This window comes from Numenius arquata, chromosome 4 (assembly GCF_964106895.1).
Source record: "Numenius arquata chromosome 4, bNumArq3.hap1.1, whole genome shotgun sequence".
Classification (NCBI taxonomy): Eukaryota; Metazoa; Chordata; class Aves; order Charadriiformes; family Scolopacidae; genus Numenius; species Numenius arquata.
The window spans coordinates 31,169,335-31,241,222 of record NC_133579.1 but is presented as its reverse complement, the minus strand read 5'-3'; the positions used below and the strand labels follow the sequence as shown (position 1 = coordinate 31,241,222).

General features: G+C 39.2%; 2 protein-coding genes across 3 annotated transcripts; one reads left to right on the top strand and one right to left on the bottom strand.

The window, feature by feature from the left end:
- Positions 1-24,539: 24,539 nt before the first annotated feature.
- On the bottom strand, positions 24,540-34,101 carry TIMM21 (translocase of inner mitochondrial membrane 21). 2 transcript variants are annotated; one of them, XM_074146559.1, is made up of 7 exons: positions 33,483-34,095; positions 32,150-32,212; positions 31,953-32,050; positions 30,555-30,628; positions 28,711-28,816; positions 28,492-28,616; positions 24,540-24,954 (listed from the first exon to the last, which is right to left on the bottom strand). In XM_074146559.1, the coding sequence occupies exons 1-6, from the start codon at positions 33,757-33,759 to the stop codon at positions 28,524-28,526; spliced, it is 711 nt and encodes a 236-aa protein (XP_074002660.1). In that variant the 5' UTR covers positions 33,760-34,095; the 3' UTR covers positions 24,540-24,954; positions 28,492-28,523. The 2 variants fall into 2 exon arrangements, with proteins under 2 accessions (XP_074002660.1, XP_074002659.1); XM_074146558.1 differs by lacking the exon at positions 24,540-24,954 and having other exon boundaries at positions 26,451-28,616; positions 33,483-34,101.
- Positions 34,102-34,720: 619 nt separating this feature from the next.
- FBXO15 (F-box protein 15) lies at positions 34,721-61,217 on the top strand. Its single transcript, XM_074146731.1, has 10 exons — positions 34,721-34,749; positions 37,883-37,990; positions 39,849-39,953; positions 44,986-45,228; positions 45,512-45,721; positions 47,574-47,703; positions 50,062-50,144; positions 51,554-51,699; positions 57,277-57,401; positions 60,948-61,217. Exons 1-10 carry the CDS (start codon positions 34,721-34,723, stop codon positions 61,215-61,217), a joined length of 1,449 nt encoding a protein of 482 aa, XP_074002832.1.
- Positions 61,218-71,888: the final 10,671 nt, after the last annotated feature.

Genomic DNA, 71,888 nt, shown 5'->3' with positions numbered 1-71,888 from the left:
AAAACTTTCTAATTTATATTGAATGTGATGTTCATGGTACGAAATAATTCTGTTGGCCAGCTTGGATCAAGCGCCTGGGTCTCGCTCCTCCTCATCCCTGCACTTGGCAAGGCTCAAAAACACTCAGACCTTGAAATCCGCATACCATAGCTGGTTAGAAAGAAAATATTTTCACAAATTCAGGCACTGGAGTCCTCTAAAATGCAGTTTTCCCTAGCATTAGAAGAGATCTTACTGAAAAGTAAAATTACTGAAAGAGAAATTAATCCTGTGTTGCTCAAACCAGGATGCATACCAAGGATAGGAAGCAATGGAAGAGGCTGCATGGGTGGTTGTGGAGCTGACACAGACAAAGGTCTTTAGGTGAGACAGTTTATTTTTAGATGTAATTTTCCCTAGCCTTGAAGCTGGGCCTAGACTAGCTGATGTCCTGTGGTCTTTTACTGCCTTATGGCTACATGAATTATATTTCCTGTGGTTAAATCATAATGTCTAATGCCAGAGGAAGAGGTGTTGGCATTTCACACCTAGAGTGATTCATGTAAAGAGTCAATCAAAGATGAAATGTAAGGAAATGTGGCAGCTCTAGTCCTGGTTAATTTGATAAGTGCAGAGAACTGAGTGATTAAATGACTAGGTACCAAAATTTTTAATGAATTAAGAATTAATCACAAGGTACTAAATGTTGAAACACTGCATAGGCAGCCTGGTTTGCATAAATGGCTTGTATCCTGATTAAAAACACCTTTTTATATATTATCCTTAGTTCTGTAGGAAAGGCTTGATGCAAACTGCGAAAGGGGGAGTTAGCTGCGAACCAGTGTTTGGTTGACCCTGACTTGTACAGTTACTTAGCACCGGCTAAACCCTGCCCTGTGTCTGCGTCCATTGAGATGACCTGCAAGAGGGGCCAAGGCTGAAGGGATATCAAGATTTCAGGCAGCCATCTGGGACATACCAAACACAGTTTTGGAGGGTTGCATTGCCGTAACGTGCAGCTTTGGTAAGGAATGTCCACACTTGATGCGTCCTTTGGGATCACCTGTGGCTGGGCTGCCTCCAGCCTCCAGAGGACACAGATATCTGGTGGAGAAAGGGATGTAAAAGGGCAGCTAAAAAGGTGATCAAGAAATAGGAAAAAGGAAGAAAAGGTATACAAATGATAAACAGCCTGCCCCTAATCACTTTTTCCTCATTCCTTCCAGTTCTGCTGCATCCCACCTCAATTTTGTTATTTGTGATGCCATTACATCTCAGTAATCACCTCAGCCTTGGAGAACTTTACTGAGGTGGATCCCCAGGCCTCGTTGGCCTTGCAAGGTACAAAAGTCACCCACGCAACCTTCAGCTGTCACTTTTGGCCCTTTCTCACACACCTTCCCCTTAGCCCCCTGCAAAATCCAGCTATCCCTTCCTGGCTCTCGCCCTAACTTCTGCCAGTTTCTCCCACTGTCATTTGTCACCTCCAGCAATTTCTCATGTCCCTGCCAGCAATTTCTCCACGTCCTGCTGAGACAGCATCGGCGCAGGCCAGGGACCAGCTGTCTACCTGCAGCCATGATATTTTATCTCATTTCTTCCTTCCAGCTTGCCTCTTCAGTGATATGCCTCTCCTCCAGGCCCCATCTCTCCCTACACACATTATACATTATATTATTTAATGTGGTTTCATCCACAGAATACTCAGCATGTGCAGAAAGACAGGGTTAACAAATATTTAAAGAGCTTCTGCTGAATTCTTTATGCATTTTGAAAAGCAGTATTTTCTGCAAACTCTGTAAGGGGATGTGGGAGAAGGAGGGACGTTATAGTTGCCAGATACTATGCACATCCTGTGCACTGCGGTCATTACGATTAGAAAAAAATCCACCACCCTGATAATTTTAAATTTCAGTCTTAGTGGTCATGAGATATTTATGCAAATGCATAACACACAGCAAAAACAGCTGGAAGGGTGCAGAATCTGAAAAATAATCATCATCACTTTAGCAAGACCTGAAAATCATTAAATATTTAAAATTCTCTCTCTGTGGATTTCAATTATATTTAAAGAGCAATTCTTCTCTTGCACATGACAACAAGAATGGTGTTTTCTGTGTCAGTAAATTTGCATCCAGGCTGTATGTGAAGTCAATTATGCATATTTTAGAAATTAAAATAAATTATTTCTGTCTTTAAGAGTTGTTAGCATCACAACACTGATGTAAAAAGACCCATTTGTAAGTAGAGCTTTTTCATTCCCTCTGATGAGATCACATCTTCAAATGTTAATTTTGGATATAGTACCATACAAAACTTCAGGGCACCTCACATTTTTTTTCAGCAGCATATTAAATGTGTATCTTCTCAGTTTTCCTTGCAATAACTGGGGAATTTTGTGTAAGAAATCCCTCATGTAGGCAAAACCCATAAGCTAAGTGCTCAGAACAAATTATTTTTCCCCTGCAAGTGCACTCGGGATCAGAATTGTTGTTATATTTCAATCAGGAAGCCAGTCAAAAACTCTCAAGACACTTCACAGTTTTCAGCGTAGTTTAAATAGCTTAATGAAGAGTAGGATAAAAAAATTGCTGCTGCTGGAACACGGAAACCTTCTCTACTATGAGACCTTAATTAATGAAGATGCAAAAAAAAAAGAAAAAAACCCTAATTTGACATCTCTCTGGCAGGCTTTGCAGGACTGGCTATGGAAGAACTGTTTGACCTTGTAAACTCAGCAGATTTAAAATGCATCCAAGAGACAGCAAAGGTACCCAACCTTATTCCCATACTTGCTTAAAACCTGTCTGTTCAAAACCAACTTGCACCTACAGTTATATAAAAACCTTCATTAAAACTGTATCAGAGGTTTTATTTTATTTTGATAAAATTAATGGTTTTTCTGAATTGTATCCAAAATAACTGGTTTATTTTTAGCACTTCTATGCAGTGCTGTATGATTTTGGTTTCTTTAAGGCAAGAATTGTTCTCTTATAACCATTCTGACTTAAGGCACACAGTAGCATTGCTTAAATCAGGAAACTCAAACTTTCTAAGTGCTTTACAGCTTTACATTTTAGCAGCAAGATGCCAACGCAGCTTTGCTTGGTGTGTCAATAACTTCCATATTAGAGAATGACAAAAAGAACAGGCCACAAAAGGTATAGATAAATGCAAGGAGAGCAAAGCTGTTAAATGCATTTCAGTGGATATTCATATGTATCAGAATGCTAGAAGGCAAGGTGCACAAAACTGGCTGCAAAAATAAGCAGCTCCCAGAGATGGGTTCTGTGTCACTGCATATGTTTCGGAGAAGGGTGTGAAATACCGCTGGGCTGAAATGTAGCAAAAGAATTAATCCTGATTTAGTCAACTAACGAATAGGATCAAAATGCTCCTCATCTGAATTATTCCTAAAAAATAAGATGAGAAATGGGACAGACTCCACTGGAAAGCAGCTATTGCTGTTTTCTTTGTAGCAAAGAAAAGGGGCTATTAACTTTCTGCTAGTAACATACAAAGGAATAATGTGTTCCTGTGCCCCAAACTGCCAAATCAATCACACATAAAAACAGGCCAGCAATTCTTTTTCTTCGGGATTTATTCTCTTCTGTTATTTGCAGGTAGCAAACTGCCATCCCAGGCCTTAGCGGGAGCTAAGAGTGAACCAGGGCAACCCATCACCTCCAAGGGACACGGCTGAGAAAAATGTTATCACACTTTCTTTGCAGTATGCCAGTAGGTATGGCAGCAGCTCAGCCTCACAAGTGGCCCACCTATAAGCTGCTGACCAATATGAATTAATGGCAAATTTGAGGGAACATTTTCACTCAAACCCAGGGGAAAAAAAAGTCCATACCTGCAGCAGAAAAATATTTCAGGTAACAGCAATATAAATACATGGATTTTGTAGCCAGAATGAGTTACCCTAACTACTGGGACTTAATTTTTCTAAATAAAAAGCATTTTTGCACTCATTTTTTACTAGATTAGAAGCTGATATCCTCCATTAAACTAAAGCAAGCAAAGTGAGCTTATTCACATTTGCACAAGACGGACTCTGAGATGTCTGTTCCACACTCTGTATGTCCTAGAGAAGGTACTAAACAATATGGTTGGTGTACAGTTCCCTTCAGGTTTCTGGGTGGACCTCTCTTGTGGCCTTCAAAAGTACTTGTTTTACAACATTGCTCAGTGCCTTTGCTACAGCAGTGATGAATTTTAAATCAGTAGCACTTTTAAGATAAAATGCTCCCTCTTGCTGTTCAACATGGCAGGTTAGATTTTTCCGGAAGACAAATCTAGTATAAAATCATGTAGTTTCTGTAGTAGGAATGTTTATTCATTCCCAGAATTTTATCTTTTGGGAAAAAAAAAATAACTGGTGTGTTCCTTTCATGCAAACTTCTCACCCAGAAGGTCATATAAGAAGCTGTATTTTGCTAGACCTGTGTTATTTCCTGTTAGGCCAAGATTTGGCTGCTGTTAATCCAGTCATGTCTGAATATATCCTTTCTGTCATCTGTGAAATGTAACATCTCAGTCACTGAGTACTGTTGCTCTATAGGCCTCAGTATACATTTTTTCATTAAACAAAAGAAGAAATGGGACAATCCAGGAAAGGAAAAGAGGAAATTCTGGTGCTGTAAGTATATAAAATTGTGGTTGGTATGACTAGATTAGAGAGAGACTGACCACCCTCCCTCCCAGTACAGCACTGAGGCATGAGGTGACGCTCTCTGGGACCACGTGGGAAGGACATGAACAAAGGCAGCTCTTGATGCCCCAGCTGGTGGAGCACCACTGGAGACGAGATCGTGGACTAGGTGGTTCCTCAGCTGGAATCAGTACAGCTCCTTCTTATATTTTTCTTTTTTCTTTACATGGAAGGGGAAAAAAATCCATTGTGGTAAGAAGCTGATGAAGTGGACAAAGCCCTGAGCAACCTTGTCTTGAGCTGAGAGCAGGCCTGGCTGTGAGCAGGAGGTTGGGATGAGTTGCCCTGATCTCCCATCCAGCTGAATTATCCTGTGATCCCAAAGGGCAATTTTTTTCATGTGCAAGTAGTGGTCAGCCATTTATTCAAACCTACGCTATGTGATGCAGAATTTTGTAAGGGCATCTTACAGTCACCTCTATTCAGTGGTTGTTTAAGAACTTTTCCACTGTTTATGAAAGTTAATCTTTCTTTTTATTTTAATTAAATAACTTCTGGTCACCTTCTAGTGTATCTTGGGTATAAGAATCCCCTAACATTTATCTGCCCTTGTTTATGAGTTTCTTCGGGGAAAAGATGATCCTGTTTTGCATTTCTGGAAAGTCCCTTGCTGTTGTTGATAAACATGCTGTGGATATTTTAGTTATAACATATTTTCAACTTAGTTTCTGTTTCATTTACTTCCATTTACCATTTGTTTGGATATTGGCAGAGCTGGCTGTGGGTGTGGGATGTGTTAGCTTCAGATGACTTTCACAAGGGTAGTCTGCCTCTTCCATGGCTTCTCAGGTCTAAAACCAATTTGCAGTTTTCACTTGAAGCTGAAACAGTGGGAGTGTGCGTGCACTGGCTTTCTGCAAGAAACACTCTGTTGTGCAAGTGCAGCAAAAAGTCTTTGGATTTTAAATTCTTGGCAACCTGCGACGCTAAATACACACTGAGAACAGTTGCTCAGAAGAGCCTGAGTAATTACCTTAATCAGACTTGAGAGGAGCCGTGGCTGGTGCCTGCAAAGCAGAGGGGGAGCATTAGTGAGAGGGCAGGGGCAAGGACATCTCTGCTACCTTCCAGGGTCACGGAGCAGTGTCTGATAATCCAGTGTCCATGTGGGCAGGACCCGTGCATTTCCAAATTTTATTGTGGGTCTATGCATACTGGTGAGTGCGAAGATGCGTTAGGTGGTTTTGCATATGATGTTCGGACACAGTTTGGTTGCACTGACCTTGTGGTGTCCTATTCGTACTTTACCTATAATTGAGTTTAGCAAATGAAGGTCTAAGCATTAAGGTCAAAGGCAGCGTGAACAACAGAGTCCAGTAAAGGTCTTCAATGAAACAGAGACAGGTTGTAGCTGTGGGGGATCTGAATGGCAGAGGTGCAGGTCATGTGGCCCGCGGACTCAGAAAATGTTGCCAAGCATCCTCCCTGCCCCATGCAAAAGTGACAGATCCCACACAGGGTATGCATGGGCTTTTGGGCAAAGCTGGAAGAAAGCTGTTGAGCATGCTTTCTGTAGGTGCTGATGATTTAAACTTCTTACACTGAAGTCCATTTTGATTTTATCTGAGCTTTTGTCTATACAGTACCAAGTGTTTGTGGGCTAAGAGAGCGTGATACTTGGCCTGAGCCACAGTACAGTTCAACATTGGCATGACACAATGCTCACATGCTGCTTCGGCCATCTCAGCTGTTGCAGGTCTCTCACCAGTGCTATGCTGTACAGTGAAGACATATCCTTAGTTTTACATGCTGCCACAATACTCCTGGAGGTATATACCTTCAGCATATATGTGCCTTGTGTTCTTTTTAACCCCTTTTGTGTGTACGGAAGTGGGGCTGGCTGCTTTCAGTACTTGCTTGTTGCAAATTTCTGCACAAACAAGTTTCAGTGAAACACCAATTTAGATTTGCCAAACACTCCACTCCCACATTCTAGTAGCAAAGCTAAGCAATTCTCGCAAGTGTTTAATCATAAAAGGGATAGAGTTTTCCCAGCTACTGCTTTGGAAAATAGGCATAGCACATCAGCCACAGCTGTAAATAAAACATTGAATCTTATGGTATAAAAGTAATCAGATGCCTGTTCAGTAATTGGTAGTGCAGAGTTTTCATTTATTATGACTTCCAGGTAGGAGTTGAGGTGAAAATCTTCATCTGAGTGAGCCCCTTAGTAACAAACCCTCATTAAAAAAATCTTTAAGGCTGCCATCTAATAACCTTCAATCTCTCTATTTTTACAACACTCATCTAAAGACTCAAAGCACAAGAGGAGTTTGAATTGAACTTTTTCCTTTGCTTGTCTTTGTGAAAGAGGGAAGAGCATGGAGCTGTACTCCCAGGTCAGCGGCACATGACGATCCTTGTACCTGGGGCAGTATGAACAGCAGGAGGAGACCAACCACTTCACCTGCCTGTGTGCAAACTCCCTCTGCCCTCAGCCGCACAGAGATAGATAGATAGATAGATAGCCACGCAGAGATAGCCGCGCATCACAGATAAGAGCAAGGGACTACTGCTGGCACGCCTTCATTGTGTGAAACAAAAATAAAAGTTACGGGCAAAAGATAGAATTGTGTTGGTGAAATGCTCTAGCTTTAATAAAGTATTTGCTAGCTGAAAAAATGGATGACTGCATTTCAGGAAATTTGCAAAGAATTGTACAAATACTAAATGCTACTGTGATTTCCTTTAATATACTTTTTCTCCTAACTGACTAAGAAGTTAAGTTCTTGATAGTTATTGTGTTATGCAACACATTGCCATAACTGCAAACATACTAATCACAATGTAGCTATTTCAAATTCTTTCCTCCTGTGTTATTCAGGATCAGTGCCTGCAGGCTGACCTGCCAGGATGAATTCCAGGCAAGTCTGTGGTTAAATATCTGGGAAGAGACAGCCAGGCAGAGGTAGTTTAGCTAAGGCAGTAGGAGTTTTACCATTGATTTATTGACTCTAAGGTACTACCCATGGACTTTGAAAGACATTTCTTCATTTCTCAGAAACTTTTCTGTGTATCTAACTCAACGGCTCATTCCTTTGCTTGCTACGGCCCCTTTGTCGCTATGTTAATCTCAGTCATAACAGAAGATTTGTGCTGAATCTCTTTCCTGTTCACACAAAAAACTTTGAGTTATTTGGCTTTAGCCAGGTTAATATTATCCTCTTAGGGGCTATGTGAATTTGGTATGAGTTGTAGTTTGTTGACATACAGCATGGAAAGAAAAATAGTCAAGTCAAGCCAAGCCTGCTGGTCATCAGCAAAAGTTTGTAAACTCGTCAGCCTTCTTTGGAAGCTGTTTTCCCATTTTATAGTATGTACCTGTAGCTATGTAAAAAGCAATGCATGATGTAGACAAAAGCCCTTTGAAATCCTATACCTACTTTTTGTAAAGATCAGCTGAACAAGTTAGGTTAAGAATAGAGAAAAAATATTGGTCTTATTCAGAAAAACAGCAAAGAAACTGCATTTCCAGCTACCTTTCATCTATTTTTCATTCAGGATGAAATGCCTGTCATTGCAACACTGCAATGTAGTGTGAAGCATTAGATAACCACAAAACAGTTTAGAAGCAAAGACATAATTCACAAGCCTGATTTTTACATGGTGATGAATCCAAAAGAAAATGGAGCATCAGCAGGTCTGAGGCAGCAGGCTTCACTGTGTAGAGTCAGTTGATGTGAACCCTCCTGTTGTCAATAAACTTCAAGCCTCCTTCTGCATGTCATAAATTCTAAAGAAACCACGAAAGGGAAGACATTTTTCCATTTCTAGAGAAGAAATGAATTTAGATATTTTCTGTACTTCTGTAAGAAAGGAGAAACCTAGCTCCACTTCTTTAGGAATTTCCATATGATTTTCATTGATCTGTGCAGCCTCAAAGAAACCCGTTCTATAGCCAACATGTGATTAAGCACCCTCAGTGGAACCACAACAATGAAGATTAAACAATTTAATTATACTTTCAGTTAAAAATAATCCTCATCTTGGTTACCAAGAGTTCTTATATCAAAATGAAAGACTTAAAGTATCTACTCTACTTTTCCTACTTTATTTTCTTGTCTACTCCTTGAATTTGATTAAACTTGGGTAATAAAAACGAACTTTTCTTTTGCTTTTATTTATAGACTTTTACTTGCAGTGCTACTAGATTTGCAGTGCTACTCCTTTTTTGAAGAGATGTGCATAAATCTTCTGTTTCTGGAGTTGAGTGATTTGTCCAAGATTCGCAGTTTACAGGTCTGTGACTGTGATGAAAATCAGAGCATGCTAAAATTTAATTCAAAGTCTAGGAATCAAATAAAAAAAATAAAATGATAAGAAATTTGTGAATAGGTGGTGTTAGCATCACAGTTTATTTGTGACAAATGAAAACAATTATTTCATTAAAAAAAATTTGTATTAGGGTTGATAAAACTCTATTTTCATAAAAGGGTATTATTTCTTTCAAAGTCTTAAATTCTGGGCTTGCAAAACCTAGAAATGTCCTTTGAAACATAACATTTATTCCTTACGGAAATTCTTTTCCAAAGTTTTCAGTCAAATAACTGAAGACAAGAAGAGTTCTTATGTGGATCATGAGGAACCCAAAGAGACATCAAGACCACCAAGAAAGTCCTACAGAGACACATGGATATTTGGAATAGATGAGATTGGACCTAAGAATTCTCTTGACACTTTCAAAGTCTGAAGATAACAGAAAATGAGAGAGCCTGAAACCACTTACCTTTTCAAATAGGCTACTCAATTAATGATCTTCCAGAGTAGATAGAGAAAGGTTTAGAAGTGTTATGTTTTACAGCTCTTCAATAAGCCCTGGAGTGCTAGAGAGAACTATAAAAATAATAATATAATGATTAATAATTTTAGTAACTACTAAAGTATTATTTACAGCAGTCTGAAAATCCAGTTGCTGTAAGCCACAGTAGTTCAGGTAGCAGCAGAGAGAGTTATATCACTGAAATCATTAAGGAACACACATCAGCTGCTGAATATTGCCATTGACGAGCCAGGCAGGGAAACCTGGCTCCTTCCAGTTCTGCAAGGAAGTGGTAACAGGGCAAGTCAGAGCAGAAGACAGAAAAGAATATGAAAAATGGTTCCTCACGCTGTATGATAGCATAGTTCAAATTTACGGTGAAAAATGTTCCTTGTTTTCAGCATTGGCAGGTGAAGAAATCAGCATTATGACCGCTGCTGCTCATGAGGGGTAAATGTTGAATACAACTGGACCTTTTTCCAGTAAAGCAATTATTTGTATTTTTTGTTCATCGCTCAATTGCAGACTAGCATCAGGAGGACCAAAAAGACATAGAGGCTGACAGAATATAACATGTGGGATAAAAAGTCTCATTCTTTACTCTTAAGTAACTTCTCTCTGGTACCTGTTCTTGTGCATCTCACTGCTATGGCTCTTTTTTGATGGATGTAATTTTCTGACGCTTGCTTTATAGCTGTTCAGCACTTTTACTGCCCTACCATCTGTTCTAAATGGTTAAAGACACTTTTATTCTCAATTTTTCTTCAGGGATATAGAAGAGGCATCTGCCTCCAACCATTTAAAATTTCCTAATATACATTTACAAAGTATTTATGCAAAATAACTCGGATACATTTTCAGTAGGTTTTACAGATGCCTGACAAAAATTTAATTTGCTTACACCATTAAATAAAACATTGTTGAAATCTGGCATGCATGCCAACATGGAAAACTGTTTATTTTATGTAAGAAATTAATAAGGTTAGCGTTGAAATTGGAGTTCTTAACCCAAATAATTAATTTTAGACATGTTCTTAAATATTCAGCTGAATGAGGACCCTTAAATAACTTCGTTTTGCAATTGTTTGAATCCATGGTCCTAGCAGTTCTAAATCTACAGAACACATTTTACATCACAAAGCTCTGTGTAAACAATGATTAATCCAGTTACCACACTGGGAACTCTGAAGTGGAAAAAGAGACTTGTTAAAGGAATCAGAGTGGATTTAATGAGTCTGAGCTGGGCTTAAAAATAAGGAGTCGTTAGGCCATGGAAATAAATCCTCTCCTGACCCAAGTGTATCAATGGAAGAGATGATGGTCCTGGTGGGTCCTCACCACAGTCTGCTGGCAGCATCCTCCCCAGCGTACCTGCAGAACACAATTTGTACAAGTTAAATTGTTCATACAGGTGATCTAAGACAATTTGGTAATTTTTTCAAGTTTTTCAATTGCTAGCAGTGCTTGGGAGTTTGCAAATATTCAATAAGAGCTGTTACTAAATGCTTGGGGAAAAACATCCTCTTCCATTGCTATAGACGTCTGCTCCAGCCACTGCTTATCACCTTTCCTAAGGTGATGGGAAAACCCTAAGGGCTTATGGACATGACTGGGTGTCACTGGCTGAAGGAGCCACCCATTCATCGGGTGAGGAGAGATGTGCTAATTAAACCAGATCTGCCAGTCCCTGCCCCTTCTGGGGATATCTGCTGGGGCTGCTGCAATTACTGAGGATAAGCGTACAATGTACAGGAGGACAAAAAATAACAAGTCCATGTCGGAATAAATTTCTAAATAAGTTTTTTTTGTTTGTTTGTTTGTTTTTTGTTGTTGTTGTTGTTGTTGTTTTGTTGTTTTTTTTGGTTATTGGTGTTCTTTGTAGCAGAATATCACATCTCTGCTTTAATCAGAAGTCATCTCTTGGGTGCCCAGGTAGAGGTCCCAGACTCCCTGTGGCAGCTGTGTTGGGTGTGCTCAATGGATTTTGCAGCCACACAACTTTGATTCAGAGGTGAGCTGCTCAGCTGGCTTTATCCTCCTGAGTGTGAAGGATGTAAGGATCTGTCAGCACACAGAAAAGTTTCAGTCAAAAAGAGGTAAGATGTTACCTTCTAAAAATATGATAAAAAAGTTTTCCAAGAAAGCTATTCCCTGTTGCTTGTCATAAATCCTGTAGGAAAGGGTGAGGTGCTGGGGAAAGGCTGTTTGCAAGGCTCCGGGTCATTTCCTGCTGCCCAGTGGGATATTTGCATTGATACAACCCAGGAGCCAGGGCAGGGTGGGGTTTGGTCACACTGGGGTGCCCCAAGGCATTTGATGGTGCCATGACCCAGGAAGGGCTGCCAGTCCCAGTTGCTGGGGATAACCACAGGCACAGGCCATCGGCATTGGTCTGTGGGAAGCAAGCAAGGGTAATTATCACTTTTTGGTGTACTGGCAAAATTTGCTTGGATTTTTATGGGGCCATGTTTCTGCAGCAGAAGCTGTCTGCAGGCAAATCCAAAATCCCGGATTCAAAAATGAGATTGCTGTAGATGCCAGAAGAGGTTCTTGGTATTTTATGTCAGACAGAAGAGAAATAGAGGCACATTCTTTCGTTCAGCCTTCGCTCCAGAAATGGGCAAACTATCTTGACTGAAGCTTTTGGTGAAGGAGTGTAAGGAAAAATCAACTGACAACAGATGTTCATTGTGTAAAATTTTATTCCAAGTTGTTAAACAATTGTAAGCAGGACTTTTCTAGCTTTTACAGTTGGCACTATCACTTTGTATTCATCAAACAATAATTGCTAATACTGTGTGCCTTCTGTTATCTCTGTATGCCCTTCATTCTGTTCAAATTTCTAACAACAGAGCAATGCCATCAAATTTGAAGTGCAGTAGCTGGAAGACCAAGAGAGCATCCTTAATGGGATGATTTTCTTACAAATACTACACTTGGGGAGCTAATTGCAAAGTTCATTTACCTGAAAGACAGAAAACCTCTTGGCAAACAAATGCCTTCACCAGTCCAGTACATTCAAAGTAGAAATATCTCACTGCCCACAATAGTTTGACTTACTTATCAGTCGTTTATAAGGGAAGTGTTATAAGTGTTTATATTACACTGAAGAAAAGCATTAAATCAAAGGGACTGAGTCATAGAATCATGTAGGTAGGAAGGGACCTTTAAGATCATCTGGTCCAAAACCTAATACTTTAGTCCAGCACTAAACCATGTCCCTCAGCACTACATCTACACGTTTTAAATGCCTCCAGGAATGGTGACTCAGCCACTTCCCTCGGCAGCCTCTTCCAATGCTTGACAACCCTTTTCAGTGAAGACATTTTTCCTAATATCCAGTCTAAACCTTCCCTGGCACAACTTGAGGCCATTTCCTCTTGCCCTATCGCCTATTACTTGGGAGAAGAGACCTACAACCCCCACCTCGCTACAATCTCCTTTTAGGTAGTTATAGAGAGTGGTAACATCTCCCATCAGCCTCCTTTTCTCCAGGCTAAAGAACCCCAGTTCCTCAGCCGCTCCTCATAAGACTTGTGCTCCAGACCCCTCATCAGCTTTGTTGCCTTTTTTTGGACACACTCCAGCACCTCAATGTCTTTCTTGTAGTGAGGGACCCAAAACTGGACTCAAGGTGGGGCTGCACCAGTGCTGAGTGCAGGAGGACAATCATTTCCCTAGTCCTGCTGGCCATGCTATTTCTGATACAGACCAGGGTGCTACTGGCCTTTGTGGCTACGTGGGACTGAAAGTCCATAACTCCTGCTAGCTTGCAGGCACCACACAGTCCCTTCTCCAGGCCCCTCTTTCACAAAGCCCCAAAGTCCTTGGGTGCTGCTTTCCTCTTTGTGTGGACAGTCAGGCCCTGGCCTCTGCCACTGCCAGCAATGGCAAGGGTGGTGGAGGAGAAGATGGAGAATTACTGCCAGCTGAGGGCAGCCACCTGCTCTGCGGGCTGTGCTTTCTAGGACCACAGCTTTTGATGGACAGTAGCTGTAAAGAGCTTGCTATCCAGTGTTAACACCTCTCAGACAACTGCTGGCTCATCTACAGCGTTAATGTTTTACCAAGAGGTCAGAGCCTGCCAAATTTGATGAACTGGGAATATAAACATTATGACTGGAGAATGCCATGATCCTTGAGTCCTCCCCACATCTCTCCCAACTGAGCTACCTGTCCCGCACTGTGGCTGGTCTGGATCTGATACTGAGGAATTTGAGAGAGTTTTTAGAGATAATGATTGTGTCTGAGAAGCTCTGGAGATCCAGGGGAAGTACAGACATCTAAAAATAGTTTTCCTGCTAAGTAGGAGTTAATCTGTTTATACTGGGCATGTCTGCATGAAAACCAGCAATTTCTGCAAGTGTAAATGTCGTATACAGTTGCAAGTACTCTGATACGTTTTCTCTGCAAACTTCAGGTGCAATTAACATCAAATTCAAATTTTAACAGAAGCATCAAAAGTATGGGCCATGTGAGCAAGCAGATCCATTTATACAGTTGCCTCTGTTCAAGAGTAATGTCCATGAAAATATTTATACACTCCATTAATTGGGTTGAGAAAATAATACATATCTGTTTAACATTGCATGCTATTGTGACATTCTTCAAACAAGTGTTTGCCTTCTCAGGGCCAGGCTGGGAATGCAGTCCAAGCAAACTAAAGATGTGAACTGAAAAGGCAAGAATTAAATTGCATTACACAGTATTATGTGGACACTGTTAGCCAGAATTACAGTGTCCTTAACTCAATCTGCTTTAGTTCTCCTTGGAAATTAAGTAAATGAAATTAAGGCTACTTTAGGTTTTTTAATTCTGAATGAGAATATCCACACAAAAGTGTAAAGAAATTAAACTAAATTAAACTAATCCACCTTAAAAAACTCATTCACATGCATTTTCTTGACAGTGCCTCCAGAAACCATACCTGATTCACATATGGAGTTTTGGAAAGATTTTAAGGGCTGACACCTACAGCTGTTCTCTTCTCATTTGTCATCTTCTCTCTGTATTTTTGCCCAGAGACAGCAGATGCCAACGCGTGTCCATTCCTTAGCTCACTGTTATAGCTAAAACCACTGTCAGTTGCCACTGGGGTTCTAATTTTGGGAAATTAAGTATGTGATAGAAAGGTGGAGATCTAGTGGGGAAAGTGTGATGCTTAATATGCAATAGCGTTTTTTTTTCTTCCCCCAAAGAGATGAAAATTAAGGGTTGCTTTATATTCACAGCCATATTACGCTTGAGTATTTGCATAGGCAAAGAAAATAAGACTCAAAATGCCTAAAAGGTTTCCCTCATATTAAAAGCGTTTTCTAGGTGGAGAATAATTTTACAAGCAGTGAGGGAAGCGAAGTCTTAAGAGCAGATGCAGCTTCAGCACCCATCATGGCAGTGAGCGGCTTAGCCACTGGACCATCCCGAGAAACACAGGCAGGACCGCAACAACGTGTCACCCCAAATTTTGTGATCACATCTTGGGGAGCACCTCCTGTAAGTCTCTGTAGAGTGCTGAAGTGAAGCACCAAGCCAAGCAAAAATACACAGACCTCTTTCTTCTTTTGAAGTATCAACATGTGAGTTTTCTGTAAAACAGGTCATGTCATGGCGGGGTATATGCAGCTTCTGGGTCACAAGATAAGGAGCTCAGCCTAGAAGGAGGTTTTGCAGAGGGTGACTGTAAGGTAATTTTGTGATTAAGCTTATTCTTGGTTAGCTTATCCTGGACATGCCCCATGCAAGTGAGGGCATGCTGGGAAACATGCAGAAGGGGAAACCTGAAGAGTGCATTAAAATAAAATCTAGATGCTTCACTTTTATTTTCGTTGAGGTATGGGCTTGTCTTTTATACTAACGTAGGTCAGTTACCTCTATGTCTCTCATCTTTATTGTTTTTCTTAACGTCTCCTTGGATTGTGGAAGAAAATATTTATATTGTGGATGATGAGGCTGCCAAGGACAGTTGACATTTCTGTTTGTTTTTTGAGAGATCTTTGAAACTCTTTTCATAACAGCTGTTTATGATGAAGTTTAGAAAATGGGATGAAACTTACTGCCTGGAACATTGAGCAAATGTACCGTGTTCAGATCAAGCACTCATAATCTTTTTAACACTAAAATATGCCATATTCAGCATAAACTACAGTTTGCATTAGAAACTTCAGTTTTAATGACTTGGAAATGTAAGCCATGGGCCTTGAAACCGTGATATCACAGATCCACAGCTATTGATAGACCTATCATAACTGAAGTGCTGCAGGGAACACTAGTCTGTAGAGTAGTTTCTAAAAACTGCTGAGGTCTAAAAATTGCTGAGGATGGGGAACTCCATGTGATTGCTAAAATCATCTAGGAATTAAAACAGATCAGAAAATAACCACCTTTCATTGTGCTTTCTTTTTTTTTTTTTCTTCAAGGCAAAAGATGTGGCAGTGCAAAGCTGTCATTCTTTGGTGTCTAGGAAGGTGGTGCTACAGTACAAATTATGGCAAAGCCGACGAGTGCGCATTCTTTGCAGATAAATCAGGATTTACTGATGGTAGTTACTGTTCCTTGAAATCTGGAAAGGTTGTAGAGGGAATGTTGTAGATAGTCAAAAAGAAAGGTGAATGGGCTTAGGGTAATATTATTTGTTGTCTCCTAATAAAGTCCCTGTTTGGTGTTAGGAGCTCAGTCCTTTCTGCAGCATCTGTTACTTTTGTCTTCTGAGAAGAATCAAGACCTGCTCTCAACTTTGTGGCTTTTTTCAGTGAGCAGTGAGAATCTATTACGAGAACTGCTAGAGAGCTTAATTAATGTGCACAGGAATGAAATCACGTAAAACTTTCAAGTATTGGCTAAAATGATATTTGAAGTCATAAGTGTTCCCATTTACTTCCACCACCTTTTAAGCAAATGATCACTGAGATCCAGGTATGATGTGGCTGGATCTGCTATTTACAGTGAAGAGATATTAATCAATTATTGCTGTCCTGCCTGTGAACTGCACATGGAAAGATTAATGTTTTATTTTTCTCATATATTTGTTCACTTCTACAAATAATTTGCTCATTGCCAACACGTTTGAGTTTGTGGATTGTCCCCCAGCTGTTTGGTGTGATGTGCTGGTTAGTTTGGAGGGACAGGCTGTCAGGAGAGGCAGCAGTTCCTGAACTGCATAATCCTGGAGCCGAAGCAGACGTAAATTAATGTCTATGAGATGCATGTCCGAGACACAAACCTGCAAATTTCCCCTGGCAAGTGTTTCACAATATCCTCTAAATGTCAGCTGAGGGAGCAAACCCTTGACCACTCTACCAGTTAGACGACTTGCAATGTAAGATAGCATACCCGTGTTCAGCTGGGTCTTGTTTCCAGACCTGCTTCTGCCCCCTCCCTCGCACCTAGGGCTGTTGTGCTCATAAGGGACCCATGCTCACAGGCTCTGCATCCTGTCCCTGTGCCTGGAGATGAGGAGCTGTGCTCCAGCCTTGCCTTCTCCTCCCCAGCACTAACCTGCCGGGATCATGACAGAGACCTTTCTGAGGGGTTAAGCTATAAAGGGGTAAAAAGAAAACCCTGCGGTACCGTGTGATGGTTAGACTTAAAACAATTTTCCAGATCACATTCTGTAAATTGCAGCATTGTCATTTACAGTAGGTGGAAGTTCAATGACTTTTAATTGCTATTATTCATGCAGCCCGTTATATCATGGAGCGACGTGTGCGCTCCCACCCACGGCACACGGTGCTGTGGCTCCTGTTCACACAAGAAAGCTGCATCCAGCTCAGAGAAACGTGTTTTATTCTTTATATGCATAAAGAAGATCATGCTGTCCTTGAGTGATGGGTTTAGTTCTGTTATGCAAAAAACTTTTTGGTTTGCTCTGTTTTTTCCAATCTGAGCTTAAAAGTGAACTTCTGCTTCTTGTGATGTTCTTTTTCAAGTCTGAAGAGCTTTTCACTAAAACCAGAGGTGAATTGCAGTGCAAGGGTGTGGGATGTCAAGGAATGGTCCAGGCTTGGGTTACTGGATACTTTGGCCCTTCATTATCAGCACTAATATTATCAGTTTCCTATGAAACTTCCTTCCTAATCATGGATTTCTTGAGGTATGGCCTGAGAGAAAGGTTAATATCATGGGATTTTTTCTGTCATGACATAATACGTAATCACTTCTTTACTCACCACTTTAATAGACAGACGTGATGAGATTTTCTTCCTGGAAATATGCTTTTGAGTACCTGACTTGAAATGTGTTTAAGAAATGTGCTCAAGAGTTTCTGTAAACGTGTCCCTCTGGGTGTCTCAGGAAACAATTGTTTTGTTCTGAGGGTTTCTGCCGACCTGCCCAGGCTTTCTGCAGCTTCAGTTCATTACCTGATTCTCACAACACTCGTTTGGGACAGATGATTATTATAGCAGAGAGAAAGACAAAAATGCTCATTCCAGGCTCACAGAAGGGATGAATGATGGAATTTAGTTTAGAATCAGTATTTCCCGAGTCGTAGCCCAGTGCTCATTACTGGTTTATGTGATGCAGAAAATACTTGCATAATTACTGTCAAGTCCTTATTTCCACTAAGTAAATTATTTCTGTGTGAAAGCGTGCTCCTCATGTAATCCTGTATGTTGCTGCAGTGATGTACAGGCAGCTCCAAAAATATCCACGTTATTTCTTGTCTTTAAAATCTCAGTGAGATCTGCACGGAGTCACTGCAGAAAGAGTAGCCTGAAGAATCTGCATGCTATGCAGAGGTCTGAAAGACCATCCTGCAGTTGGCCTTCAGCAAACCACCTCTTATTCCCAGGGAAGAGAAAAATGACCCTTGAATTAGAGACAGGAAACTTCCCCGGGGCTCCAAGACTGAATAGAATATAGTTTTTAGAAAATAATCAAATGTCTGCCATTTGAAAGGTGGAAACTCCCATGAGTATGACACCAGCAGGCACAGCAGCAGAACCCTTTATAAGCCATGACAGTGACCTCAACATGGAAATATGTATGTGCTGGTTGCTCCTGAACTCTGTCGCAAGATACAGTAATAAACCTGCATTGGATTGAGCATGTAGCAAAAGCATATCTCGCACGGTAAGACTCTGCACACTTATTATAGCACTGCCTGACAATTGTCATGGTTTGGGCCAGACTGGCCTCTGAAATGAATGACAGATGCTCTCCTCAAACCAAGACAACAATGTTTGTAGAAGCATGTTAGATCTAAAAAAAGAGCCTTCACTCCATGGAATACACACTCATTTTCTTGACATTATGATGGTTTCGTTTTTTAGAGTGTTACTACTTTTTCCTTGATCTTGTGCATGTATGTGTTGACATTTATGTTGTATTTGATAATTACTTTGGAGACGTCACGTGAGAACACTTTGCTTATGGAGCACAGGGCCAGTCCTCCATGAAAGGGAAGTCACTATGTCACATCCCTCATGTGGGTGGTACAGCACGATGGCAGGATGGCTGGCCTGTGGGTAAACGGGGATGACTGTGACATTGGCAGTTGATTTAGAATTAATACTTTCAACATGAAAAATGCATGTTTTTACAAATCCACAAAAGTCAAATCCATATACTTGAATTTTGGTATTCCATCCCAAAGGCTGACAACCACCAGCGAATGCAGCACTATTTTTCTGGCCTTTACCATTACAATGCAGGATGGAGTGAGGGATTATAAAGCAGAAACCACCATCACGATTCACTCCATGCGGGAGAGAAGATTAGAGCTGAATGGCTCTAATCTTAGCACAAGTCTCATCCTTGTGCTTGTCTGATTTCTTCTTTGTAATTCCCCTTGAAGTACTTGCCACTGAGAGATGTCTGGAGCTTTTGTAGATGTAAGTTGTTGAAGGTATAGATGGGGTACTGGACGTCAGCTAAAAAAGGAAGGGGTCAATCTGACCCACCATCCAGAATTCACCACTTCTGAGTTCCGCGTGGCTTACGCAGATCACAGTGATTTCAGGAACATCACTGGAGACCTGGTCTCTGATATGACTTGATCAGTAACAGTAGGCATGTGGTTTTGAGTGCCCTCGGAAGCTGGTTAACTTTGATGTTACATGAAAAGCTTACCAAAGTGAGGTGAAGAACATATACGTGTGTATATATATGTAAGTAGGTGGGAAGGTAGGTATGTATTTCTATTACTTATACATAATATACATTATATAAGATATACACTTTTCATTATATATTTATTGGAACAAGCTGCCAAGGGAAGTGGTGGAATTGTCATCCCTGGAGGTACTTAAAAGACAGGTAAATATGGTTCTTAGCGATATGGTTTAGTGATGGTTTTTGTCAGTGTTAGATTGATGGTTGGACTCGATGATCTAAAAGGTCCCTTCCAACCTAGACAATTCTATGATTCTATGTATATACATATACATGTATTTAAGTAGAGACATAATGCCACATTAAAATGCAAATAGTGGCAGTATGTAGGAGAGGGCTGGTTTGAATGACATTGTCCTTTGGGATTAATTGTTCCATTTTTGGTGGGCTGGGGTTGAATATCTTCACTTTTATTTTGGGTATAAACCATAGTGTATCATATGGTTTATTGATGTAATCATATGTCTAGATTTTCATAGGCAATACGTTGACTGTTATACTGACACTGTTTCATGTAGAAGTCAGGCACTTAATAAAATTAAAATTATTTGCCTAAATAATTTCACTTTATTTACCTTAAAATATGGTAAAATATTTGGTAGCTATAAGATTATTTATCACCCAGATGATGCTGAATTACAGGCTGGAGACATTGACTTCATACCGCCTTTTAAGTGAGTCAGCATGATGGAAAAGTTGGAGAAAGCCAGAGAAAAGGTGCCAGCTCTAGAAACTTTGGAAATTGAAGGTGTAATATTTCTTCTTCAGCTTTCATTCTGCTAGATTAAATACAGGTAAAGAAGAGAAATGCAGACATGAAAGTTAGGCATAATATTTTGAAGGAAAATAGAAATATATGTAGAGGCTGGCGGGACTCCCAAAAGAAAAAAGTGTTAAAAGAGAAATTCAGGGAAAAGAAGCGTGAAGAGTACAAAAAATTAGTAAAGTAGGACAACTTTTACGGGTGTTTTCAGGGAAAAATAGTTGTGGCTTTTATGCTCAAGATAGTTGATAGAAAGCTGCTTTCTGTTTTGAATCTTGAGATGTCTCAGTTATTTTTCTCAGCCACTTTTTTCCTTACCAGTGTCACGCACCTGAATACGGTGACTTTGCAGCCACCCGGAGGAGGAGAGGGTGCCTGCACCTCGCCAGGTATCATGACAAAAAGCAACTGGTGGCATTCTGCAAATCTGCGCTCTGCCATTGGGTTTTGGCTTTGTGTTATTAAACACAGGGTAATGCACGGCCCCGAATGGCACACAAAATAGCAATTCACTTCAGCTCCTCTATGGATGTGATAGAGCTAATGAAGCAGATCAGATCTCAAGGAATATAGCCACATATTTAGTATGTGTATAAAACAGCCATAATAAGATATTGTTATGGCTGAGATTGTTATGTTTTTAGTGGAAAAAAAGAATTAGGATTGAAACTGCAAAACAACACCGTTCCCATAAAAAGTGAAAATGTGCTTGGATAAATGAAGGTTAATAGAGTTAATCGTGGGGAGTAGTACAAGAAGGCAACTCATGCTAGAGAACATAATTGTGATTCAGATAAAGAGGAATCGTAATTAAATGGAGGTTGGATAAACATGATTATCCTGGAAAGGTTTCCCAGCAGAGAACTGGGAGGTTTTAAGATGCAGAGGCAGACACATGTATGTGATCTGGAAGTAGAGACGCCACCGCCATCAGATCCCTTGGGTGTTCTATTACCGTGGAAGTTTGCCCATGCCGCCATGCCGTGTGCCAACACCGGCAACAACAGCAATAACAGGCAATAAATTGAGTTAATTTTGAAGTCTATTTTGCCGGCGACTGTAATTGGCAAGTGATCTCCCTGCCTTCATCCCAAACCCCAAGATTTCTCATTCCTGCTGCTCCCCATTTCCACACTCATCCCGCTGTGGGGGGGGAGGAGCTGGGTGGGAGCTTGGGTGTTGGCCAAGCCTAACCTGCCACAATCCGGCTCTGGGCTAGAGAAGGTGAGGACATCCCACCTCCAGCCAGAGGGGCAAGGGTATGTGTGCTCTCCCCACACTGCCATTTCAGGAAAAAGCCTACACCAAAGCATATGCAGCAAACTTTTATACAGATGGGTAGATATTTATGCTTGCCATATATAACAACTGAACCTGACACTTTCTATTAGTTTAAAATTCCTGATACTTTCTTTCAGACGTACTGTCTAAAGTTATTTTAGATCTCCTTTATGTAGATAATTATAAGCTTACTTACTAAATTTTTTCCATAATGGGTATTATTTTTTACGTGGATATTCAAAATGAAATGCAGTAGCTTGATACTGAACACTGAGAGGCAAAGAGGCTTTCCAAACTGAACTGCTTTACTGAAACAGGTACCTGTGCTTATTTCTTTTATTTGAGTTACTAATGGTCCTTGATGACCCATATGAGATGAAGGGAATGAAATGGACAGCCACAAGACTTCCAAACAAGCTTTCTAAATTTCTTTTTCCTTTTCTGTCCTTTACTTACAAAACATTTTTGCTAGATTTTTAACTTTTAACTATGTATCATTATTAAGAACTTATAATGAATTTGTATGTAGGATGGTATTAATTCACATTCTTCTATAATTCTTATAGATTATTTTACATAAAACAGAATAAAAAACCCCTGAGAACTTACTAAGAAAAACTACCAAATATTTCTACTGTTCAATTATTTACACTACAGTTTGGAATCATTGTTTCATAATCCTTGGTATAGTATATCATAATGATATATATTCCCAGCTGCCTAAGGAGAATTTGCGACGTAGTTTTATTATTCTCTATTCTGAGCAAATGAACATCTCTCTGGGGACCAAGCCTTCCCCACCCTCCCCTTCCCCCCCCCCCAAAAAAAAAATAAAATAGGGGGGAACATCTTTTTACTTTCAAATGTCTCTGTTTTTCCAGTACCAACTGTACTCTAGATCTTCAATCAGACTTCACAACCCCATATATAGAGGCCAGTTATGAGCCTTTACTTTCATCTTTAAGCTTACTCCTTGAAACTTTTTATCCTTTAATTTTCTGTATTTTTTAAAATATTTTTGCTTTCCTTATGTATTTCCATCAGTTTGCAGGCTGTAATGAAACCTAAAAGTGGGCTTTGACTCAAAATGTGCCCCCAGTGTTTTTTGGACCTAATCTTTAGCAGGTTAGGTTGCTGATAATTTACACATTGGAATAATCTCATGAGTATTAGGATGGATAACATCCCTTGTCATAGTAAGATGAGGCTGAGAACAAAGTGAATTGAAATTAGTTGTGAAAATCCCCAGCACATCATCTTTGTCTTTATTTCTGCAGTTGGCATGTGATACAATAATTGTCTTATTCACATTTCTGTCTTCTCTGCTTGTTAGGTGAGTTTGTTGAAGTTTCTTGTATCAGACATGCATTTATTTGCAACCATTCCCAAGATCATGATTCCATTGCTGAAATCAGCTGTTGAAACTTGATTTCCATGCTGCAATTACTTATGTATCAAGGTCATTTTTAAACTCAATCAGTCATGCACAACAACATTTTTCTTTTCCAGCCTAAAATCCTATTTTCTTTGCATGACCTTCTGTTTACTGAAGCTTAGAAAAAGAGCAGTCCTTTTTTGATATTTTAAAGTTCTCACAAAATTAATTTCCTGAAGGTATATTTCTTTTTGTCACAATACAGCAAGTATACACAGGACCTAAACTCAAAGAGAGGTCATGTAGATGACAGAGTAACATTCTTATTCCCACAATCCAACTCTATGGATGTTGGCTGCCTATAGCGTACACACAAGTTTCGGCATCCACAAAAATTAAGGCAGAGATGGGAAAGTTAAGACCAAGTTGCACACCTACCTCAAATACTTCTTGTGTAGTCTGCCATACAATATTTCTGGAAAAACAGCATTTCACTGGTGAATGATGTATTTTCATTTCCTAAAGGAGAACAGAGCATATATATATATCTATTTATTAATTCTGTAATGATCAAGACTTAACTCTGGAAAATGTGTTTAATTTCCATGTAAATGTCATTGTTTTAGCTCTGACTTCCTGGCTGTTATTTTTTTCCACAGGTTTAGTTAACAACAACATGACAGTTTTACATTGGAAAGTATAGCATACGCTATAATCTTGTGCTTTCCCAGAGAAAAAGGGAAAGCAGCATGAAAAAGTAAACACTGAAATGTTTACAAATTGCTTGTATTTACCAAAAAGTGAAACTGAACCTTCCAGTGACTTTGCTTTCTCCCCAGCCAAGCATCATCCAGCGAGAGGATGGAGCACTCTGCGCTGCTGGCCATGCAGAAGGACCTCTGCATGGCGCAATGATCCAGTGGCATGGGGACAACTTTTTAAGGAACAATCTAGGCCAACAACCTTCACAATTCCAACAGGGTGTTCTAAAATACTATGTTTAAACTCAGTGAACGCAGCTGTTCTCCTCCAGTGCAAAAGTATCCCCGGGTGAAGTGGTACTGCAGAAGAGATCAGTGTTCTCTAAACTGCATGTCTTACTGGACTAATCTTCATCTAATTTTGATGAAGGCGTACCCTTATATTTGCTTGCTTGCTTCAAACACGATTTGAGAAAATAATTTTTTAAACAAGGATCCCAACTTAAGCGGAGACCAACAGAAAACAGGAGCTAGTTCCCACAAGACTTCTGTGTTAGCAAGAGCCGTTTAACTTGTTTTTCTGCAGCCAAACTACATACATCTAGAACTTTAATACCCTTGAAATCTCATGGGGCTTAAATAATCTTGCTGGTGATAAGTATCTAGCTAGGAGGAGGACTATAAATCAGGCTATGAAGCTCCTTTTTTTTTTCTTCACTGAAGAGATTTTACCAGGAAAAGGATTCCCAAAAGCTTTCCTCTACTGAGATTTGAAAGCATTTGAGCCTTGCATTTGTCATTTCTCCAAATTAAGAATGCTAATATATCTGAGCCCAGGTAAAGGTGTTTTTCTTCTGCTGCTGCTTTTATTTTGCCTTCATTTTATCAAGGATATTGATAAGCGTCCACCAGGGGGGACACCGCCTGACTTGCTATGTTCATTGCACTCCAACAAAATAAAACTGGGTTAAACTTTAGTTATGAAAGAGGAATTAGCAGCTCCTGGAGATAATTACAACTTTACATTTATAATGATTACTTTATTTTCCCACTTTTTAGAGGCAAAATGTTATCCGGTCTCTCTAGTATTCTGCTATTTACAAAGCAGGATGATATACAAAGATGATTTATATAGGGTATACACTTCCACTGCAGCTTCTTTCCAGCTTGTGAGACGTTTTGTTTCTTACGAAGGGTATGGAGGGTGGCACTACGGCTGTGTATCCTGCTGCTTTGACCAAGTGTGCTCATCCACCTGCTGCCTTGCAACTGCACAGGAGGAAAATGAATTGTGAGAATGACAACAGTGCACTCGATGCAAATACAGGATGAGAAACATTTTATTTATAACCCTGTCATATTGGGGCTACCCTAACCAGAAATAAGCTTGAAAATAATCCCCTGACTTGTTTCTCTGGATTCTCCTGTTCCTTGAAATGCAGCGAATAAACCAGAGGCTCATATTTTGCATTTAGACACCCATAGCAGCATGGAGAAATTGCGAACGAAGGTCCCTTGCACTGTGGACAACTCCACATCCACCTGTGTCTTTTAAATTATACTCCTGTCTCTTCCTTATTGCTAGTTATGGTCTGTCTCCATTTTTTCTCATACAAGTCTGCACCAGTTGCCAAAGGACCAGACAGAATCCTTTGTTGACTTTGCCAAGACTTCTTCTGACACCTGTAATTGTAGCATTTATTCCCAGGTAGGGAACACAATATCGAGGCCTGACACAAATGCCAAAGTATGACAAGGGCACTTAGTCCAAGAACTCTGGTACTGCCAGCTTTACAGACAACCTTAAAAACTTCTGTTCTGATGTCTCAAAGGAACCAAAGAACCAGGGATCCGATTTCCAAATAGCCATTCTTTCACACAACCCTTCAAGTACATTGTACTTCTATGTATGCTAGGAAGTCCTTGCTACTGAAAAAAACCTGCAAATAAACCTGATTTCAAATAACCAAATTTTTAGTCTGTTTTCTTAAGCTGGAGCCAAAAACACACATTAACTGCAACGGCCAATTCTTGCTGTTTTACCACAAGCATGATGTAGAATTTCATGTACCTGTACTGTTGGAAAAACATCATTATGTGAGGTCAGCATCTTTTCCTTCCCAGAAAGTTTCTAGTCCTGACAGTTTCTTCAGTGCAAACAAGGCTCTAAACAAGACAAAAGTAAGCCTATCGGCTGGCCTATCTTTGCTGCAACTATACCATTTACTATAAATAAATGGTTTTCTTCCTTGCTTTAGGAAGTACTCCCTTCTCCAGCAGTGAAGCCCGCTGAAAACAAGCCACAGCTGGATTAATAAGAAAGCGAAGCTGGGACCCAGACTTCCAGGAAAAAAACGTAGCTTGTTAGTTCCGTTGTTGACATGGAGGTTTACAATGGCTTTCAGGCAGCTTGATACGGTAGAAACTCATAAAGGGCAGGCAAAAATAGTATTACATTATAGTTTAAACTCTGTATTTTTATATAGTCTTGCTTTGTAGAAGATGATGACATTTTTATCAAGGTATAGTATGGCCTTAAGGCTAGTCATTTTAGTATTAGATTATAAACTTATATAGCTTCCACTATTTCTGATGTGCTCTGACAAACCTGCTCCATCTTGCATTTGTGACAAAACTCTTGCAGAGGTGGTTTTTAGTAACCATGCTGGTATGACACATGCTTATAGCACTGGACATAAGTGGTGGCAGGTAAATACGATATGTAATGCTATCAGTCAGTACTGCAGCAATGAAACAATGACAGCCTCAGATATTTTCCTCTTTTATTTAATGAATTATAAATCAATTAAGTTGGTTTGAAAGTTTCTTCTGAAACAAAAGTTTTGGCAAGTATAACACTAAGAAATAGGAAGTCCTAAGTCAAAAGGTGCTATTGAAGTTATGGACGTCCCTTCCTTGGAGGTGTTCAAGGACAGGCTGGATGGGGCTTTGAGCAACCTGGTCTAGTGGGAGGTGTCCCTGCCCAGGGCAGGGGTGGTTTTGGAACGAGATGATCTTCAAGGTCCCCTGCAACCCAAACCATTTTATGATTCTATGACTCTACTGCTTTCAAGACAATAACATGAAGAACAACGGGAGTCAATGGCTTTCATTATTTTAAGATGCCTTTCCAGATGGACATGAATGATGTCAGTAACTGTAGGTAAAAATTAAAGTTTATCAAAATAACTTCATGGCAACATATCAAGCACTACAACAATTTCTCATACTTACAATAGGTAGCCACCGACAGACTTCCATAGATTTTGACTATGTGTAAAATTGCGGGCTTGTTAGTCTTGACAAGCATCCATTGAGAGATGAAAGAAAGCAGACAAAATTTTAACTCTGTTGAAACTAATGGTTATGATATCACTTTAGTCAGTCTCAACTGCTGTTCAAAGTTTTGTAAGTATCCCTTTGGTCTGCACAGTAGAAGTCAGTTATACTGTATACAGTGTAGAAACCCCAAAATGCCTTGCAGTTTAACACAGATGGACATTGCTGGCTGCTCTGCGCACAAACTGGCATGAATGTGTGATTCCTCTTCATTGAATACTTTCAAACAATAGGAGGATCTGACTGAATTCAAGGTTGTAGGGCTTAATATAAAGCAAAGTTATCCAGATTTAACAAAGTATTATGTTTAGTTGTTATGATTATGCAAATGAGATTACTGGGAGACAGATGGACAGGATGGCTAAAATGCAGTAAAGTATTGCTACAGGTCTATATATGATATTTGTCACACTCTATGAGGGGACATTGCATGAACTTTAGAACAGTCCAAATGTACCATTAAAGGAACTCGTAATAAGGACTGATAACTGAGCATCAGTGTATGCTTAGTGGAAGGACAATTCAATAGTGAACTAAAAAGCTCAGAACATAAGATAGGTAGCTACAGAAAAATGCATTAGTTGGTGTTTAAGAAAGTGTTTAAACGTAAGAAGCTGAAGCTTGAAATTTTTGGGTTGGTGCTGCTTGACAGATGGGCACAACTGAGTCTGATTATTAATACACAGGGCCATGCCTGCAATCAGCCACGTCACACTAAGGAAGAAACCCAGGTGAGAAATTTGCTCACATGTTGAGCTTTTCGGTTTGGGTAAACTTACATGAATCTGATTCCCAGAAGATTTAGATTAGTTAAATTAATGGAAAAACTGTGGGCAGCGCTGAGCAGCTACAACACTGCCATTAGTTAGCAGAGCAGCATGGCAAACATTGGAGGGAGCAGACTGTGTGCTGTTCTGTGTGATGTTAATCTATTTAGAAGATACCAATATTGAAGTCTTTATCTTCAGTCATTTGCCAAGAATGTGTGTCTCCACAATCCATATTCTTACAGTCTTTGGGCTAGATCCCCTTTGCATCACTAACATACATTCTTACTTTACCTTCTTATCTACACAAAGGCATCCAGAATGAAAAGAGTGAGCTTGCACTTAAAATACCACTTTCTTTATTGCAGTGTTAGTAGGAAATCCAAGCAAAGGAAGACAAAAAGCTCCCCATCCAAACCTAAAATCTTGGAAGACTCAGTTTTGGGTGTGAAGAAGTATTATCCAGCATCAAACTGTTTATTATGAACCATTATTTTCCTATGTCAAAAGTATTTGCCATAAGTGATGGCTCTACTATTTTTCATTGGCTTCACTTGAAATCCCGTACCCGTTATTACAAAAGACCTTAATGGACACCCTGAGAGGCTGTGTCCTGCAACACAACCCCAAAGCTGAAAGACACCATTGAAAACACTGAATAGTTCATGTGTAGACTGGCTAAACCAGTATCATCCAATACCCATGAGATGAGGCGGCAGCTTTGATTGTTTGCTATCTGTTGTCTTCTACAACAATGGTTCTTCTAGGATAGGTGTCAACATCCACAAATATGTAGTGGACCTCAAATCTTCCTTTCTCAGGATTCTGTAAGGAAAACAATTTAAGGCTCTGTTTTTTTCTCCTTGACAGTTTAAATTCAAGATTAAGCTTATCAGCTCTATCAAGCAATTATATATACCTCTTTGACTTCCACATGGACTGTTCCCCGCTTCCCTGATTCAAAGCCCTCAATGTAGAACTTCAGACGCATATATTTCAGTCCATCCTTTACGTATTCAATGTGACTAAAAACAGCAAAACAAAACAAAAGCTCAAACCACACAGCAAGGATACATATCATACACTAGTTAAACTTCTTCTTTAGAGAAGCTGCTTAACTGTATTTTGAGAAAAGGAATACATTGGAATACACTATGCTACCATGGGTTCCTTCTCTACTGCTCTTCCCAAGCTTTACTACGAGCATGTAAGGACTAGTGGAGTTAGAAGAACTAATTATCAGTTAAGGATTAACAGATGAAGTGCTTGAATGTCCTCACCCCAGTCCTCCCTTCAAAACTCAACAGCAATCCAATGGCTGAAGATTCTGGAATTTCCTTGTATTTATTCCAAATAACCTCCAGATTCAGAGCCTGACATCTAGAAAGGAGCGTCCACATCACCAAGACTGCAAGGGCTTTTCTCAGGCACTTAAACTAAGTTACCAAGCCAAAACAAATAGAGCATGTTTTATCAACTTAATTATCAGGTTGGTTAAATCACATCAAAAGAGTTTACTATACGCTTAACTTATTTTGGCAATAATTTTGTTCTACTGAAGTTGTGTAACTTTGGCACTGATATATCTCCAACCCAAATGCTGATATTTAGACTGGAGTTAGGTTATGTTCAAATATTACATAAATAGAAAGGTCATGTCACTTTCAAGGCAACCACTTCCAGAAACTAATGGTCAAACTATAGAGTTCTGGTGCCAGTTTCTGTTTCCTACTGAAATTACTGACTGCTGCATACTAGCAAGCTCTTATTTCCATCAGTCACATGCAGATACACATTGTGAATTAAACTCCCAATACCATTTAAGGTGACATGACTGGTTACAGAGAACAAAGATGAATGAAGAGCCTCACCAAAGTAAATTCACATTCAAAGTGTTCATACACAAAAAATCTGTACATTTTTGAGACATTCAAGGTCATCCTTTTATTGCAGACACAAACACTATAATCTTACAAAGTCCTCAGCTCAAAAATTTATTTAAAATACCAGACTTTCAAAATAATGGCAATGAAGTACTAGGAAAGCTGACAGAACCTTCACTTATTTACCTAGTTTGCTTTTACAGATAGGTGCTTAGATCATTTCTGCATATCCTTTTCTTTTAGCAGCTCCACTTTAAACACTTTTTCACAGAGTCTGGTCAAAAGTTAAACTTCCACCAGCAAAAACCACCTTCCTCCGGGAAAAAAAAATAATCTCAATTTCATGGTTCACGTTGTATATTTGAGCTTTTGCGTCCCATCCTATATGAAACCTCCTTAAATAAATTCAAGTCAAAGAACCCAATAAAGACAAAGTCCCTATTGGGTTGTAGTGCAGGGGGGATTTACATTTTGTAATAATTAGTTCTGTTGTTTCCCTCAAAAGGTGAATAATAAATAGACAAGCTCATGAAAGGTTTAGGTGAGAGATGTTCTGTTAAATACATAGTAGAGATGCGGCCTCAAGTACCAAAAAGCAAGACTCGTCGTATTTTTTGCAGAGACCAGCTCTGTGTTTATTGTGCTGACCATTGCTTGTTTTGAGGCACCCAGAATTGCCGTTTTATATTGCATGCGAACTGTATTTAGTGGTATGTGCCACACAAGAGGTACTAGAAAACACTGCTTTCACTTTCACTTAAAAGTGACAGGGTATGCCACATACAGTTCATTAATCTAGACCTAACTTGCTATAATGTGACCCAAAATGCTTTTGCTCTGCAAAAACTAGTGTCTGTATGGGGCAAACACCAAATGGTACCTGACAAACTGTCGTCTTCCTCTTCTAGTTGCCTCCCCATAACCTTTAATAGATTCACCAAAAACAGCAATTATCTACAAGAGAAAAGAGATTTGAGTATCACATTCAAACTGATACTCCAGTATCAGCTCACGCCCCTGCTGTGAATGTGTTTTCTTTCAACTAAATGCCCCTTGTAAGTCTGATGTGTCAAGAATAGAAGAGTTTAGGAAAGAAAACAGTGCAAGAAAAAATCTTTTGTATTTCAGTGCTTTTCTTTACAGTCACATACTAAATGTCTAAAATAAATCCTACTAGTGTCTTCCATTTATACCATTGTCTGAGATTATAAAATCTTAATCTCTCTTCTTACTGTGTATTTTATACTTTACTGACATGTTGTGTAAAGGGGAAAAAGCACTAAACACTCACTCATATCTCCTCCAAAAGAATGTTTCAAAGTTTAAAATGCAAATGCACTCCCCTTCACATTATATAAAAAACACTACTGCTTAAAAAATAATTCTTTTTTTTTTTTTCCAGATCTGTAATGCCAGATGAAATTAATCTAGTTTTAAACTGTGTAAGTACTGGAGAGAAGTTTTAATTCTACAAACTTGCTCCAAAGCAGTCTTCAGTTTTATTCTAGTGACAATCTGGTGACCTCATTTCTAGGTTATCCTCAGTGGCATCTGCGGCAAGCTTGTTTGAAAGCTATTCCACGCATTTCTTGTTTTGCCTGAAGTAGTGGCTTTTACAATGTAATCTTAGATTTACTGTTGTTTACATCTAGCTCTCTTATGTGACTGTGTGATCACATGACTGTTCTCTTTCTCTTTTCCTCTTAGCCACAGGAATGTTAACCGTGTTTCGAATGAAGAGTTTAAACTCCTGGATACATATGCAGTACTTTTCAAAATGACAGAACCCTACAGAAGCGTCACAACAGAATAACTGTGCCAAGGAAAGGCAGCCAGGCTAGATCTACAAAACTTAAGTGGGGCCAGTTGCCTCACTGAACTGCAGAATTTCTTAAGTACTACGCTTGGTAGGCGCTCAGGTATGTCTATAAAACTTTCTGTATGGAGACACAAGCACACACTCTGAAGGGGCAGACACTGTATTTACATCAGTTGTTGTGCTGCGGTACAACTTAACTTGCGGTACTCACTTCACTTGTTTTTTAGCAAGCTACTTTACTCAGGCTCAGCACTTGCATTAACTTGTCTTAATATAGGCTCCAAGTTGCAGCTGACCCACCTATGTCCAGCTAAAACTATCAGCAGATCTGCTGGTGTTAAGCACCACATGGGTCTTCCCGTAGCTTTGCTTGTGAGATTCCTTGTGCAAACTTTTGACTCAAGGAGAGACAGTAACTACTGAGAAATATAAACTTGTGACTAAGGTTCAAAAACCAACCTCAGGGTGAGATCTGCATTTCTCCAAGGCATCTCCATAGATCTTACTTGGACTAGAAGAAGAGAATAGCTCTTTAAAAATCACATAGAACAAACCACCTGTAACAGAAACAACAGCAAATGGAATGAAAACCAATCAAACTAAATGGAATTAATGAAAAGTGTCTTCTGATAAAGAACAAAATTTTTAAAAATAACCTGTAACACCAATTCCAACAAGCACCACAATGAAGTAGGTAAAGTCTCTTCCAGCTTCTTTCACTGAAATAGACAGAAAACAGTGCAGGAGTTACAACCTCAGACAGACAAGACTTGCACAGCTTCCTTATATAAATGCTCTTGTAGTAATCTACAGCTCAAATAACATTTTGGTAGAAGAAAAAATTCCAGTAACAGCTTCCATAATGCCTCATCACTAAAAGAAAGACCATGGAACGTTCCTTATATTGTGTGGGGCATAATTATATCTCTCTATTAAGCCTTATTACTTTCTATTTTCTTACTAGGTGTTTTCAAGAGCCAGAAGAGCACTTATTGTTGCTTTTCATGTAGCGTAAGAGCTAGTTTCTTTAAGAAATAATGAGGTATTTAGCACTGCAGTATTCAAGCTACCATAATAAACTCACAATCATTGCAATCCTTACTCAAGGAAAGGGAAACATAAAAATGAAAAAAAAACCAGGAGCTTATAAATTGTATACATGGAATATAACTGATTTTATGAATTCTCAATCAAACAATAAAAAGGAGGGATATTAGGCCAAAATATGTATTTGACTGAGATTGCCAACTGGTTAGTTTTTATCTATTAGTTTTGATCTAAAGTACAAGCATCAGTACACATCCAAAAAAAAAGTCATGCGAGATTTTCTGTTACAAAATATTTTTGAGAACTTGCAAAGAGACTACTGACTTGTCTAAGTGACAGGGTGTGACTTTCAAGTACAAGTCACCAAAGAAACTTTAATAACCATTTCTCCTGCGGCCTTCTAATCAGTTGAGGACGTTTTTCAGAAACCTTTTCAAAGCACTTAGAATTTCTGAGGCTAATTACTTTTCACTGAAATCAATGAGAGCAACCGAAGTGACAGCCATCCTAGGAAAAAACTAGTACCACCTGTAGAGCTTTGACAAACTTGCTGGAAGTAAACTTGTTTTAACAGCATCAAGACGGGTTGTGTGTGATAAGTTTTCCTTTTGAAAATGGAAATGAGAGGCTATACCTTATCTCTGATGTGACCTAAACACTACATCAACAAGCTGTTTAGAGGAAGCCACATAATTTCTGTTCTGCTGGTGCAATACATACACTGAGACGTAGCAACTGCTGCAAACTGTATGACGGGAAAAGAGAAGGAGTTGTGAGTTTTCTGAGAACTGTTTTGGGGTTGTGTTTTTTTTTTGTTTTTTTTTTCTTTAATCCAGATGTTTGAGGCTCCAAAGTCTCAGCTGCAGCAGTAATTCTCTCCGTGCCGGCCTCTTTGAGCAGTGCCCAGTATTCCCCCTCCCGAGTGACCACAGCCCACCTCACCTTTCTGAGCAGCCGACACCACGGTCTCTTCTTTCCGCCCCCTTTGCACCGACACGTATTTGCTATTATCGCCAGGTTTCTCAGCTCTCAGCCCCCCGGCTTGTGTCCCGATACTCTGCCGGGCGGCCCGGAGCGGCGGGGCGAGCTGGGGCCGCCACCTTAGGCAGATCCCCGTCCCCTGCAGAGTCCAGCCCGGGGGGGCGAGCAGCCACCTCCCCAGGGAGGCCCGCAGCCGCCCGCCGCCCTGTCCCGCCCGCCCGAGGGAGGCGGGCAGCATGCCGGGACACGGCTTTCAAGCGCCTTCACCCGAGCTACGGAGGAGGCAGCCGAGCTACGCGGAAAGTCCGGACCCCTCGGGGAAGAGTCAGGGCAGCCTCCCGCTCCGAGCGCGGCTCCGCGGCCGGTGCTCCAGGTCAGGGGCGCCCATCACCCTTTGCCCGCCGATGGCCGCCCCTCGCCACCGCCCCGGCGGAACTCTCGGGGGCGGAGAGGAAGAAGCAGCGGCGGCGGGCCCTGGGAGCGGTAGTTTGAACAGGCTCCCGCTTACGCCCGCCGCTCGGAACGGCTCCCCGCAAGATCACTACAGCGACCGCCATTCCGAGCGCCACCTCCCGCCCCCAGGGGGCGGGGGCCCGCCGGCCGTTAAACGGCCAAGGAGGGGGGTGTGTCTGCCCGCGGCGCCGTGCGCCTGCCCTCCCGGTCACTCCTCTTCAGATGGGGTTTAATTTTTTTCCTTTTTTTTTTTAATCATCTGAAAAGACCTCAGTCTTTTCAGGCGTCCCGCGAGGTTGGCGGGACGCTTTGTTGGCAGCTCCCGACACGGTCTCATGGCGGGAGCCACCGCCGTCCCCCCGGTGTATTATCGCTTTCCGTGTCCCCCACACCGGACCGCTCGGGGAAGCCGGCGCCGCGCCCGGCGGGCACGGCAAGGTTCGGCGCTCATCCATTCCCCCGCGGCGCCGCGGGAAGCTGGTCACTGCCGTCCCACCTGCTGGCACCGCTCAGGGGAGGCGGTGTCCCTTCTCTCCAGTTAAACTTCCTATTAGGGGCGAACGCGAATTGCCTCGGGCAGCAGGGATAGCCCCCGCCGCAGGTGCCCGCCGGCTTTCTCCAGGCAGCGCTCCCGCGCTCTGCCTCTCCCGCGCTGGGCGCTGCCGCCCCGGCTGGGAGGCGGCACCGCCTCCTTCCCTCCCTCCCCGCGCCGGGCGCGAAGCCGCTGTCCCGCGGCGGAGATGGCCATGGCGACGGGCCGCGGCCGGGCCCTGCGGTTGTACGGCAACCGCCAGGCGCCCCCGGCCGACGTGGCGGCTCCCCACGGTGCCGCTGAGGTCGGGCCCGCTGCCGCCGTCGCCGCCCCTCGGCCCGGGCGATCCGGCGGTCCCAGGTAACCGGTCTCCCTGCGCGGCCTGAGGAGAGGCCGCCGGGGGGGACACCGAGGGGGGGACTGGGGCTGTGCCGTCCGAGCGCGGCCTGCGAGTCCTTTTTCACCTTGTCCGTGGAGGGTGGTTTGTTGTTTTCCCCATACTCCCAATGCTTCTCTGGGAAACCTCTTCCACGCCTCCTACGGCTCTGGCTTCCCGCTCACAACTTGCCCCAGGGGGGGTCTGCTCCCTCACGGCCTCCTCTTGCTCCCCCCGGCCTTATGGAGGAGGACGGTTTTGTAGAGGTGATGTGCCGTGCCGTAGGAAACACAGGTGTATGGAAGGCCTGGGTTTAATGCGCTGGTTACTGTCTTGAGTAGTGGGGCTTAAACTCGGGTGTGGGCTTGATTTTGGAGGAGGTAGTGAGGTGTAATAAGCAGTAGCCTGTCTACAAAATACTAGTTAGCTTAGTGGCTAGTGTGTATGTAGATATACGTGCATGTTCAGGGTAGTTAGGCCTTTGTAATAAGTGGGGGGATTTCATTGTGGAAGGTGCGATTAGCTTAATTCTTAGAGTACAGGTTCAGCTTCCAAAAATTTAAAGCACCAATCTTGGAAGCAAAGTTGAGAAGGCAGTTTTTTTTCTCCTAAGCCATTTGTACAACCTTGGGTTCCATAGCTGTTTCATTCCCCCCCTTTTTTAAACCTATAAATGGATTGGATAATACCTTTTTAAAAGACTTTAGAACTGTTAGCTGAGGAAAAGAAAGGAGTGTGAAAACAGCATTGTCATTTCTGTTTATCCGCCGGTATGCTTTAACATTTGGAAAAGGTGACAGGTTTTGTCACTACTTAGAACTTTTTATATGTTCTTTGAAATAGATTTGTTCCCTGACCAGCAAAAAAACCAAGTCATGTTGCAATTACTGCAGGGTGTGAAAGTGAAAATACTGGTACAAAACTGACTCCTACAAATTGAAGGCTAATGAAATAGCAGTTGAGGTTGTGCCACTATGCCAGAGCATCTCAGTTGTTAGTAGAAGTCTCTAAAGAGGAGGAGTAACAGCTGTCATCAATTTTTAAGTTGGGCAGGCAAGTTTTGTCAATGCGGTGTAAAAGCATTTTGTTAATACTGATTTCAAACCTTAGTATGCAGCTCTTTTGAAAAATAGTTTTGCAATGAATTTAGTGTTGTTTCTTCATACCTTGAGAATATTTTTATTTTGGAAGATGCAAAAATCCAGTACTGTTTTTGAAGTGAAGCTTACAAAAGTGGTAGATATTATGTCAGTTTTCAAGCCATGTGTAGGCAACATCTCTCTTACTTCAGAAATTCCTTCCTGGAGTGAAGAGGAAGGAGGATGCAAGGAGTGGTTATAAAGAGAGCAAGAGGGATTGAGCACAGGCAATGCAAGTTATGCTTGTAGCAGGTAAAGTGTGTTGCAAAATCCAGGATCCAGCTCCTGATCTGAATTATTCCAGTACCTGGAGTCTGTGTAGGTATGTCACTGTAGGGTGTGCCCAAACTAGGTATTTTTGTGCTTTCGGCATTGATAGAGGGCAGAATAGCCTGGGATGTGCTGCTCAGAAAGATACAGAAGTGGTAGTTCTGCTGCTGTTGAACAGGACTTGGGTCTCTAAGTCCCTTTAATGGCTTTTGAGAAATGCAGTTTGTTGCAGCCTCACCTTGTCATCCAAGCATACTACTTGATAATAATACATGAGTAAAATGTTTGCTTGACCTCCAGGGTATTTGATACACAGTTACTTTTTTGTAGTTGTTAATTTTGTTAAGCCTATCGGAGATTGGCACCCAAGCTGAAATGTGCGTGTCTTTGTGTGTTATGTTTTTAACAATTCCCAGTAAAACTTCAGGGATTTTTTTATACATAACACAGTTGACAATGTAGGGCAGAGTTGTTCTTTTCTTCTGCTTTTTATTTTTCTTTGAGCATAAACAAATCTTAAATCAAGAACAGTGTGCATTAAATGTGTGTGCTACCCATGCCCTTTTAAATTAGATTATTTTTTTTCCCTCAACATCAATTGGTTGCTTAGAAACCCCAAGCTGGATTAAACAGGTGTTGGAAAGTCAGCTGGCAGTACAAACCATCACTAATAGAGTGTATGGGGAGCTCTGCTTGCTCTGTAGCATCAGTTGGTATGAAGTGTAAGGATTTGATTAAGACTGAAATTCCATATGAATATTTCTATGTGGTTTAATGACAGTGTTTGTAATTACAATTTACAAAGTTCTAACTATCAGAAGACTTTGAAAAAAATGTGTGGCCAGTTGGATTGTAAGAATTTATTTGTTTTAGAAATATGCAAATTTTATTTTTTTTTTAGTAAGAGAACGTAATTTGTGTCCAAATTATTATGTGCTAATGAGCAATAAAACATTGATACCCATCTTGCCTGTTGAACTAATACTTATCTGCAGAGTTGCAAGCATTTTAGCAGGGGAAGATCTGAAATGAGACTGCAAGTCTGTTTCAAATATGATTCTGTTGCATAGTCAAGGGAGTTCTTTTTGACTCTTGTAAATTTCTGAGAAAGTTGCAAGGTATTGTTTTATTTGCTATCTTTTAATAGCTTAGCTAAGTTGGATGGCTCAAAAATGCCTCTGGAGTACTGTTGCAAAACAGAAGAGTAATCAGTGAGTTTAATTTACTGCAGGGGCCTATCCGGAGCTTGATGATGGTGGCCACAGTGGTGCAGCTGTCTAACATTAATAGATCCCTAGCAGATTGAAACTGATTTCGTGGTGTGGCACTCTTTCCTTCTGACTACTGTGAGAGATTAATTATGAGAGAGACACCTATGAGATTAAATCTGGCATCTTCCTGATGTCAGATATTTTAACTTGGTGATAATTGTTCAGATTTGTGAACTTATAATGATGAGTTACCATGTGCTGTGTTCCCTGAATCCTGTCTCAGTTTGAGACATGGTGTCTAGTTGTGCACAGTATGCATATTTCTTCATTTTGTGATGGTGTGACTCCTAACAGATTTTCCTTTTTAGAAATAGGTCAAGGAGCTTGGCTGCCGGGCCTGGGGAATATTCTGAAACTGTAAATGCTAGAATTAGAAGTCTGTATTTGGTGCCTTCCATGAAATCAAAGTCTATATTGTGCATTGAGAGGTGAGTATGTCTTCAGTTCAGGAGTAAGCCATCTTTTGACTGCTTACAGTTATTATGTTCATACCTTGGAGATTTCCATGTCAGATGTTCTGAGTTGAAAAGAAAAGATTCCTTTCCTGGCCTACTTGTGATCCTATGTTGACCTTCTAATGTTTTCAAGCATGGTTTTCCCTCACCTCCTTTTCTAAGTTCATATGAAGTAAGTAGGTTTTCCAAATCATATAAAGCCTTCAGCAACTCCTTTGCAAATCATGGGCTGTGATGGTCCTTAAGAATAAAAATTGCTACTCTATTACTTCAATAAAAGCTAATTTGGAATTAATAGAGAGGCTTAGGATGGTGGAGTGGGATGAGGGGGAAGGAATAAAGTGGCTGCTGCATATTTGCTGCAAGGTAAATGTTTCCCTCCCTGTTCAACAGTGAAAGGGCACTTTCAATATAACTGTTGTTTTCTTTTTGCAAATCTGTTACGTTTCTACAAAAAACACCTAAGAATATATTACATGAAAGATCAAAGAGTTTTGTTTTATACATTTTTTAGCTTCCTGTGTAGTCATTTCTTTGTTTTCCATCTTATAGCCAGTTCCATCCCATATGCTGTTAGTTTGGTGTGAAAGACAAGAGAAAAAAGAAAAGAAATTCCTTTCTATCAGCTTCCTTCAGAGAAAAAATAATACGGTTGGAAAAACTACTGTTGAGAATTCTAGATCAAGCATATTACTTTAGCTGATTTGCAGCTGCTTAAAGGATCATTTCTAAATTCTCTCTGGAATAAATGTGCTAACTGCTTTTGTGTTAGACTGTGAGTTAGTTCGCATAATAACTGCAAATTTTGGCATGGTTGCCTCTCTGTTAGTGCAACTAAGATTCTGAGTTTTAATACAAAACTTGGAGTATTGGCATTGTTATCATTCTATGCTTGAAAGCTATATGCTTCTGGAATCAAGTATTACAAATCAAGTGTTGTAAATGACACAATAGTAAATCGACAAGAGACACAGCTGAGGCGTTGACTTTCACAGCAGCTTGTATTTTCAATGGTGATTTTAATGTTATCATGCTCCAAAAAGTTGAGAGTGTAAAATATATCTTTTTTTTTTTTTTTTTTTGACTCTGTGCAGTTACCAGATACTACTTGAAGGGTATGATGTTTCTGTCTGTTAAGACAAAAATCATGGTGGCTCATCTCCAGGTTGTGTTGTGCTTGCTGTACTTAGGGTGACATCAGCATTTCGCGCAGCCTTACAGATGCACAGAAATATTAATGTTCTCAAGATGCCACTTAGCTCTTATTCTGAAGTTAGCATCTTTTGTTGACTTAAGTGAAAACTGTGTGAGACCCCTGAACACACATGGTTTGAAGATTTCAGGAGGTAGACCATGATCTCACTGTTTGACTAGGACATTTCTGTCCTGGCACATCCTGAGACCTGACACCAGGTCAGGAGGAGAGCGAGTATACGCAGTTCTGGCAAGTGCTGATGGTTGTGGACTGAGTGTTAAAATCATGGTACAAGCTGCAAGAAACTGAAGTTGAATGAGGTAGTTTCATGTCAAACTGGGTTAAAGGTAACTAATGAAAATACAAACCCATAACTTTTCATGTAACTGTGAATTCAGTGCCACTTGAATATGTTGTGGTGAATTGTTTTAAGCAAATGTTTTAGATCAAAGAGACAAATCAGAACCTAAACCCTACACATGAACTCTTCAAGTGAGGGTTTTTTTGGTGTATTTACAAGCTAGTAGTTTCCATCTCTTTTGTTTTGTTCTGGTTTGGGATTAAAATTCTTTGCCATCATCATTTCTGGATTTTGCAGGCAAGTCTAATGGTATTTCTCTTCCTCTTGTTTTCCAGCATGCCATCAGAAATGCTGCTGAAGATATTTTCCTATTTGGATGCTGTGTCCCTGTTGTGTGTTGGTTGTGTGAATAAGCACTTCTATCATCTGGCCAATGACAAGTAAGGAAGAGGGACGCATAAGTGCTAGTCTTAATTGTGCAGCAGTTGAGTTTGTCTGAGTTATGAGTCTTTCTAATTTAGTTTCACTGGTGCCAGAGCACTGATGCATGTGCCTACTGGTAATTACTCTGCTGAAAATGTACTGCATAGCTCACAGTACAATGTGTTGTCTGGAATTCCAGTTGTGCAAGCCCTGTTAACTTTAATGGAAGTTACGAGGTGAAAACAAAATACAGTGTTTTGAAATGTTGCTATTAGCATTTATTTTGTTGTAAAATTTACATATATTTGTTTGTATTCACATGCACCTGCGCAGGCTTTTTGATTCAGGCGATCCTTAGTGATGTGTAGCCAGTAGCTTTGTAGAATTGTCATAACTTTCATAATTTTGAAGTCCTACCTATTTAGCTCTTTCATCAGGTTTTTGCAGAGGCCTTGATTTAGTCAAGCGATTCACTGGTGGATTTTGTTGCTTTTACTGTCAAATTTTGGTGCCTTCTGAATGAAAACAAAAGGGGCAAAGATAAATCACGGAATCATGGAATCACAGAATTGTCAGAGTTGGAAGGGATCTCTAGAGATCATCTAGTCCAACTCCCCTGCTAAAGCAGGATTTCCTATATATTGACACTTTTTTTTGTAAGTGGTTGCTTATACAGAGTTCACAAATTGCTCCTACAAGTATCACGATAATTTTGTGAAAGGATCAAGGGGAGAGACCCTAGTTGGTACATGATAAGTAGGATGTCTGGCTATCTTTTTTTCTAGGATTCTGCTGCATTAGTGTTGTTTAAATGAGAAAGTTTCTTCATATATAGGAAGTTGCTGCATCTGGTATTCATAGATTTCTCACTTATTTGCCGAAACTTGTGGAGTGAATTGGTTAACATTGGCATTGACACCTTTAGAACTGATGAATTTAAAGGCAAGGCCATAATCCAGATTTATTTTTTGAGGCTGTCAGCAGGTGCATGTAGATAAAAATTGCATAGTTGACACAAGTTATATATCTTAATATGCATTTTCCACTTCAGGATAGTAAGGTAGGATAAAATCATTGTGGCTCTTCAAGGGAGGCCGATTCATCTGTCTTCATCTCCACAATGTGTCTTTCCATTTTCTAATCTTGACAGAGATTACTGTATGTGCACAAATGGGATTCTGGGAGGAGATACTTTTCTTTATCTAGGAGACTGACGGGTTCAGTGGGACCAGGTCACTTCTTCTGCTGGATTTCCATGTGTCCTGGGTTGAGAGACACAGGACTAACTTTTCTTCTAATGCTGGGGAAAATTGCACTTTTAGAAGACTCTAGTGTCTGAATTTGTGAAAATATTTACTTTATAGCCGGCCAGGCTCTGTGGGATTCAAGGTTAGTGTTTTTGAGCTTTACCAGGTGCAGGGACAAGGAGGAGCAAGGCCTGGGCATTTGACCCAGGCTGGCCAACAGGAGTATTTCATACCATGAACGTCACATCCAATATAAATTAGAAAAGTTTGCTGTGTAGGGGGTTCTCTCTCCCTGATGGCGGTGGTCCAGATAACTCCTTGCCCCGGTGCCGGAGCCCTGAGGCCTTCCCTTCCTCCTGAAGCCATTGCGCTTGCAGTGTCCAATACTTGCTATCCACTGCTGGGAGTGCACAGCTTCCTACTGATATAGTTGGCTGAGTATAATTTCTGTATATCTTATATCAGTATCGGGATTAATACTGGTTCTTTAGTATTATTGTTAGTTATTTAGTCTTAGTCTATTAAATCTATTTATATTTCAACCCTTGTGTTTTCTTTGTGTTCCCTGATTCCCCTTTCCGGGTGGGGAGGGGTCATCGGGTGATAGAATAATTGTCTAACGACAATAGATTGTTATGAGTTCTCTCAAACCATAACACTATGGACCTTCTTGAGTCCCCGAATCTTTTGGTGAATTAACATAAATTTTAATTGAAGTTCCTGCATATCTCTCTGACAAATCTGATCTTGTTTTTTATGCAGGGTATGTTTTTGAGGATATTTCTGCTGTCCTGGATGTACAGGATGCTGTCCTTGATGCAAGAGGACCATCAGTCTTTCATCGTGATATACCTGTGCTGCCTAATGCAGCAGCATTATATACCTGTGCAGCCTAATGCCTTTGTCTTTGGACTCTTCAAATAATATCTGCACTTCAATGGTTCCTTGATACTGACACACTGATGTCTTCAGTGTAACTGCTGAAGCGGGGGAAATGTTTCTGACCCTCACTTTCTGTACACCCTCTGCCCCAGCATGCGGCATTATTCCAGCCTTCCTGTCATGCAGTGTGAGAAGCTCACATAGACGGTCTGAAAGCCTGAGGGTTTTAATCACCAGCAGAAAGTGCTTGTATAAGAGCAAGCGAAAAGCCAAAGCACAGGGGAAGATCTTTTTGCTGTTGTGGTCAAGTGATGACTGACAATGGTGCATGTCTAATTTTGGCATTTCAGTTAGCAGTAAGCGGTTGGGTTGGCTTGTAACAACATCCAATAAGAGACCTTAAGATGAATATTATACTTAACACTTTGAGGCAAAAGTGGCACATATTCTGTGATGAAAGAGACAAATTCATGCTTGTCTGTTGGATACCTTTTTGATTTGTCTACCCTGAATTCTTCAGATGAGGATGAAGGGACAGTGATACCTCCCTAAACACTTGTGATTCCAAGTGCCCCTTTTTCTCTGCCTCCCTGCCCTGACTGAATTTTTGGGCTTCTTGGACTGATTTCTCATCTGCTTGCACAATGCTGTTTTGGGAGAGAAAGAAGCAATATGTAACTGAGAGTGAGTAGAAGGGTGGTAGGTATTGGCGGCAAGTTGGTCTTCATTCCACTTACATTGCCTGAGACTGTATCTTCAAAATGCAGGAAATGCTTACTACTACCCTTGTCCTTTCAGCATCATGCAGGCAGATGCTGACTATCTCTCCCCATGAAAGAAGGAATGTCTGTCTTGGGAAGGGATTTCTAGTTAACAGGAGAGGGTTCTGTTAGGACATCTTGCTGGACTTTTCAGGCTGAGTAAGACCAGTTGGATGATACATGGCTCAATTTCCCCCGATGATGGTGTGTCAAGGACATCTCTCCTCTGTTTTTGTCATCCTACAATTCTTAGCTGCTTTGGAATTAAATAGAATTTCCTGCCTCTATCAGAAATGTTTTCTACTATCTTATAACTGGGTTGTCTTTTCTGGTCTCAAAATTACATCTTAAATCTTTGTTTTACTTACGGGATTGTTCTTTATGTTCTGCCTTCTCCCCCTCCCCCCCCCCCCCCCCCCCCAGTTTTGGTGAAAGGAAAGTTGGAAGCTCATGTTGACTGTGAGCCCCCTTTTACCAGTCATAGAAGCTTATGCATCTGTGTGTTTTAAACAGCTTTAACTCAAAAAATGGCTGTGGGAGGTTGTACATATATCTGCAGAGCAGCAGGCTGGAAGGTTTTTGCAAAATTCTTGAGTATGTTTGCCTCAGTAACAAAGAGACTGGCTTTGGGCATGTGGGGACTTATTCTCAGCAGGTGATGAAGTGAGAGTGGTTTTCAGGAGTAGGAGGCAGTGTGGGATGGATTCAGTCCTTGAATGCTTTAGTGCTTTAAGGAGGGGAAAAATGCATTACAAAGCACGTTAGTGTAAGTTTGCCTGGGGATAAGTGAGGACTGGTAAAGGTAATCTTGCTGATAAATGGTAGAGACTTTCTCTTGAGAATTTGTTTCTGTTGCTATTAATTTTCTTTAGTGCAGTTGTGTAGACTGTGTAGCTGCACTTAAAATTAGAAAACTTATTGGAAACCTTTATTCACAGATTGCTGTTTGAATTCTTCTAAATTCTTGTACTCAGTATTCCCTGAACTGCTCTGAATTCCCTAAAGATACTGGGGTGTGGGGGTGGAAATGTGACCTCATATTTTTCCGAACAGAAGAGAGATGAATCCATCATTCCTGTTGCATGTTTCTTTGATCTCTTCAGAAAGACATTTCTTCTCTGAAAGTGCAGAAGGGATTGACATGACAGTGGTACCACCACCAAACATAGGTGATTCTAATTGTCCTCTTCCACCCCACTTTCAGCTGGATCTGTGTGAGAAACTTGAGGAGTCCAGGTTGTCTTTGTTGAGTAAAAGGTATTAAAACACTTTTTCCAGTAGCTGATTTTGTGTGAGGAGGATGCATCGTTCGTTTGGGGTTGAATTTTCAAAAGTAACTGCTTAACCTTAATCAGTTTTCATTTGAGTTGCTGAGTATGGCTATGCTGTCTCTGAGCTTCATCCTGGATCCTGTAAGTTCACGCAGACAGACAGACAAGACTTACCTTTTTTTTGTTTCCTCCTGGTAGCTTTCTCTCACATACGTGCTTTTTTGTTTTGTTGGCTTTTTAAAAAAAAACTGCTTCAGATTTTAAAATCTGTGAAGGCAGTAGTGGCATAAAGTGAAGGAAGGTTTTAAAAACCACATACTCTAGTGTGCTATTGAGAGGTGTAAAACACTGAGATTCCCAATATCTGATGATCCTACTTTCTAGAGCACTAGTCAACCATTTTGTGCATATGTAGTTGAGATGTTTATCAATCTTACTGGCATATTGTAAGAATTAACTGAATTCCCCCCACCGCTGTGGTAGAGCAGAAAGTTGTAAGTGACTCTCATTTGGTATGTATAATCCAGAACAAGAAATGTGTTCAGAGATTCCGTATTCTTTGAGATAACCTAGTAAACCCATGAGAAATGCTGACATCTACCATCTTTTGGTTCCTGAGCCTTTGTGTGTGCACCAGGGAAACTGGCCTCATACGAGTTGTTGGAAGGTCAAAATGGGGAAAAGTATTAAACTGTGCCTTTGCATTTTCTTGACTAGTTTCTGGTCTTCTGTAGATTTACATTAAACCCAGTTTGCTGATAATCTAGGACTTTATATTTTTCTGCTAACATTATGCTCAGTGGTGGCCGAGACATGCATATAAGAATAATTAAGTAACTATCCTTGAAATTTATGTGGTTTTCCTCTTTATTCTGTTTTTATTTTCAGTGGAATCTGGCTGAAAATCTATTCCAGTTGTTTTCGACCAATAAGGACAATTTGGAAAATGAAGTCTGAACAAACAGAAACTGTTTCCTTGGACTGTGCTGCTGTATATGATAGAAGGCCTGGGTACTGGAAGAAAGAATACATCTTCAAACAAATAGCTGCTGTCAAAACTAGAGTAATGCGACTTGTTAAACCTGTAGATCCTTATACAGGTCTTCCATGTAAAAACAAAGAAGCTATGAAGTAAGCAATGCCTTGTCACAGAAAACATTTACTTAAGAACAATGTACAGAATATTAATGGCTTTGGAAATGCTGGGTGGGTATGGAAGTAGAGCTATAAAATGTATATCATAATGGGAAGATGCGATGATAGCCTCTAAATGGCTAGCCTGAGAAACATAAGTAGCAGTTAGTAGAAATTTAAGAATTCTGTTGGAAGTGTAGTTTAAGTTTTGTCACTTTGAGAATTTTTTTTTTTTTTTTTTTCCAAACACTCCTCTCCCCTCTCAATTCCTAAATAACAGAGCCTCTGGCTTGAGTTGGATAATTGTTCTAAAGGACAAAAATGGAAAGGAACATGTAATGGAGAAGGCAAACCTGTCATTTAAGGACACATCTGTTACTATACTTTGGTATAGTACAAATTGGCCATGCTTAGACATCCTGACAACCCTAAAACTATTCGGAGTTGTGCCGTTGCTTCCTGACCAAAGCAGAGATCTCAGCAAGAATGGGTGAGTTTTAACATAGGATTTTGAGGGCTTTCTGGTGTAGCTGGTTGATAATATGTCTGTAGGAGCTATCTGAGAATTAACAAGTTAATTCTTTCTTAGAAAGCCTCTCTGTAGTATCTCTTCCAAAGTCTATGTCCTTCTTTTCATTGGTAGAGCTTTTAGCAAGAAATAATCTAGTGAGCTATGACATTAATTCATAGGTTAATGTAGCTACTGGCATGCAAGATACAGACTGATAGGTCCTGCCTTGGAAAGCTGAACCTAAGGCTTAGATACAAGTGAGCATGAAACAAACATGTAAATCTAGGAGACTTTAATGTGAGACATTTGGATTGGAACAGTTTGTATATGTTTATGTGGCTACAATCAGGTAATCTATGTTACTAACATTTTTTTCCGTCTGTTAGATGTGTATGTGAATTTAGGGAATTTGGGGTTTGGTGATGTGTACAATATAAGTACATGCATATGAAAAAAAAAAAGTCCACAGCACAGTGTGGGATAGCTGTTGTTTTGTAACTTAGGCATGTACAATATTTTTCTGGCATTATATTCTCAGAAAAGATGTTTAAATTAAAAGTGTATATTTGAGTTCTGCAAGTATTTGGTTGCTGTCAAGGAGTTTTCCACATGGCTATGTCTTATGTGTTGTTTTAGTATATGTAGTATCAACTATATCCTCCTTGCACAACCCCCCTAGCAGTAGAGCTCTGAAAAGAGAGAATTGTTGTTCACCTACAAAATACATGGTTCCTCAAGCAGAAGCAAGGTACTTGCCTAAAAAAAAAAATTAAGAGAAGCCTTTTGTGTAAAGTCTGCTAAAAAGTCTTGCAGTGAAATTATGTGGGAAATGTAGTTGTTTCATCAAGGTGATGATTCATTTGTACAAAATAGTAAAAGAAAACTTGCAGGCAGTTAATGTATTTACTTCACAGAATCATAAGTTGTTAGAGCTTGTGAATATACATGAAGGTAATGATTTCACAAATATCAGAATGTTACTCAGAATGTTAAGAATATAAGGAGCTAGTGTAGGGACTTTGGGAAAGTCCCTGTATTTATACCGTCCTGGCTGACTTAAAGATGGAAGGGGTGTCCCATCCCTGCCCCAAATCTCACAGTTCAAGGTAATGTGACAAACTTCTTGTTGGTTGCTGCCTCCCCGGCAGTGTAGTGGTAAGTGGCATTGCTGTGATGCTATTGGGAAATCTAGGAACAATTCTGAATATAGTAAGAGGCTAAGTCTGTGAAAGGTTTTAGAAAGAGTTATTTCTCCATTCTGAACAGGTAACACAGACTCTGCTTTCTGCTCTTTTTCTTATGTATCATTAGCCAGTAAGAACGCCTGTGAAGTACGAAATTTAGTTAAAGGGTGTTATGGAGCTAAATCATTTTAATTACAAGCAAAATCTAGAAATAGATTTCTAAAAACCAGAAAGCTTCCTTTAACAGAAGCTTTTAATTTATTATATGTACAGTTTGATCCTTTCCTTGGAAGTTTGCTTCTGTGGAAGAAGAATTTATCTTTTTTAGTAGCTTGCTTCATGCTCACAAATGTTCAGTGATTCCATCTGGTGCCAACATAGTATTAAAAACAAATTATAAAGTAATTCTGTGGCTGTTTTGAAATACTGGTAAACATATAAGTTTCCCTTCTTTTTGTTTCTTTTCTTGTTAGTATGCTGTAGTTGTTCAGAAGTAAAGTTTATGGCTATGCGTGCTGAATGCCTTCAAAACCATTTTCATCATGTGCTGTTGGTCAGACTTCAGAGTTAAAAGTGAAATTAGGCTGAACTTTTAGACAAATAAACAACACAGTCTTGTTGCTAGATTCTGTATGTTCTTTTCAAAGACCTCGTCGTCGTTCCTTAATTGCTGAATACCATCTTGCTAACCTGACTGAAAGTAGTGTAGCACTTGGTGCTGATAAGCTTGTCCAGCTCTTCAGTCTGAAGCCAGGACTCTTAGTAGGACTTTGGAAGGTAAGATAACATTTTATTTCAATGCTTTATTATGACTTGAAGAAACAGATTCTTTTGCCTTGTATTTTGGGATTTGGGAAGTTTTTGGATTTTGGGGGTTCTTGGTGGTGGTTTTTTTTTTTTCAACCTTCCTTTTTTTCTTTGGATTTTGAAAGACCTTGTCTAAACAAACAAGAAGCAAATACAGGTAGGGACAGCCAGCTGATGATTTATTGTATTCTAAAGAACTGTTGCAGGAGTATCTACTTTTCAAAAAATCCACTTCTAATTAAGAGAACAGTTACAAATCATAGTATATCAGATACTGTACTGTTCTTATTTCTGTGTTAGGTTGTATTTATTTTGCAGTCTTCACATGCCAAAGTTCGATATCCTAAAGACGTTTTAAATAGAACATTTTGAGGAGATGTGCTTCTTCCCCTGACTTATGCCTTGCCTTGTCCCCATCACTCAAAGTGATGAATTCCCACAAGGCATCTTTGCTAGTTGTTTCCTTTAATCTGTATCACCAGGTAGTCGTATCCTGCTCCAGCATCAGGAATGCTGTAAATTGTGCTCTTTTGGGGATATTAAATTCTTAATATTAAGTGTCTAAGTTAAGGGGTTAGTCTCTGTTGGCTGTGTGTAGAGATGGATGTCTTTAGAGAGCAGTGCAGAACATCTGAAGTAGACTTTTTCTCTAAAGGAATGTGCGTCTTTGCACTGAATACACCAGGACCTCGGTGTCTGCCTGAAGCTCCATACAGTTAGGTGCTATGGAAGCCTATCTCAGGTGTTCTGCTCTTGCTCAGAATTCAGAGGTGGCAGCCCTCCTCCAGCCATGTTAATGAGGTAGACTTACATTATTTGGCACTGGCAAGGAACTTCCCTCAGGGAGCCTGTGAACAGTTGCTCTAAGCTGTGTCTCATTTCCAGCTGGAAACTCTTGCTACCTCAAATGTGCACAATCACCAGAGGAACTGTTTAAAACCACAGAAGGAATATTTGTTTCACTCTTTCTTAAAAGTGTCCATTTCCTAGAAAATTTGGGACTGGCTGACCTGCATGAGCCTATTTTGGGTTGTCTCAATCTAAGAAAAACTCCGATAATTGAACAGCTGTTTCTTTTGTATCTTCAGAAGCAGATTGATGTCCCTGTGTTGTTGTCCCTATGGTCTTGCTAGCATGTTACCCCTTCCCATGCTTGGAAGGAGAACTCTTTCAGCACCTGGAAATGGTTCAACCCGAAGCTCCACAAAGTTGTTGAGCATCGAGTGCCTTGCTCTATTATGTTTTTTCTGCTTACTTTTCTGAACAGCTGTTGTTATTCTCTATGTGAGCAGAGTGGCATTAGACAGTGAACTGTAGATGGCTGTAATAACCATAAATGCCACACGTCTTAGTTTTTTTATACATAGCTGCGTAACAGAAGTTGTTGGCGCTAGTAGGTTTCACAACCAAGGACAGGTTATGTGGGCATTCTGGATAGAAAAAGACTGAGAGACTGTAAGTGATTGATAAATCTCTGTCATTATATCTTTTATAGTTGTAATTTTGCACTACAAATGTACAGAAGTAGTTAAAAAAAAAAAAGGTTTGAGTAGGGCACGTAATTTTCTGTTTGGTAACCCAGAGATGAAAACAATGGTTGCCCATTGTTCAGGACAGTAATAGACTGCTGGCAGTGAATAATTTTGCTATTGAGTTACATGTTTGCAAATGTAGAACTTAGAAATGCATTTTTCTTTGAAAAAGAGTTCAAATCCTAGCATTCTGTGTTCTTGAAGTATATAGATATCTTTGGCTCAGTTTAGTTCTTACACTGAGCTCTGAAGTTTTCTTTGAGCTATATAGTCCTACAAAAGTATGGTGTTTTTCAGGAGTATGTAATCTGGTGAAGACATCTGGGGTTTTACTTTGAAGCTCACTATTTCTATTGAATAGCTCTATATTCCTCAATGATGATTCTTTCCTTGCAAATAGTTCCTTACTTATGAAAATAAGGTTGATGCTTAGGTATTTAGTAGCTGAGAGTAAGGCCTGTTGGACTCTTTTTAGGTGTTTGGTTTAAAGTGGTAAGTAGCATCTAGAGAAGTACAATTCATGAAATGCTGTTGATAACTTTTGTCCTGGCATAGCTAGTTTATCTCCTTTCCCCCATAATATAGAAATGCTGTGATCTTTTACAAACATTCTGTATTCTTGTGAAAATACAGTAGCAATTATAGGAGTCCAAATGTTAAATCATTATTAACATTATTACAGTAACTGGCAGAGTAATAAGCAGCAGCATTTATCTATGAATTTTAATGCTCAGGAAGACCTTGTGAAAAAAAGTATTTCCAGATGAAAATACATCTACTTTAATTAACTTTTCAGGAGAAAAATGAAATTGCTTTTGTTATGGCGAGTCTTCATTATCATCAACTTCTTGAGAGAAGCACTTTGGGTTCTTCTACTGTGTAAGTTTTGGTTTCTCCTTTGTGAGTAATAAAGATAACCTTTTGAATAAAGCTTTGAGTTTTGCATTTAAAATTGGCTGCTGGTAAGAGGTTTATATTTAGGCAGTAATTAACTACTCCTGTTTAATATAAACAACAGCTACGGTAACTATATACAAAGCTGTAGAAGTACTTTCATACTAAGATGTTGCCATTGTTATGCTATTAAGGAGATAATTTATTCATACAAGTGTACTAGTGCTTGCTGTATTGAGAAAGTTAGAAATATGCTGCCCATGCTTTCTCCCTTTTCACAAACAGTCTTTTTATTCCCTCTTCCTGTCTGAAAGACCTAGAAAAGAGAGAGAAATTTTAGGAAGTAGGAAAATAATCTTTAGCTGTGTAAGAGGGGAGAAAAAAATTCTAGGAAACTGGTAAGGCGCCTGCATTTATCTTTCAGTCATATTGAAAAAATAGCTGGATTTCCTATGAAGTATTTGTGCATATGTGTATATTGCAGTATATAATGTAATACCTGTTTATACATTGTAAAATGTTTAAAAAGATGGAGTTTTTAGAGGATGACTTTGGAAATTTATTTTCCCCCCAACCCACCCCCTCAACTCTCTGCTCAGATACTGTTTTATCTACTGGTAATCTCACATGCCCACTATAACTTAGCATGGCTCTTTTCACACAGAATGTATGATTTAACACCCTCTCCCTTACGTACCAGATACGATCCTATGTAGGAGCTGCTCAGTTGCCTCTGGGATTTGGGCTCTTATGGTCATTTGTGTGCAATAGTTTCTCTTTTAGGTTAGGTACGGACAAAATAATTCAATAACTGCTATTCCAGAGAAGTCCGTAGCTAGGTGGCTTTTAGATTTGTAGTTAAGCTGATTCTTTTTTTTTTTTTTTTTTTCCTAAACAAGTCCATATTTTGGAGTTTAACGGATGTACCTTTTAAAGTTGACTGCCATTATTTTCCATCTTTGGCTAGGCTGGACAGCTGATTAAAAGTATCAGACACTGTATGAGACAGCTTAAAAGAAGTATGATGAACTAGACAGAGATGTTTGATTTTTGAAATCATTAATAAAGAAGAAAAGTTGTATCTTCTAATAATTTTTCCCCTCTTATAACCTCTCCCGAGATCACAGAATGGTAGGTGTTGGAAGGGACCTTTGTAGATCACCTAGTCCAACCACCTTGCTGAGTCACCCCTCCCAGTTTTATATAATCAGCAAACTTGCTGAGGGTGCACTCTATACCCTCAGCTAGGTTGTTGGTGAATATGTTGAATAAGACCGGACCCAGTACTGACCCAATGACAAGATGGTAGTCTCAGCATAGGGCTATTTACTATATCTGTTTCTATTAAGTCATTCCCTCTTTGCTTAATTCTATTATTGTTATTATTTTTAAAGGCAATATGCCCTTCCACCTCATAAACCTGTATTGGATGATGTTGACCCAGAATACGGACTGCATGACTACAATCTACATCTTGATATGCACGGTGGAAGCTGCACCTACCTGTGTGGAACATTCAAGAGCCTCTTCTGCAGAAAAGGTAGAGTTGACAGAACAGTAATGTCTGATTTTAAAATGGTCCCTGCTGGTATGTTTCCCCTCTTATATCCAATATCTCTGTTTTAAGGGGAGAAACTGAAATGTACTTTTAAGAGTAAGCTGTCTTTTTGTTCATTGTGTGAATTCTTTATATCTGCATGGTGCATTGTGTGGTGCCGTAAGCTTGATCTATATGAAGTCTGTCCGCTATTACATTGACATAGTGTCAGGCCTGAGATATAAGTTCAGCAGATTGTCAGGATATTTTCATTTGGTTCGGTGCTGAGTTAATAATGCAGTGGTACAGCTTTTGGCGCAGGTTGATGTTCCTTCCACTTGTATACTATAAAGGAAAATAAGTTTGTCCTCATACATTTTGGAGAGCTATTTCTGTAGAATTCTTCTCAAGTATACTTAAAGTGCATTGACAGATTAAATATTTAAATATATTTGTAGAAGATACTGCGATTTATAGCTTTTATTTAGGTCAACTTAAGGTTGCCTGTTCTGACATCCTTTCATTGTGTAATAAACAATTTCAGTGATTGTTTTTGTGCTGCTTTTTTGCAATTGTCAGCATTTCTTTCAATGAGACATGAATGGCTATTCTTGTTGTTAATGTACAGCCCAACCTAATAATTCTAGTAGGGTTTTGCAAAGTATATGGGTGAACTTCAACACAGCCCTGCTTGCAGCTACACAGCTGTCTTTCTGTCAGTAGAGACAGATTAAAATATTAAACTTTAAATTAAAACATTAAAATTAAACACTGTAAATTAATTATTGCTCCCCAGTATTTTTATGATAACAGTACTAATGAGCCTTCTGTTGATTTCAGAAAATACTGTTTTTAATGAAGACAGTAGAGGGCACTGTTATCAGGCTTGAGTGCTTTTACAGTGTTAGAACAAATTTGCTCATGACTTTTTTTTTTTTCCTAAATTTGTGTTTGATAACTCCAAGAACTGTCATTTAGACTGTAGCCTTGTGCACAGTGTGGCGTGTTGCAGTCCTTTGGACTGAAACATACATGTTTTCAGATTCCAGAAAAGCTCCAGGCTTAAAATAAAGGAATATTTATAAGGGTAAAATTTAAGTGAAATTCTATCCATGTAGCAATAGAAGTCTCTCCTGAGGTGTTGTTCAATACGAGAGTCCTCTTTATACCCTCGAAAAAAATATTCTCCTGTAAATTGGCCAGAGGGTTGGGTTTTTGGTTTAGGTTTGTTTTGGTTTGGTTTTTTTTCCTAGGTGAATGTCATGTTTTGTTTTCTAAAATGAAAATTTTATGCTCCTAGCAATACAGTTGTACAAGAGAAAGCAGTTCGTGGCACACTTTCTTTGTTGGTATCACTTTTATTGCCACTTCGAAGTTACTTCTGTTAAAGATTAAGCTGATGTTTATGCAAATGGTAGCAAATGTCCAGGAGCTACAGTTGTGATGCCGTCTCACTTTGCTAGTTAGAGAATCTGTTTTATGATCACGATTGTTGTCTGAACTGTTTCGGCTTTGTGTCCTTTAGCTGTGTGACAGCCGCTTGATTCTGCTCTCACAGGATATCAACCAGCTGAAGCTATGGTTCTGCAGGCAATAAGCTCATTTGTCATCTACTCCCTTCTATCTACTTGCACAATAATTCCTTTTGGAAAATACTTGCCTTCCTCCATAATTTGTGTTCAGAAATGATGTAGTGAGGCAGCTTATGGCTGTCTGCTGTCACGTATCTTCATGGTAATTTGTTGTTCACTTTGCTCTTTCTGGTAAACATGGTGTTTCTGAATGTGGCCAACAGTGTAGGTTTCTCCAAGCCAGTTGTATTTGATGGTTTGCGCTTTGTTTTTAGGCTCCGTTCTAATGATGCTCTTTGTCCCATTCTCTGGGAGGGCTCTGAAGCGTGGAGTTCTCCATCATAGTGAGAAGTCTTGCCGTTTCTCAAAATTCTCTACCCAATCCAGATTTATTTTAAATTATGAATGTGACATGCCAATGGCAGTTTCCACAACCTGAGACACAGATCAGTTGTCAGCTATTATACTGGGGTTTTACTTATTTATTTGTTTCCATTAGGAAGCTGTAGACAGACACTCCTGGATTACTAGGGAATGCCCGTTTGTTATTCTGCAGAATAACTGATTTGTTAACATTTAATTTTGTCTGCTTTTTGTTAATGTTCATTAATGTTGTGCTTCATCTTGCTGCTCTATTTTCAGTTCTTTCTGCAAAATTCTTAACAATAAATTAAAAAAGTTTTATCACACTTCATTGAACCAAGTGGATAGAGTATATATGGCTTCAGATATTTTTTTATTTTTTTTGTTAATACTTGCACTGCAGTAACTAGCTGTTTTGCCACTGTGTTTTAGCTGTTTTTTAGCATTTTATTTTATGCTCCTTCCATTTAAAAGGAATTGGTAATATGGTCTTGTTGACAGATACTGTAGGGTGAATATGCTAAATACTTTCAAATTGAATTGAAAGTATTAGAAAACTTCTCTTGTTTTCAGGAAGCTGTGACAGGCTTTTCATATGACTCATAGAAGCCATCTAGCTTTTTAATAAACATTCTTGAAATATATTTACCCAGGTTTTCCACTTTTTAACCATAGCTTTGTAGCCATATGGTAGTCTAAGCTTGGCTTTTCGTTGTTATTCTGTGTTGTGATGTGTTGTGCTTGCAAAATATAATGGGGTGATTTTTGTGTGTTTAGAGAGCTTTTAAGATTTGTTTGTAAAATATCACACCATGTATTTGAAATGTTTTTGCTTGACCTTGAAGATTGATTTGCAAATTTAAATGACCATTTCGGCATGATAAGGTTGGTTGTTGCCATCAGAATTAGTGCTAAACAGCTTTCCCTGTGAAAATAACAATCAAATTGCAGCTTGCAACAAAGTCTTGGTTAGCAAAACAAACTCTCTTGCCTGTTAGCTAAAGTAAGTGCCTTTGAACTATTGGGCTATTTGTTTCTTTCCCCTGAGATTGGCTACATGATATATGTTCTCTATATTGGTATTCCCTTTATTTAGAAATAATTTTTCCCTAAACCTACACTGATTAAAGGGCTGCTTTGCTCCTGTATGTGTCTTGCATAAACTCTGGACTATAGATATTATAAAGTGGCAATGAAACAAATTCTAGATCAGGCTGAAGAAAGTCCTGTTAAATTTACTTCCTCTTGGTATGGTTAATATAGCTTGCTCTGCCCTTTAATTTCCTTTTCTTATCTGACTGGGGTGAGGAAGGGTAGGTTTCAGTACTTAGCACTTCAACTTCTTGCTGATTTCTAGGCATACTTTTTCTTTCTTCTGGATATGAAGACAGCAATGGATCCTTTATATTTTAAAAAAAGAATTTATAAAGACTGGATTAACTAACTCATGAATAATTAGCCTTCAGATTCCTGACCTGTCTCTCCTATTTCCGTTCTGGCTTAAAGTTAAGAAGTAATAGAAATAGGGGATTTATAACTTACACCTGAGCCAGGTGACCCATCTAGCAATGCAGCAGTTAATGCCATGCAATAGTAGTGATATCCTGGGCTTCATTAAATTGTTAGCGTTATGCTTTTTTTAATCTGTTTTTATTCCAATAAAATTTTCATTTGTTTTGAATGAGTGAGAGGAATAGCTGCTTCCATTCCAAGCTGAATTGCAGAAAACTGAATAGTCCTTTGGAAAAAGTGTTTGTTGACTGATGTTGTTTAAAGTCTCTTGTATAAAAAGCTCAACTTTAAATGAGGACTTTCAGTGTTCACTCAGCTTGACTATTTATCTAAAATATTTTTATCTTGAATGAAATCTTGTCATTTGGTTTGATTTACTGAGGTTTAGAACTGAACCATTCAGGGGGGTATTAACTTAATACCCTTTTTTGCACTTTGAGCTGGATCCTGAAAATGAATTCTGCTTACATTTTCCTCACCGAGTTCACTGCAAGGCCAGTGGGTGTCACTGTCTGGAGTGATGCATTTTCCTTCAACCGTACAAAATAATTCCTGAGCATAGTCATGTTGGTTTCACTATATTCACACTCCTGTTCCAGACAGGAGTCCTGAAAAACCTGCTGCTTCTGTCCTCTATCATATATTGGGCTGCTTCCTTCACACAGTAAGTATTCTTTGGACACCCTACCTGTGAATGATGTCTTTCCAGCATTGGTTTTTGGCCAAGCATCTCATGAGAGTTGCTTAGCCCCAGCATACCAGTTCAGAGAAGTTTTCTGGCTTCTATAGTAAACTGTGGGCTCCCTTTCTCTGACACTTTGCCTCCAGCTGTCTGCCTTCAGCAGCCGTCAGGCAAAGGCTCTTGCTGCTCCTGCACACAGGCTTTAGCTTTTTAACTCAAAGCCAGCCTTTCTGATGTTGCTGATTCTGTCTTCAACCTCATGCTGCTACTTGGGCTTGATTGAAGGAGAACCACAGGCAAAACACTTCTCTCTTTTTTTCACTTGCATCTTAAAGCTCTACAAGCCCCTTCAGTTATCATCTTACCATCTGGGGCCTGCCAGTGGATCCTGACAAGCAGTATTTTCCTGGGAATTCCTCTCTCTCTCCCTATCTGTTGCTTGCAAGTGCTAGATACTTAATTCCATTCCTTTCTTATTTTTTTTTTATTTGAGGTCTCTAGGGTTTTCATTTGCTTTTTTAAGAGAATATCTCTTGTTCAAGGAAATTTTTTAAAGGGATGTCCTACTAAGTAATCTGCTTGTGTCACAATGTGATGCATGTTTTTTTTTTTTTTTTCTGTAGCCAGAGATCTTGCGTGTTGTGATGTATCCCAAATTATAACGTAGACCGTTGGACTCCCTGGTTAAACTTCCTCCTATGACAGCAAGGGGAAAAAGAATAATTAAAAAAAGTTGATCTCTCCTGGGAGGAGAGGAAGACATACCAAAGAAATATGGTTATGTGTAGTAATAAAATAAAATAAAAAAACTCACAAAGAAATCTTAATAATTCTGTCAAAAAAAAAGTAAGTGAGCCTTTGGAAAGCTATTTAAAAAATCAACAAATCAGTAATTTAAAAACTTGATATAGGCATACTGCTTGTCAGTTTAAATGATGCAGTATCGTTTCCAGGGGGGACTGATAGTTACCCTTATACCCTGATGTACAGGGTTATTTCAGTTACCAGACAGGACAGAGAAGTTAAAAAAAAAAAAAAAAAAAAAAAAGAAAGGAGGGGGAGGAATTTCATATATTATGTGTTGAGCTTTTCTTTTGGGGAGTGGGCACTGATGGAGGCACTGGGGGCATGAAATTTAAGTATTGAACATGGAATTTACTGGTTACATCCTTGCATAAGTCGTTTAGGTGGCATTCAGATTTTTATACTCAAATATACCACATTTCTTTTTAGCTGCTGCTTCTACTGTGGATCACAAAATCAAAGCCCTGAACTGCAACTTAAATTCTCTGTAATGTGCTTGATATGTAAATATTGGTGTATGTCAGGGTTCCTTATTGGTGCGTGGGAGGAAACTAAAGACGTGAAGAGAAGCGGAAGGAATATTTACAGTGTCCTTGGGCTTAGTTTGATTTCTAGTAGTATAATGTTATGTACTGTTAATATTTTCAGGTGACATTGCAAATGGATATTTGAGGCTCACAGTTGTAAGCTTAAAGGATAATACGAAGCACTTACCTCTTATTGGGACACTTGGTTTATCCTGGGAAACAGATGCATTTAAAGGCAATGTAAAGGTCAGTCAGAAATGTTTTTTGTTTCTGTAAATGCTTATCTCAAAACAGAATTATGTTTATGCATCCTAAATATGCTAATTTTAAAAAAAGTTTTTATTTGTGGAAGGTGTCTGTAACTAGAGAAAAATCTCAATTCAAGTATTGCAAAAATGATATGAATTTTGAGGCAAAAAAGTTTTATCCTTTGTGTTTTATAGTCTAGGTTACATGATAGGCTTATTATGCATGTGTGAAGACTCCGTGCTTTCCACTCGGCAAAGATGCTGTGACCGACCAGCATGGCTTGGAAATGCTGAACAAAAAAATTGCTGCAGATAAGCTTTTGGGGGGGGGGTTGTTTGGTTTGGTTTTTCGTTTTTTTCAGACAATAAGTCTTGAACCCCCAGGGAGATACTCTGCAGTTCTTTTTTATGTGCAGTGAAAGTTAGAAAGTAGTGGAGAACGTTAAAATGCCAATGGGCACAGGCAGAAACTACAGTCCACATTCATCCAGTTCTTGAGTCATGTACATGGGTCAGCTGGATTAACTGTCTGTATTTTAGAGGAATTCTCACTCGTTCTCTTGTATAAAATTCCTAAAATAGTTATTTTGAAGAAAGTTTGAGAGTGGTTCTGTAGATTTTGCAATAGTGGTGAAGGCACATTTTTTAAAATGTATTTCAGCTGCATAAATATTTCAGAAGTACTGAAAATTCTGATAAATGTAACTTAAGCACTACTGAAAAATTATATAGTACAATACTTGATTTCAATCTTGGCACTTTGAAAACAGTAAAAATTAATAAAACTATCATTTCTGCTAATTCTGCATAAGTGTGGAATGGAATACTGTTTGCTAACATAATATTTTGCTCATAGGCAGTCGCTTATTTGTTGTATAGTTTGTAGTCTCAGCCAGCTTTCTTATGCCTGAGCAATATAAAAAATATCTTAAAACTTATCTACTTGTATCTGTTGGGAACATCAACTACAGTTGACCTTAGATTACAGTTTCCATTAAGTCTTCCCTCTCTAATTGCTTATAGCAATTTTTTTTTTTTCTTCAGATTCCTTGTTTGCATCGTAACAAGTTTGTTCACTTGCATTTTTCCTTGGTTTGTACTACACTTTTCCGAGTTAGGTGTTTACTTTCAAAAAAACAGCAAATCCTTTCCCTATGTGTTTTAATAAAAATATTGTATGTTGGTAACTTGAAGGAATTCAAGCTTACAAGAGAATGCTTTTATGGCAATTATTTGCTGTCTTTCTTTAATTGCCTTAAATGTTCATTGAGAACCATAACGCAGAATAGGTGCTTTTTTTGAGGCTTCTGAAAAATGTTAGACTTGAATTAGTTTAATTTATTTGTATTGTGTATCCCATTGATCTCGTTAGAACAATTTGCATGCTTAAAATTAGTGGGGTCTTAGCACGTAATTACAGAATATGCTTCATTTGCTTGAAAAGCATATGATAGGAGGTAGGAAATCTTGCTACTGTGTTGGGCAGATATCAGAAAATTAAGGCTCTGGGGAGACCTTATTGTGGCCTTTCAGTATATAAAGGGGACTTACGAGAAAGGCTGAGGTAGACTTTTTACCAAGGCTTTAGTGACAGGACAAGGGAACAATGGTTTTAAACTGAAAGAGGGTAGATTTTAATTCGACATTAGGAAGAATTTTTTTTTTTTTATGATGAGGGTGGTGAGAAACTGGAACAGGTTGCTCAGGGAAGTTCTGGAGGCCCCATCCCTGGAGATGTTCAAGGTCTGGTGGGATGGGGCTTTGAGCAACCTGATCTAGTGGGAGGTATCCATGTCCATGGCAGTGGGGTTGGACAAGATGATCTTTAAGGTCCCATCCAACCCAAACCATTCTATGATTCTATATGATTTACAGCTGCTTGGCAGAATTTTTTCTTCCATGAAAATAATCATGAGTAGCACATAAAAATCTGGTAAATGAACTGTCAGAGGAAACAGAGAGCTACGGCTGTAGTCTTCAGTTTAGCTCTGTCCTCTGTGCTTACAGTATAGGTTATACTAAATATTTGTTTCTAGGAAAAAATAAATAATATCTTTTTTTTTTTTAAACCTCTCATTTTGTGGTGAGAGATTGCACATGTCAACACATAGCTGTGGGTAGAATTCAGTTTGGTTTTTAAGATAAATCTCTAAAACTCTTAAAACATGTGAAGGCCAAATGAAATCAGCCACGGCAGCAGAACATGCCACTACTTTTATTTTATTGGCATTTTTTATTTTATTTGAATTTTTTCCAATACTCTTAAGGGGTAAAAAAAAAAAAGAGTTTTTTAGGTAATTCTGGGGATTTTTTATAAAAAAAATTGCTGAAGTACAGATAGTTGGAAATACATGGAAGAAAAAACTCCCCAACACTCAAGGCCACCCTGCTTTAATTTTCATAATTGATATACAAGATGTCAGACCAGAAAACAGTAATTCTTTTTTGTTTCAAGTAAATTTGTAGTTCATATAAGTTATTAAATGAACATCAGATTTGGTTTGAATTTTGTATTTTCAGCATAGTCTACAATAACAAATTTAGGAAAACTGTATGTTTCACATTACCTCTTATGTTTGCGCCATCTGTTCTGTATTGTTTGATTGAACTACAGTAATAGTGAAAGAAATGTTAAAGCAACGGAAGCACGTTGTAGTACAGTGAAATAAAGCATTCTAAATTATTTTTTCGGCATGGAATATGTGATGTTGGTTTGCTTATGCTTTTGGAGCATATGATACTCCTAGAATTAATCCAGATATACAGCATAATTAAGATAATCTGATTCGTTCAGTGATTCAGAACTCATGAGAATAGGTAACAGCTGAAATGAACAATGACACACAACCCATATACTTTTAAGGCATGTTTGAAACCATCAGTTTGCAAGTGCTGAAGAATTTGCATCCTGACTTTAGCATTATAAAATGATGTAATTGTGTAATGTTGTAAATACATATTTTGAAGAATTTTTAAAAAGAAGAATTATTTGGAAGGTAGAAAGATATATTAATCTTGCGTTTTTGGGGAACTGAAGCTTGCAGCCATTCAAAAAAATACTGTATGCCTTTCGTTTATAGCTGGCATAGAAGGGTAATTGTTGCACGTGTACACTGTCTTGGGGATGGTCTCTTTGAGTATCTTTGCAAACGTTGTTGCATTCACACAAGTTTAGCACCCGAGTTTAAACTTAGAAAGGGTTTATCATTATTTGAATGGTAAGGTAACTAATAATTGAGAAACAGAAATGTTAAAGGCTTAAAAAGTGTTCAAGAAATAATGTCTGATTTAGGTTGGCAGTGCTACGTTCTGTAGTACAGTTTTTGATGTCTCTAGGTTGCAATTTTGATTTCTGTAGGAAACCTCTAAATATGTATTTGTTGCTTTGCAGTAGTCAGTGGAGCACTGTCAATTACCGTTTGAGTTTTTAGCCTTCCTACCAAAAATTGCTCTCTGAACCCTTGATACTTCTCCTAAAATCGGGGAAAGATCTAGTTACTGTGTCATGGCATAGGGAAATAATGTCTTTTGCTTGTGTTTGTAGGACTGCTACGTGATGGATGTTACTCTCTTGGATGAAACTGGAAAGCCATTCTGGTGTTTCAGTGCCCCAGTCCACATGGAACTGTCTTCCAAGGCCTCCAGCCTTTATGACCATATGGGTCATATCTATACCACAGACTACGCAGATTCAGAGGGTAAAGTCTGTGTTGAATTGGTATGGCTGGAAGAAACCAAGGAGTATTTCATAGTCAATTTGGTCCTTTATATAAGCACCAAAAAGGTAAATAACTGGTATGGAACAGATTACTGACTTAATTTGGTCACTCATCTCCTTGCTTTAAAAGAAAAAAAAAAAAAAAACCACACTAAACTTCTGATGCTTAAAATTAATACCAACAAGCAAGACTGTTCCTGTAAGCTTTTCAGTAACGAGTTCGATTACATAATTTTTTTTTAATTGGCATTGGAGGGATTGAAGAGACGTTGATATAAATGAATGTTGTTCTTCTTTGTTGAACATCACATGGTTAATCTGTTTCTGGTTCTGGGTATATTGAAATTATTTTTAGGAATGTTTTTCTTTATAGATAACTGTTACTATGGTAAACAAATTGATTCTTGTGAGAGCCGTACTGTGAAAATGCCTTACCTTATGTAAGCTCTACTGACTTTTATGCCTAGTAGTAAAACAGCATATGTGCTATTCCCTTCAGATTCATTAGAGTGTTATTGGTAAATAAAAGGTTTTGACAGATTTTGTTAAATGCAGAATACTTTTTTTTCAGAAAATATTTCACTTATATGTGTTCTAGTAGGTAAAAGATAGCAGGAAGTCACAGATCTGAACAATATGGCAGTTAAGGTATTTGTTGAAAATCACATATAATATCTGTTATGAAGTTTCTTTAAATTCCTCTTTGTTTTGTTTTCCCATGCTCTAACCTTCTGATTTGAGTCTAGGTACTAGTGTCATGTATTGCCCTATGAATAAGTGTCCCAATTATCAGCACAGCTGAGCTGATGTCTGCTTTTACTGAATGCATGTAACATTCAGCTGTTTTGGAAACAATGCATATCTGATGCTGTTTATCTAACAATAAGTATTCATAGAAAAATTGAATGCCTCTGCCTGATCTTTCTGGTTCCCTGAAGTAACTTTAGGACCAAATCTTCTACTCCTCCTATAAAAAAATAAAACAACATGATGTTGGGACTCCAGGGTCATTACATCGCGTGTTACAAACCACAGCAAATTTGTGTAGTTTCACAGTACTCTGTTAAGAAAAAAGTACAACTGGAGTTGTTTCTGTGACTTTATTATGGTAGTGATTTCCTTAAAAATAATTTCTCTTTTCTTTATTTGCTTAAGTACATTAATTGGTTCATGCAAGCAATGGTTATGTATAAGCACTTGTGCTCTATACTACAGAGACAGTAGGAGATCTACACTACAGCAATAGGGTTGTTTCTTAATGTTACTTTTAATAAAGTTAAGGCTGATTCAGTTCTAGTTTGACTTGTATAACCTTGCCTAATCAAGAAACAGAAACATTTTGGTGTTTGGTGGTTAGCCAGTGTAACAAGCATGATCAGCTGCATTCTGTCTCCTTTCTTATTGACTGCTGACGGTGACTGGGATCCCTTGAAGTAATATAAATATTTTAACGAGTGGACTGGGTGTGATGAATGCCAGAATAACAGACGCTAAAATTCATGCTGCACAGACGAGTGGTCAGTCAAGATTTTCTTTTGCTTGAAGTTAGTCTTTGAGACACCACCTTTGGTAAGGAAATGGTAGCTCAGTCCCAAAGGCTCTTGATCGTTGGCTCACTGCTAAGCAGATGTCACCCCTGTAAATGAAGATGTGGAATTATTCTAGCTGCATTGACCCTTTGAGATGTGCAAGTATGTTCTCTGACCTGCTGTGAAGCTACCAAAGTCAGTGGGCACTCAGCAGCTATAAAACGGCAAGAGTTCTGTCACTGATCATTCTAGCTGAATTGTTGTTGCATATCCAATGTTTGGTTGGTTGGTTGGTTTTTTTTTAATAAAAAGTAAAGTACTGCTGTCGCTATTGGAAACGAAATGAGAGTGTGCTGGCCCTTCCCTCAGTACTCCAATCTAGCAACCTGAAAGTTTGCTAACCGAATTAACTCTCAACCTCAAAAAAGATACAAGGCCTAGCAGAGTTTCCTCAGGCTAGTGCTGACTTATTTCTGCTGTTCATAAGCAAGAATGTGTATATGCAGCAGACCCAAGCAAATGGTGGTTCCGAGATCTTCAAAAATGAATGTAACTGTTGCAGAGCTGTTCTTGTGCATCTTCACTGAAGTTGCGGGACCATAATCTCACCCTTTCTGAAGATATGAAGACTAAGAATCCATTTTTACCCCTTCAGAAAGGCCTGAGATGGATTTAAACCTGCTGTAGTATTATGCCATGTATATGCTGCTATAATTTCAGCCGACAGTTGCTTTTAACTTGCAGAGCAAATTCGATAGTTGCCACCTGTATGATCAAACCTGGAAAGTTATATGTGGCTTCACTCAAACTTCCAGTTCTTCAACTCCCATCTTCCTCTCTTTGTATAAGTAAGGACATACACTGAACCTCCACAAAGAAAAAGGATAACATTAGGTAACTGCGCTGGCTATTTTCATAAAAGAAAATATCGTCTGTTCCAAAAACCTGCACGTTTTGATAAAACCTTTGGCTAATCTGCTAAATCCCTTTGTATATACCTGGTGCAAAAAGTGGTAGGATGAGTTGTGTGTCCCACTCTGCGATAAAAGATTCTTGCTGTATAAAAGACAGCTGTCAGAATGGACAGGAAAAATGGAGGCACCAGTTGAAATCTGATCCTCAAATACACAAATGGTCATGACACTAAACCTTACGTAACTTTTTTTTCTCTTAATTCCTCAGGATTTCTTACAACAGCTTTTAATGATTATGTTAGTGTTCTGTGCTGAAGACAGGACAATGTCTTTGTTGTATTTGCACCATTTATCCGAGTAGTAGGACAATTTCTGTGAGAGAAAGTATAAGCACTTACAAGTGGAAAAACATGAAAAAGTTAAAGATTTTACTTGTATTTGTGTGCTCTTCAGGGACCAACCCATCCAAGTAAAAAGAGAGTAACCACCAACAACTTTTAAATGTGTATGTTTAAGTACTCTGCAATAGATAGAACTGTAATATTTTTAAAAGGGTGATTTACCTGGTAGGCAAGCATAAAAACAATACTAATGTTTATTTTATTGCAAATATAATAGTGCTCATTTAACATAATGAGTTTAAATTGCATCGAAAAGGAATCAGTTAGTATAAAAGAGTGATTTAATGAAAGGACTTCTATGAGATTATTCCAACGGTGGAGGAGTTGTCTTTTTAATAGAACTACATCTAAATGTTAATCCTGTCATTTGTCATTGTTTTGCCAGATGCCTGCTGTGTGCCTAAATGCTTCCATGTTCTTGATTTTTTTTTTTTTTTTTTTTTTTTTTTGAGAGAGGTACTTGTAAATGGAAGATGTCTTCAATGAACCGTTCATTATTATTTTGGGGCACTTAATATGTTCTTCCATTGATAAAGCTAGAACTGTGTTGCTTTTTATCATCTGAAGAATTGTCCTTAATTTTAACACTGCCACTCTGCAGTCATTGCTCTTTACTGCAGTTGACTTCCTTTAGTGGGGAACTAATGGCAGCTATGTATTTCTGAAGTCTTTTTAGTGTAAGGTAGTAATCAAACTGGCCTTTCAGTTGCTTGGGATTTTCTTCCCATCTTTTTGCAATTGCTATTAGAGAACCAACTCTGCTTTCATAGTGCATTTCTCTTCCAATGTGCTTTTGGTACATGTGATTGAATACAGAGAGCAGTTGTGTGGTGGGTAGCCTTGTCACAGATATTTTTTTTTTCCTGCCTGGTCTCTCTCTCCTTATCTAGCAGGCATGTTTTGATTTGCATTCATCCATCATATATTTAAGTATGGTCTTGATTTTTTTGAAGCCATTGCCATTGTCATATGCTCAACTACATGGCTATGTAGTGCTAGTGACTAAGCACTTAGCAAAAATGTCTGTACAGTATAATAAGGTGTCCTGGTTTGAGATAGAACAGAACCAATTTTCTTTTCAGTAATTTTACTTTTCAGTTAAGTCTCTTCTAAGTAACTGTACTTTTTGAAATTAACAGTGCATTTTTCAGACAGTGTCTGCTTCTGGCACTGATAAGGCCTGATGTTTATGGTTAATGCCAAGGAATGGTAGGCAGAGAAGCTCTCAGTATTTGGAAAAATCTGGACATAATGAATAATGTAATTATTCTTATTCATGATTATCAGTGATTCTGTGTTCATTGTTATCTCATTTGTTTTATAACACTTTGATTTACAACTTTCCTGTATTTTTTTTTGTTAGAAATGTGCAGAGAGGTGTCTGTCTGTACCTAGTAAAAACATTCAACAAAATTCTTAAAAGAGAGGCAAGATACTCCAAAACTAAATTATTCTATTCCAAGTTTGCTACCTGGATGATGCAGTAAGTAAAAGAATGTTTTTGAGACAAAAACACCCCTGTCATAGTAATTGTACCATGTGTTTTGTTCTGATTTTTATACACATCTATAAGGATCTTAAAATTTCAGATTTAATTATATCATAGAGTAGATTTGCAAGAGTGGAATATTTGCGTGGGAGGGAAGACAGAACTTTGTAACACTGATATTATGCTATCCTGAAAAGACATTTAATAAATAAGTAATGGAATAATATAATTACTTAGGAATTCTATTATTTCAAGTTTTGCATCTGCTTTCACACGCTCTAGAACATATGGTGAAGACTAAATTGGAAATACACTGTCTTTGGCAAGTAGTAGAAGTAATTGACATCCTGCTCCTTTTTTTAATCTTAGCATTTCAGCTAAGCATTTTACAGTTTATATACATTTGTAAAAAAAACCAAACCAACAATGGCACAAATGTTCTTGAATGGACAAGCCATTAAGTTACTGAACATGGTCTGTGTTTTGCTCTGGGGCCAGCAGATTTCTGTCTGAATCCTACCTCCTGTTGTGTCTTAAGAAGATGATATTATAGTGTTAACAATCCATTTTCTGCTTCACTTCTCCCTCCATGGTATCCTGAAGAAGTCAATTACAAACATATTTTCAAAGTCCCAAACCCAATCAAGGATTTGCAACACGTTGCAGAAGAAAGATTGATCTGATGTGAAATGATTGGTTGAGCTAATTGGAAATTAGGCATGTGACCATTCTGAAGCTGCTGGAAGTAAAGCTTGAGGTCAGGATAGTATAACAAATCTAGAAAGTTGTGAGTTTGGGGATGAGTGACATAGTAGTACTTAGTTTTCCACAGATAAATTTATGTAAACAGACTTTGATATGTACAAAGCATGAGCAGAAGGCATTTATTTTGGCCTTCAGTTTTCACTAATTTTTTTGTCTGTCTAGAAATTTATGGAGCACAAGGATTCTTGCCTAATTTGCTTAGTATTCCCGAGAGATCAAAGCTCAAGTATTGGACTCCAGTTTTATGCAGCTGGTGACCTCTACATGTGGGTAGGTTTAGGATACTCTTTAAAATGGAAGTGCTAGTTAACGTCTCTGTTGTTGAACAGTACATGAGAAAGTTTGAATTGGTTCATGCAGCTCTATTCCATTAAAAGCCAGCCTGCAACAGTAGGTTCTTTCTCAAAAACATAAATTCAAGAATTTATCCATTACTAATCAGTACATTCGTATGTTCCCTCATTCTCGTTTACCAGCAAAAACTGGAAAAAAAACAGTGCCACAAAGTTTATCGCTTTTGAGACATGAGGCTTTTTTTCCTGGCATCTCCCTGCAATGACTGTTTGCAACTACAGTGTAATCTCTAATGAACTAGGGGCCTTCCATTTAAGTTACTAGGTACACTTATATGTGGAACTTTAATTTACTGTCACAGAGCACGCTCTGAGACTCTTCTGCTGTGCCTTGGTCCCTCATTTTGCACCTGCAGTAATTTTGTGCAAATTGTGTACAGTAATATTTCAGTGCAAAGAGGAAGATGCCTGCAAATTTTAAAGTCCAAAGAGAGGCCCATCTGCAAGTCAGACTGCACATCCATATTTGTGTTACATGGGACATTTATTCCAGGATTTATTAAAATTGGAGTTTCGGTTGGTGCTTTAGCTCAGCTCTTTATGTTCATTCCTACTAATTCAGCAGTAAGGATTTCCAGTGTAGATGTCCTTTATAATCTCATATCTCTATGAGAGCTGAAATAAATTATCTAGCAGTGAAACTGGGCAGAATTACATTCAATAAGAGGAAGAAGATTTAAATTTTCTGATTTGTGTTGATAGTTTTGCCTTGACTATTAAAAATCTGATCTAAGCAGGTTACCTGTTTCCAACTAGTATTTTTATAGAATTTTTATAGAAACTAATTCTCGGACGTTAGCAGACTATCCCAAATTTACGACTGCCTGATCCAACTGAAAATAATGCACACTATTTGATTGTTGTAGCAGTTACTTGTTCCTCCGAAATTCTTCTCTGAAAAATTAGAACTAGAAATTTCTAAAAAATTAGAAAATTAGAAAATTAGAAAAAGTAACTCCTTCTCTTTTAGAGATAACAATAACAGAAGTTGATTTACCCTTTTGTCCTGTGTTAATAATTTTTGCTGAGTTTTCATTACATTTATGTTCCCATAGTGTAAACACACCGAGGTAGAGAGTACATGTGTATCTGTGTATGAAAACTTATTTATAACTCCAGGTAACCATAATATTTTTTCTAGCTGTGAATAATTTGCTACCTCCTTTAAATCTGCAATGCAAATCTTTTTCTAAGGACTGAATTTTTTGAAAGTTGTTTTTCAAGACCCAGAGACAATTTTAAGACACTGGATATCACTCTCTTGGCCACTCCCATTCGCCCCTCTTCCCCTCCCTTCCCCCCCCTTTTTTTTTTTTTTCCTCTCTAGAGGCCTATGTCACATCATTGCAGCAAATTTCAGACAGGGCACTTTCTCAATTTATTCCTTTTACTGATTTTTTTTTTCCTAGCCCTATGGAAGCATCCCCCACCTTTTACTAACCTTGTTGTGCATTTGACATTCCAGGCAGCTTCTGTGTAGAGCAGTCTCATTCCTTTTATTTTCTTTTCTTGTTTCAGTGTGATATATAAAATAACACACTCTAATTTGCAAACAAAGTCTTGTTGATAGAAAATGGTCCATGACAGTTCACTCTGTTTTTCACATGGGCAGCAGATGGCATCTGTGCAAAGTCACCTGCAGTTAAGCATTCATTTTTTTCTACCATTAGGGTGCTTCTCCACAAGGCACCAAAATAGCTGGTTGTCTGGCTGTCCTTGTAATCTATTTTCATTGAATGATTCTGTCTTACATATGCTTACCTGCGCTCTCCTTCCCTTTCCTGCTATAGGTGTGTTTCTTGTAGAGGTGTTTAGATGAGGAAGCAAAGAACTTCTGTACTACTAAGAGGGTGCAGGATAGGCAACAACTGATAACTTTTAGGTGCTGGTTGTTACCAGTGTTTCCCATGTAGCAGGCCAAGACTTGAACTGGAGAGCAGCAGCGAGTTTTGCTGTCTTAGAGGAAAATGAATGCTTCCCTCTCTCGACTTCCCCCATGTACCTCTTTCAGGTGAAGGTAGTGAAAGACTGTAGTAACAGGATTCCTACCCTTGCTAAGGTGCTTAGAGGCAGGTAAATCTAAGACCTTTGAGTCCAAAAACTTTCTTGCACCAAGGTAAAGACAAGAGCTTGTCATGAGACAAGTCCTCAAATAGAGATGGAGTTTGGGCAGAAGCAGAAAGTAAATGTGGATGGCCCACGAAACCCATTGGATTGTTGTAATCCTTATGGAGATGTGAATTTCTGTTATTTCCAGGATGTCTCTCAGAATGCAAAGTTTACCCATGACATGGGCAATTTACTGAGCAGTAGTTTACTTGAGTTTTGGACTAGCCCTTCTGTGATTTGTGTTACTGACGATACCAGTCTCCTGTGCTATGGACCACGGCTGAGGGTTTGGAAAATGCAATGTAAGGCTGGTACAACAAATGTAGCCAACAAATGGTAATCTTTGCAGCTCCTCCTTGGAAACTGTAGCAGGAGACTGCAAGGAAAAGGTCACTGTATGTAATGACATGTACAAGGGTTGCAGCTGAAGGTGAAAAAATTTCTGTACTTCTGGCTTCAACCTCTACCTCTTTTTCTTATTTTTTTCCTATTGCTTTTCCATCTTGACCCATTTCTTCCCACCCACGCTTTTTTACATCAGATACTGCCTCTGTTTTATCTTAATCCAAGTGGTATCCATAGTGGGGATCAGGGGGATGTCCCTTGTTCATTTATCTGCTGAATATTTGGCAGGTTTGCTGCTGGGATCTGCCAGGACCTTTTTTAGCTTCATCAGTGTCAGGCAAATAGTCTGGCCACATCGTGACTACAATAAATCTTGTTTGATCTCTTCCCACAAGTATGGAACAGAATATCTTATAAAGGTGTGGGGTGATTCCTGATGTCCTTGATGAAAACAACAGTAGCTGCCCAGTGTATTAAAGCAACTGAGAGACAGAGGATTCCAGTACAATCTAAACTTGTAAACTGGCAAAGTTTATACAAAATATGTCACACTGGTAGCATCTGCTTACTACTGGCAGAGTTGGAGAGTTTATAGAACAGGTTTCAGCCATTTGGAAGGAAAATGTGAACTGAAGCATGAATTTAATATGTATGGTAGCTGCAATCTGGCAACAGGGACTTAGTGAACTTTCTAGCCCTCTATTCTGTAAGGGACATAAATCATAGACCAGCACTTTTCCCTGCCACTTTCACTAATGCTTATTTTCACATTACACTCCTGTAACACTGTGACAGACAGCAAAAGAAGTCACACAGGCATGTGAGATTTGGCTCAGCTGGTTGAATTTTCAGGCTGTAAAATAGAGAGTGGAGGAAAGAGAGGGTCTTTTGTGAAAATATTTAGCTTAACTTCTGTTGCGGCTTACAGATCCAGTAGAAGAAATTGCATACTAATCTTTTAGCCTTAAGAACATTAACACGTAAGGGAGTTTAATGAGTTAGTTTAAACTGAAAGGAATTTTGTAATTTGCAGTGAAATTGGTTAATCTTATTCATTGGGTTTAAAAAACTCCTGTTGATATTACAGGGGATGCTTTTCCTAGTTTGCATTTTAAGTGAATTTAAGGCTGTGGAAAGCGCTTCCTTTAGGCAGAGATGTTTTAAGTAGATCAAGAATGGTGCAGCGTGGAATGGTGCTAAGTTTCGTCAGCAACTTCACCCTGGGAGTGACACCTCCGGGCATACGCAAGTAGCTCAGCAGTTGTGTCCTTTCAGCTTTGCTACCTCTAGAGATATTAAGGTGATACAGCAAGTTAGCATCATCATCATCATCCAGAAATTCCATCCTGCAGTAGCATAAGCCTGCAGTTTGGTTACAGTCTTCAGTTAACTGTGGGGAGAAACAGGTTTTGATGTGCGAGCTGTTTATATCTGTGTTACCTGCTTATCATTGGTGTGGCTGATCCTATCCTGCTGCCTTGAAGTAACTATGAGGAAACATATCTTATCTGGTAATGAAAGAAGGCTATGTTGAATTTCTTTGACTGGATTTTAATCAGTGACTTGAAGGGTACCATCTACTGCAAAATCTCCCTTTGAGTATCTGTGCATACATCTACTTTGACTTTTTGGGAATAAAATCACCACCTGTTTCTCCCATAGTCCCAGATGTTTTTCATTGTGAACATTGACAGAAGCCTATCTGTGGGAAAGAATTTGATTCAGCAGGACTTATGTGATAAGTGTAGTTAAAAATGTGAGCATACATTTGAAAAGTCTAAAGTTCTGTCAATACATAATTAGTTTTTTATATTCACATTTCCCTCATTGCCTTTGAGAAGGTTTATGCCTGTGCTCAATGGAAATCTCTTTCTCTGTCTTTCCAGCATTATATAGGAAGCACTGTTCTTGTGTTCAAGCACCTGCAGTCATGGTGAATACAGAATGGTAAAATGCATCTCCTTGTAATGGTTCCTAATCAGGTTACTGTGAGAAAGATAATTTTGTAAGGTCTCTGTCAAAAACACCAATTTTCTTCTGAGAAGTGAAGATTGACAATTGGAAATGGATGCCTGAGAAGAATTCTAGAAGTAGCTGGGCTGAGAAAAATGAGGTTCATGTCCTTTCCCTTTCTCCCCTTCCAGCCACTATATCTTGAAATTGTGGCAGTAAATCTAGGGATGGTCACACAAATATCCTTTCCTAGTAATTGCTCTCCCCATGTGGTTACACTGATGAGCAATCTTCAGTTTGTAGGTCAGGATTCATTTGATTATATGTGCATGTTGATCACTGCCCTAGAGTCACTCATTGAAGAGCTAGTTACTGAGTATGCAGTTCTAGTTCACGCTCATTGTGACCTTTGGGCTTCAAAACATTTTGTCTTGAATGATGTTTTTTCAGTAGCATTCTAGCTACCATCTAGCAGTTCTGGTCTCCTGAGTGAATTCTGTTTTAGGCTCTCTGTTTTCATTATGCCTGGATCGACCCCAGTGTTTACTGCTGCGTTGATTTCTATAGAATATATGAAGCTGTTTTCTTTGGGTGCAAGAGTCAGGATGGTTCCACTGTAAAATGCGCAAGAGGATCAGAGTTGGACTTTGCTGCTAAGGTTTGCATAAAAAATGGGTTATATAATCACTTCCTTTTAGTTAATTTGTATGGTTGAAACATAATCATTCATCTAAGCTGAAGCAAGAGATTGCTTTGAAGTCTTTTTTGTACCAGCAGATCTTTGATCAACAAACCAAGAATCAACAGCTTGTATAGATTTTAAACTCTTCACTGCCCATGCTCTGCAAATGTCTTCTATATTTATCTCTGATATCATAACAATGTCTTTTGTCTAGTGCTCCCCTAGAA

Excerpts from the sequence above, each read along its gene's own strand:
- TIMM21 (XM_074146558.1), bottom strand. The coding sequence starts at position 33,759 with ATGCTGCCCGCCTCCCTCGGGCGGGCGGGACAGGGCGGCGGGCGGCTG. Across the intron at positions 32,051-32,149 it reads TGTTGGAATTGGTGTTACAG|GTGGTTTGTTCTATGTGATT; the intron begins GTTATTTTTAAA and ends TTTCTGTTACAG. Across the intron at positions 30,629-31,952 it reads AATGCAGATCTCACCCTGAG|ATAATTGCTGTTTTTGGTGA; the intron begins GTTGGTTTTTGA and ends TTTCTCTTGTAG.
- FBXO15 (XM_074146731.1), top strand. The coding sequence starts at position 34,721 with ATGGCGACGGGCCGCGGCCGGGCCCTGCG. Across the intron at positions 34,750-37,882 it reads GGCCGCGGCCGGGCCCTGCG|GAGCTTGGCTGCCGGGCCTG; the intron begins GTTGTACGGCAA and ends AAATAGGTCAAG. Across the intron at positions 57,402-60,947 it reads CATTTAAAGGCAATGTAAAG|GACTGCTACGTGATGGATGT; the intron begins GTCAGTCAGAAA and ends TTGTGTTTGTAG.